Raw genomic sequence first — 72,089 nt, forward strand, 5'->3', positions numbered from 1 at the left:
TACCCATAATCCTTTGCAAACCTCAAAATTTGGCTAAAAAAACACATGTTCCTCACATTTCTGTGGCAGAAAGTTCTGGAATCTGAGAGGAGCCACAAATTTCCTTCCACCCAGCGTTCCCCCACGTCTCCCGCTAAAAATGATTCCTCACTCGTGTGGGTAGGCCTAGCGCCCGTGACAGGAAATGCCCCAAAGCGCAACGTGGACACATCCAAATTTTTTAAAGAAAACAGAGGTGTTTTTTGCAAAGTGCCTACCTGTAGATTTTGGCCTGTAGCTCAGCCGGCACCAAGGGAAACCTACCAAACCTGTGCATTTCTGAAAACTAGAGACCTAGGGGAATCCAAGATGGGGTGACTTGTGTGGCTCGGACCAGGTTCTGTTACCCAGAATCCTTTGAAAACCTCAAAATTTGGCTAAAAAAACACATGTTCCTCACATTTCTGTGGCAGAAAGTTCTGGAATCTGAGAGGAGCCACAAATGTCCTTCCACCCAGCGTTCCCCCAAGTCTCCCGATACAAATGATACCTCACTTGTGTGGGTAGGCCTAGCGCCCGCAACAGGGAATGCCCCAAAGCGCAACGTGGACACATCCAATTTTTTGAAAGAAAACAGAGGTGTTTTTTGCAAAGTGCCTACCTGTAGATTTTGGCCTCTAGATCAGCCGCCACCTAGGGAAACCTACCAAACCTGTGCATTTCTGAAAACAATAGACCTAGGGGAATCCAAGATGGGGTGACTTGTGTGGCTCGGACCAGGTTCTGTTACCCAGAATCCTTTGCAAACCTCAAAATTTAGCTAAAAAAACACATGTTCCTCACATTTCTGTGGCAGAAAGTTTTGGAATCTGAGAGGGGCCACAAATTTCCTTCCACCCAGTGTTCCCCCAAGTCTCCCGATAAAAATGATACCTCACTTGTGTGGGTAGGCGTAGCGCCCGCGACAGGAAACACCCCAAAGCGCAACGTGGACACATCCAATTTTTTGAAAGAAAACAGAGGTGTTTTTTGTAAAGTGCCTACCTGTAGATTTTGGCCTGTAGCTCAGCCGGCACCTAGGGAAACCTACCAAACCTGTGCCTTTCTGAAAACTAGAGACCTAGGGGAATCCAAGATGGGGTGAGTTGTGTGGCTCGGACCAGGTTATGTTACCCAGAATCCTTTGCAAACCTCAAAATTTGGCTAATAAAACAAATGTTCCTACACATTTCTGTGGAAAAATGTCCTGGAATCTTTGAGGAGCCACAAATTTCCTTCCACCCAGCGTTCCCCCACGTCTCCCAATAAAAATGATACCTCACTTGTGTGGGTAGGCCTAGCGCCCGTGACAGGAAACGCCCCAAAGCGCAACGTGGATACATCCAAATTTTTTGAAGAAAACAGAGGTGTTTTTTGCAAGGTGCCTACCTGTAGATTTTGGCCTCTAGCTCAGACGGCACCTAGGGACACCTACCAAACCTGTGCATTTCTGAAAACTAGAGACCTAGGGGAATCCAAGATGGGGTGACTTGTGTGGCTTGCACCAGGTTCTGTTACCCAGAATCCTTTGCAAACCTCAAAATTTGGCTAAAAAAACACATGCTCCTCATATTTCTGTGGCAAAAAGTTCTGGAATCTGAGAGGAGCCACAAATTTCCTTCCACCCAGCGTTCCCCCAAGTCTCCCGATAAAAATGATACCTCACTTGTGTGGGTAGGCCTAGCGCCCGCGACAGGAAACGCCCCAAAGCGCAACTTGGACACATCCAATTTTTGGAAAGAAAACAGAGGTGTTTTTTGCAAAGGGCCTACCTGTAGATTTTGGCCTGTAGCTCAGCCGGCACCTAGGGAAACCTACCAAACCTGTGCATTTCTGAAAACTAGAGACCTAGGGGAATCCAAGATGGGGTGACTTGTGTGGCTCGGACCAGGTTCTGTTACACATAATCCTTTGCAATCCTCAAAATTTGGCTAAAAAAACACATGTTCCTCACATTTCTGTGGCAGAAAGTTCTGGAATCTGAGAGGAGCCACAAATTTCCTTCCACCCAGCTTTCCCCAAAGTCTCCCGATAAAAGTGATTCCTCACTTGTGTGGGTAGGCCTAGCGCCCGCGACAGGAAACACCCCAAAGCGCAACGTGGACACATCCAATTTTTTGAAAGAAAACAGAGGTGTTTTTTGCAAAGTGACTACCTGTAGATTTTTGCCTCTAGATCAGCCGCCACCTAGGGAAACCTACCAAACCTGTGCATTTCTGAAAACTAGAGACCTAGGGGAATCCAAGATGGCGTGACTTGTGTGGCTCGGACCAGGTTCTGTCACCCAGAATCCTTTGCAAACCTCAAAATTTGGCTAAAAAAACACATGTTCCTCACATTTCTGTGGCAGAAAGTTTTGGACTTTGAGAGGGGCCACAAATTTCTTTCGTCCCAGTGTTCCCCCAAGTCTCCTGATAAAAATGATACCTCACTTGTGTGGGTAGGCGTAGCGCCCGCGACAGGAAACACCCCAAAGCGCAACGTGGACACATCCAATTTTTTGAGAGAAAACAGAGGTGTTTTTTGCAAAGTGCCTACCTGTAGATTTTGGCCTGTAGCTCAGCCGGCACCTAGGGAAACCTATCAAACCTGTGCCTTTCTGAAAACTAGAGACCTAGGGGAATCCAAGATGGGGTGACTTGTGTGGCTCGGACCAGGTTCTGTTACACATAATCCTTTGCAATCCTCAAAATTTGGCTAAAAAAACACATGTTCCTCACATTTCTGTGGCAGAAAGTTCTGGAATCTGAGAGGAGCCACAAATTTCCTTCCACCCAGCTTTCCCCAAAGTCTCCCGATAAAAGTGATTCCTCACTTGTGTGGGTAGGCCTAGCGCCCGCGACAGGAAACACCCCAAAGCGCAACGTGGACACATCCAATTTTTTGAAAGAAAACAGAGGTGTTTTTTGCAAAGTGACTACCTGTAGATTTTTGCCTCTAGATCAGCCGCCACCTAGGGAAACCTACCAAACCTGTGCATTTCTGAAAACTAGAGACCTAGGGGAATCCAAGATGGCGTGACTTGTGTGGCTCGGACCAGGTTCTGTCACCCAGAATCCTTTGCAAACCTCAAAATTTGGCTAAAAAAACACATGTTCCTCACATTTCTGTGGCAGAAAGTTTTGGACTTTGAGAGGGGCCACAAATTTCTTTCGTCCCAGTGTTCCCCCAAGTCTCCTGATAAAAATGATACCTCACTTGTGTGGGTAGGCGTAGCGCCCGCGACAGGAAACACCCCAAAGCGCAACGTGGACACATCCAATTTTTTGAGAGAAAACAGAGGTGTTTTTTGCAAAGTGCCTACCTGTAGATTTTGGCCTGTAGCTCAGCCGGCACCTAGGGAAACCTATCAAACCTGTGCCTTTCTGAAAACTAGAGACCTAGGGGAATCCAAGATGGGGTGACTTGTGTGGCTCGGACCAGGTTCTGTTACCCATAATCCTTTGCAAACCTCAAAATTTGGCTAAAAAAACACATGTTCCTCACATTTCTGTGGCAGAAAGTTCTGGAATCTGAGAGGAGCCACAAATTTCCTTCCACCCAGCGTTCCCCCACGTCTCCCGATAAAACTGATTCCTCACTCGTGTGGGTAGGCCTAGCGCCCGTGACAGGAAACGCCCCAAAGCGCAACGTGGACACATCCAAATTTTTTAAAGAAAACAGAGGTGTTTTTTGCAAAGTGCCTACCTGTAGATTTTGGCCTGTAGCTCAGCCGGCACCTATGGAAACCTACCAAACCTGTGCATTTCTGAAAACTAGAGACCTAGGGGAATCCAAGATGGGGTGGCTTGTGTGGCTCGGACCAGGTTCTGTTACCCAGAATCCTTTGCAAACCTCAAAATTTGGCTAAAAAAACACATGTTCCTCACATTTCTGTGGAAGAAAGTTCTGGAATCTGAGAGGGGCCACAAATTTCCGTCCACCCAGTGTTCCCCCAAGTCTCCCGATAAAAATGATACCTCACTTGTGTGGGTAGGCGTAGCGCCCGCGACAGGAAACACCCCAAAGCGCAACGTGGACACATCAAATTTTTTGAAAGAAAACAGAGGTGTTTTTTGCAAAGTGCCTACCTGTAGATTTTGGCCTGTAGCTCAGCCGGCACCTAGGGAAACTTACCAAACCTGTGCCTTTCTGAAAACTAGAGACCTAGGGGAATCCAAGATGGGGTGACTTGTGTGGCTCGGACCAGGTTATGTTACCCAGAATCCTTTGCAAACCTCAAAATTTGGCTAATAAAACAAATGTTCCTCACATTTCTGTGGAAAAATGTCCTGGAATCTTTGAGGAGCCACAAATTTCCTTCCACCCAGCGTTCCCCCACGTCTCCCAATAAAAATGATACCTCACTTGTGTGGGTAGGCCTAGCGCCCGTGACAGGAAACGCCCCAAAGCGCAACGTGGATACATCCAAATTTTTGAAAGAAAACAGAGGTGTTTTTTGCAAGGTGCCTACCTGTAGATTTTGGCCTGTAGCTCAGCCGGCACCTAGGGACACCTACCAAACCTGTGCATTTCTGAAAACTAGAGACCTAGGGGAATCCAAGATGGGGTGACTTGTGTGGCTTGCACCAGGTTCTGTTACCCAGAATCCTTTGCAAACCTCAAAATTTGGCTAAAAAAACACATGCTCCTCATATTTCTGTGGCAAAAAGTTCTGGAATCTGAGAGGAGCCACAAATTTCCTTCCACCCAGCGTTCCCCCACGTCTCCCAATAAAAATGATACCTCACTTGTGTGGGTAGGCCTAGCGCCCGCGACAGGAAACGCCCCAAAGCGCAACTTGGACACATCCAATTTTTGGAAAGAAAACAGAGGTGTTTTTTGCAAAGGGCCTACCTGTAGATTTTGGCCTGTAGCTCAGCCGGCACCTAGGGAAACCTACCAAACCTGTGCATTTCTGAAAACTAGAGACCTAGGGGAATCCAAGATGGGGTGACTTGTGTGGCTCGGACCAGGTTCTGTTACACATAATCCTTTGCAATCCTCAAAATTTGGCTAAAAAAACACATGTTCCTCACATTTCTGTGGCAGAAAGTTCTGGAATCTGAGAGGAGCCACAAATTTCCTTCCACCCAGCGTTCCCCCAAGTCTCCCGATAAAAGTGATTCCTCACTTGTGTGGGTAGGCCTAGCGCCCGCGACAGGAAACACCCCAAAGCGCAACGTGGACACATCCAATTTTTTGAAAGAAAACAGAGGTGTTTTTTGCAAAGAGCCTACCTGTAGATTTTTGCCTTTAGATCAGCCGCCACCTAGGGAAACCTACCAAACCTGTGCATTTCTGAAAACTAGAGACCTAGGGGAATCCAAGATGGGGTGACTTGTGTGGCTCGGACCAGGTTCTGTCACCCAGAATCCTTTGCAAACCTCAAAATTTGGCTAAAAAAACACATGTTCCTCACATTTCTGTGGCAGAAAGTTTTGGACTTTGAGAGGGGCCACAAATTTCTTACGTCCCAGTGTTCCCCCAAGTCTCCTGATAAAAATGATACCTCACTTGTGTGGGTAGGCGTAGCGCCCGCGACAGGAAACACCCCAAAGCGCAACGTGGACACATCCAATTTTTTGAGAGAAAACAGAGGTGTTTTTTGCAAAGTGCCTACCTGTAGATTTTGGCCTGTAGCTCAGCCGGCACCTAGGGAAACCTACCAAACCTGTGCCTTTCTGAAAACTAGAGACCTAGGGGAATCCAAGATGGGGTGACTTGTGTGGCTCGGACCAGGTTCTGTTACCCATAATCCTTTGCAAACCTCAAAATTTGGCTAAAAAAACACATGTTCCTCACATTTCTGTGGCAGAAAGTTCTGGAATCTGAGAGGAGCCACAAATTTCCTTCCACCCAGCGTTCCCCCACGTCTCCCGATAAAACTGATTCCTCACTCGTGTGGGTAGGCCTAGCGCCCGTGACAGGAAACACCCCAAAGCGCAACGTGGACACATCCAATTTTTTGAAAGAAACAGAGGTGTTTTTTGCAAAGTGCCTACCTGTAGATTTTGGCCTGTAGCTCAGACGGCACCTAGGGAAACCTACCAAACCTGTGCATTTCTGAAAACTATAGACCTAGGGGAATCCAAGATGGGGTGACTTGTGTGGCTCGGACCAGGTTCTGTTACCCATAATCCTTTGCAAACCTCAAAATTTGGCTAAAAAAACACATGTTCCTCACATTTCTGTGGCAGAAAGTTCTGGAATCTGAGAGGAGACACAAATGTCCTTCCACCCAGCGTTCCCCCAAGTCTCCCGATAAAAATGATACCTCACTTGTGTGGGTAGGCATAGCGCCCGCGACAGGAAACGCCCCAAAGCGCAACGTGGACACATCCAATTTTTTGAAAGAAAACAGAGGTGTTTTTTGCAAAGTGCCTACCTGTAGATTTTGGCCTGTAGCTCAGCCGGCACCTAGGGAAACCTACCAAACCTGTGCATTTCTGAAAACTAGAGACCTAGGGGAATCCAAGATGGGGTGGCTTGTGTGGCTCGGACCAGGTTCTGTTACCCAGAATCCTTTGCAAACCTCAAAATTTGGCTAAAAAAACACATGTTCCTCACATTTCTGTGGCAGAAAGTTTTGGAATCTGAGAGGGGCCACAAATTTCCGTCCACCCAGTGTTCCCCCAAGTCTCCCGATAAAAATTATACCTCACTTGTGTGGGTAGGCGTAGCGCCCGCGACAGGAAACACCCCAAAGCGCAACGTGGACACATCCAATTTTTTGAAAGAAAACAGAGGTGTTTTTTGCAAAGTGCCTACCTGTAGATTTTGGCCTGTAGCTCAGCCGGCACCTAGGGAAACTTACCAAACCTGTGCCTTTCTGAAAACTAGAGACCTAGGGGAATCCAAGATGGGGTGACTTGTGTGGCTCGGACCAGGTTCTGTTACCCATAATCCTTTGCAAACCTCAAAATTTGGCTAAAAAAACACATGTTCCTCACATTTCTGTGGCAGAAAGTTCTGGAATCTGAGAGGAGACACAAATTTCCTTCCACCCAGCGTTCCCCCAAGTCTCCCAATAAAAATGGTACCTCACTTGTGTGGGTAGGCATAGCGCCCGCGACAGGAAACGCCCCAAAGCGCAACGTGGACACATCCAATTTTTTTAAAGAAAACAGAGGTGTTTTTTGCAAAGTGCCTACCTGTAGATTTTGGCCTGTAGCTCAGCCGGCACCTAGGGAAACCTACCAAACCTGTGCATTTCTGAAAACTAGAGACCTAGGGGAATCCAAGATGGGGTGACTTGTGTGGCTCGGACCAGGTTCTGTTACCCAGAATCCTTTGCAAACCTCAAAATTTGGCTAAAAAAACACATGTTCCTCACATTTCTGTGGCAGAAAGTTCTGGAATCTGAGAGGAGCCACAAATATCCTTCCACCCAGTGTTCCCCCAAGTCTCCCGATAAAAATGATACCTCACTTGTGTGGGAAGGCGTAGCGCCCGCGACAGGAAACACCCCAAAGCGCAACGTGGACACATCCAATTTTTTGAAAGAAACAGAGGTGTTTTTTGCAAAGTGCCTACCTGTAGATTTTGGCCTGTAGCTCAGACGGCACCTAGGGAAACCTACCAAACCTGTGCATTTCTGAAAACTATAGACCTAGGGGAATCCAAGATGGGGTGACTTGTGTGGCTCGGACCAGGTTCTGTTACCCATAATCCTTTGCAAACCTCAAAATTTGGCTAAAAAAACACATGTTCCTCACATTTCTGTGGCAGAAAGTTCTGGAATCTGAGAGGAGACACAAATGTCCTTCCACCCAGCGTTCCCCCAAGTCTCCCGATAAAAATGATACCTCACTTGTGTGGGAAGGCGTAGCGCCCGCGACAGGAAACACCCCAAAGCGCAACGTGGACACATCCAATTTTTTGAAAGAAACAGAGGTGTTTTTTGCAAAGTGCCTACCTGTAGATTTTGGCCTGTAGCTCAGACGGCACCTAGGGAAACCTACCAAACCTGTGCATTTCTGAAAACTAGAGACCTAGGGGAATCCAAGATGGGGTGACTTGTGTGGCTCGGACCAGGTTCTGTCACCCAGAATCCTTTGCAAACCTCAAAATTTGGCTAAAAAAACACATGTTCCTCACATTTCTGTGGCAGAAAGTTCTGGAATCTGAGAGGAGCCACAAATATCCTTCCACCCAGTGTTCCCCCAAGTCTCCCGATAAAAATGATACCTCACTTGTGTGGGAAGGCGTAGCGCCCGCGACAGGAAACACCCCAAAGCGCAACGTGGACACATCCAATTTTTTGAAAGAAACAGAGGTGTTTTTTGCAAAGTGCCTACCTGTAGATTTTGGCCTGTAGCTCAGACGGCACCTAGGGAAACCTACCAAACCTGTGCATTTCTGAAAACTATAGACCTAGGGGAATCCAAGATGGGGTGACTTGTGTGGCTCGGACCAGGTTCTGTTACCCATAATCCTTTGCAAACCTCAAAATTTGGCTAAAAAAACACATGTTCCTCACATTTCTGTGGCAGAAAGTTCTGGAATCTGAGAGTAGACACAAATGTCCTTCCACCCAGCGTTCCCCCAAGTCTCCCGATAAAAATGATACCTCACTTGTGTGGGAAGGCGTAGCGCCCGCGACAGGAAACACCCCAAAGCGCAACGTGGACACATCCAATTTTTTGAAAGAAACAGAGGTGTTTTTTGCAAAGTGCCTACCTGTAGATTTTGGCCTGTAGCTCAGACGGCACCTAGGGAAACCTACCAAACCTGTGCATTTCTGAAAACTAGAGACCTAGGGGAATCCAAGATGGGGTGACTTGTGTGGCTCGGACCAGGTTCTGTCACCCAGAATCCTTTGCAAACCTCAATATTTGGCTAAAAAAACACATGTTCCTCACATTTCTGTGGCAGAAAGTTTTGGACTTTGAGAGGGGCCACAAATTTCTTACGTCCCAGTGTTCCCCCAAGTCTCCTGATAAAAATGATACCTCACTTGTGTGGGTAGGCGTAGCGCCCGCGACAGGAAACACCCCAAAGCGCAACGTGGACACATCCAATTTTTTGAGAGAAAACAGAGGTGTTTTTTGCAAAGTGCCTACCTGTAGATTTTGGCCTGTAGCTCAGCCGGCACCTAGGGAAACCTACCAAACCTGTGCCTTTCTGAAAACTAGAGACCTAGGGGAATCCAAGATGGGGTGACTTGTGTGGCTCGGACCAGGTTCTGTTACCCAGAATCCTTTGCAAACCTCAAAATTTGGCTAAAAAAACACATGTTCCTCACATTTCTGTGGCAGAAAGTTCTGGAATCTGAGAGGAGCCACAAATTTCCTTCCACCCAGCGTTCCCCCACGTCTCCCGATAAAACTGATTCCTCACTCGTGTGGGTAGGCCTAGCGCCCGTGACAGGAAACACCCCAAAGCGCAACGTGGACACATCCAATTTTTTGAAAGAAACAGAGGTGTTTTTTGCAAAGTGCCTACCTGTAGATTTTGGCCTGTAGCTCAGACGGCACCTAGGGAAACCTACCAAACCTGTGCATTTCTGAAAACTATAGACCTAGGGGAATCCAAGATGGGGTGACTTGTGTGGCTCGGACCAGGTTCTGTTACCCATAATCCTTTGCAAACCTCAAAATTTGGCTAAAAAAACACATGTTCCTCACATTTCTGTGGCAGAAAGTTCTGGAATCTGAGAGGAGACACAAATGTCCTTCCACCCAGCGTTCCCCCAAGTCTCCCGATAAAAATGATACCTCACTTGTGTGGGTAGGCATAGCGCCCGCGACAGGAAACGCCCCAAAGCGCAACGTGGACACATCCAATTTTTTGAAAGAAAACAGAGGTGTTTTTTGCAAAGTGCCTACCTGTAGATTTTGGCCTGTAGCTCAGCCGGCACCTAGGGAAACCTACCAAACCTGTGCATTTCTGAAAACTAGAGACCTAGGGGAATCCAAGATGGGGTGGCTTGTGTGGCTCGGACCAGGTTCTGTTACCCAGAATCCTTTGCAAACCTCAAAATTTGGCTAAAAAAACACATGTTCCTCACATTTCTGTGGCAGAAAGTTTTGGAATCTGAGAGGGGCCACAAATTTCCGTCCACCCAGTGTTCCCCCAAGTCTCCCGATAAAAATTATACCTCACTTGTGTGGGTAGGCGTAGCGCCCGCGACAGGAAACACCCCAAAGCGCAACGTGGACACATCCAATTTTTTGAAAGAAAACAGAGGTGTTTTTTGCAAAGTGCCTACCTGTAGATTTTGGCCTGTAGCTCAGCCGGCACCTAGGGAAACTTACCAAACCTGTGCCTTTCTGAAAACTAGAGACTTAGGGGAATCCAAGATGGGGTGACTTGTGTGGCTCGGACCAGGTTCTGTTACCCATAATCCTTTGCAAACCTCAAAATTTGGCTAAAAAAACACATGTTCCTCACATTTCTGTGGCAGAAAGTTCTGGAATCTGAGAGGAGACACAAATTTCCTTCCACCCAGCGTTCCCCCAAGTCTCCCAATAAAAATGGTACCTCACTTGTGTGGGTAGGCATAGCGCCCGCGACAGGAAACGCCCCAAAGCGCAACGTGGACACATCCAATTTTTTTAAAGAAAACAGAGGTGTTTTTTGCAAAGTGCCTACCTGTAGATTTTGGCCTGTAGCTCAGCCGGCACCTAGGGAAACCTACCAAACCTGTGCATTTCTGAAAACTAGAGACCTAGGGGAATCCAAGATGGGGTGACTTGTGTGGCTCGGACCAGGTTCTGTTACCCAGAATCCTTTGCAAACCTCAAAATTTGGCTAAAAAAACACATGTTCCTCACATTTCTGTGGCAGAAAGTTCTGGAATCTGAGAGGAGCCACAAATATCCTTCCACCCAGTGTTCCCCCAAGTCTCCCGATAAAAATGATACCTCACTTGTGTGGGAAGGCGTAGCGCCCGCGACAGGAAACACCCCAAAGCGCAACGTGGACACATCCAATTTTTTGAAAGAAACAGAGGTGTTTTTTGCAAAGTGCCTACCTGTAGATTTTGGCCTGTAGCTCAGACGGCACCTAGGGAAACCTACCAAACCTGTGCATTTCTGAAAACTATAGACCTAGGGGAATCCAAGATGGGGTGACTTGTGTGGCTCGGACCAGGTTCTGTTACCCATAATCCTTTGCAAACCTCAAAATTTGGCTAAAAAAACACATGTTCCTCACATTTCTGTGGCAGAAAGTTCTGGAATCTGAGAGGAGACACAAATGTCCTTCCACCCAGCGTTCCCCCAAGTCTCCCGATAAAAATGATACCTCACTTGTGTGGGTAGGCATAGCGCCCGCGACAGGAAACGCCCCAAAGCGCAACGTGGACACATCCAATTTTTTGAAAGAAAACAGAGGTGTTTTTTGCAAAGTGCCTACCTGTAGATTTTGGCCTGTAGCTCAGCCGGCACCTAGGGAAACCTACCAAACCTGTGCATTTCTGAAAACTAGAGACCTAGGGGAATCCAGGATGGGGTGACTTGTGTGGCTCGGACCAGGTTCTGTTACCCAGAATCCTTTGCAAACCTCAATTTTTGGCTAAAAAAACACATGTTCCTCACATTTCTGTGGCAGAAAGTTCTGGAATCTGAGAGGATCCAAAAATTTCCTTCCACCCAGCGTTCCCCCAAGTCTCCCGATACAAATGATACCTCACTTGTGTGGGTAGGCCTAGTGCCCGCAACAGGGAACGCCCCAAAGCGCAACGTGGACACATCCAATTTTTTTAAAGAAAACAGAGGTGTTTTTTGCAAAGTGCCTACCTGTAGATTTTGGCCTCTAGATCAGCCGCCACCTAGGGAAACCTACCAAACCTGTGCATTTCTGAAAACTATAGACCTAGGGGAATCCAAGATGGGGTAACTTGTGTGGCTCGGACCAGGTTCTGTTACCCATAATCCTTTGCAAACCTCAAAATTTGGCTAAAAAAACACATGTTCCTCACATTTCTGTGGCAGAAAGTTCTGGAATCTGAGAGGAGACACAAATTTCCTTCCACCCAGCGTTCCCCCAAGTCTCCCGATAAAAATGATACCTCACTTGTGTGGGTAGGCATAGCGCCCGCGACAGGAAACGCCCCAAAGCGCAACGTGGACACATCCAATTTTTTTAAAGAAAACAGAGGTGTTTTTTGCAAAGTGCCTACCTGTAGATTTTGGCCTCTAGATCAGCCGCCACCTAGGGAAACCTACCAAACCTTTGCATTTCTAAAAACTATAGACCTAGGGGAATCCAAGATGGGGTGACTTGTGTGGCTCGGACCAGGTTCTGTTACCCAGAATCCTTTGCAAACCTCAAAATTTGGCTAAAAAAACACATGTTCCTCACATTTCTGTGGCAGAAAGTTCTGGAATCTGAGAGGAGCCACAAATTTCCTTCCACCCAGCGTTCCCCCAAGTCTCCCGATAAAAATGATTCCTCACTTGTGTGGGTAGGCCTAGCGCCCGCGACAGGAAACGCCCCAAAGCGCAACGTGGACACATCCAATTTTTTTGAAAGAAAACAGAGGTGTTTTTTGCAAAGTGCCTACCTGTAGATTTTGGCCTCTAGATCAGCCGCCACCTAGGGAAACCTACCAAACCTTTGCATTTCTAAAAACTATAGACCTAGGGGAATCCAAGATGGGGTGACTTGTGTGGCTCGGACCAGGTTCTGTTACCCAGAATCCTTTGCAAACCTCAAAATTTGGCTAAAAAAACACATGTTCCTCACATTTCTGTGGCAGAAAGTTCTGGAATCTGAGAGGAGACACAAATTTCCTTCCACCCAGCGTTCCCCCAAGTCTCCCGATAAGAATGGTACCTCACTTGTGTGGGTAGGCATAGCGCCCGCGACAGGAAACGCCCCAAAGCGCAACGTGGACACATCCAATTTTTTGAAAGAAAACAGAGGTGTTTTTTCCAAAGTGCCTACCTGTAGATTTTGGCCTCTAGATCAGCCGCCACCTAGGGAAACCTACCAAACCTTTGCATTTCTAAAAACTAGAGACCTAGGGGAATCCAAGATGGGGTGACTTGTGTGGCTCGGACCAGGTTCTGTTACCCAGAATCCTTTGCAAACCTCAAAATTTGGCTAAAAAAACACATGTTCCTCACATTTCTGTGGCAGAAAGTTCTGGAATCTGAGAGGAGACACAAATTTCCTTCCACCCAGCGTTCCCCCAAGTCTCCCGATAAAAATGATACCTCACTTGTGTGGGTAGGCATAGCGCCCGCAACAGGAAACGCCCCAAAGCGCAACGTGGACACATCCAATTTTTTTAAAGAAAACAGAGGTGTTTTTTGCAAAGTGCCTACCTGTAGATTTTGGCCTGTAGCTCAGCCGGCACCTAGGGAAACCTACCAAACCTGTGCATTTCTGAAAACTAGAGACCTAGGGGAATCCAAGATGGGGTGACTTGTGTGGCTCGGACCAGCTTCTGTTACCCAGAATCCTTTGCAAACCTCAAAATTTGGCTAAAAAAACACATGTTCCTCACATTTCTGTGGCAGAAAGTTCTGGAATCTGAGAGGAGCCCCAAATTTCCTTCCACCCAGCGTTCCCCCAAGTCTCCCGATAAAAATGATTCCTCACTTGTGTGGGTAGGCCTAGCGCCCGCGACAGGAAACGCCCCAAAGCGCAACGTGGACACATCCAATTTTTTGAAAGAAAACAGAGGTGTTTTTTGCAAAGTGCCTACCTGTAGATTTTGGCCTCTAGATCAGCCGCCACCTAGGGAAACCTACCAAACCTGTGCATTTCTAAAAACTAGAGACCTAGGGGAATCCAAGATGGGGTGACTTGTGTGGCTCGGACCAGGTTCTGTTACCCAGAATCCTTTGCAAACCTCAAAATTTGGCTAAAAAAACACATGTTCCTCACATTTCTGTGGCAGAAAGTTCTGGAATCTGAGAGGAGACACAAATTTCCTTCCACCCAGCGTTCCCCCAAGTCTCCCGATAAAAATGATACCTCACTTGTGTGGGTAGGCATAGCGCCCGCGACAGGAAACGCCCCAAAGCGCAACTTGGACACATCCAATTTTTGGAAAGAAAACAGAGGTGTTTTTTGCAAAGGGCCTACCTGTAGATTTTGGCCTGTAGCTCAGCCGGCACCTAGGGAAACCTACCAAACCTGTGCATTTCTGAAAACTAGAGACCTAGGGGAATCCAAGATGGGGTGACTTGTGTGGCTCGGACCAGGTTCTGTTACACATAATCCTTTGCAATCCTCAAAATTTGGCTAAAAAAACACATGTTCCTCACATTTCTGTGGCAGAAAGTTCTGGAATCTGAGAGGAGCCACAAATTTCCTTCCACCCAGCGTTCCCCCAAGTCTCCCGATAAAAGTGATTCCTCACTTGTGTGGGTAGGCCTAGCGCCCGCGACAGGAAACACCCCAAAGCGCAACGTGGACACATCCAATTTTTTGAAAGAAAACAGAGGTGTTTTTTGCAAAGTGCCTACCTGTAGATTTTTGCCTCTAGATCAGCCGCCACCTAGGGAAACCTACCAAACCTGTGCATTTCTGAAAACTAGAGACCTAGGGGAATCCAAGATGGGGTGACTTGTGTGGCTCGGACCAGGTTCTGTCACCCAGAATCCTTTGCAAACCTCAAAATTTGGCTAAAAAAACACATGTTCCTCACATTTCTGTGGCAGAAAGTTTTGGACTTTGAGAGGGGCCACAAATTTCTTACGTCCCAGTGTTCCCCCAAGTCTCCTGATAAAAATGATACCTCACTTGTGTGGGTAGGCGTAGCGCCCGCGACAAGAAACACCCCAAAGCGCAACGTGGACACATCCTATTTTTTTAGAGAAAACAGAGGTGTTTTTTGCAAAGTGCCTACCTGTAGATTTTGGCCTGTAGCTCAGCCGGCACCTAGGGAAACCTACCAAACCTGTGCCTTTCTGAAAACTAGAGACCTAGGGGAATCCAAGATGGGGTGACTTGTGTGGCTCGGACCAGGTTCTGTTACCCATAATCCTTTGCAAACCTCAAAATTTGGCTAAAAAAACACATGTTCCTCACATTTCTGTGGCAGAAAGTTCTGGAATCTGAGAGGAGCCACAAATTTCCTTCCACCCAGCGTTCCCCCACGTCTCCCGATAAAACTGATTCCTCACTCGTGTGGGTAGGCCTAGCGCCCGTGACAGGAAACGCCCCAAAGCGCAACGTGGACACATCCAAATTTTTTAAAGAAAACAGAGGTGTTTTTTGCAAAGTGCCTACCTGTAGATTTTGGCTTGTAGCTCAGCCGGCACCTAGGGAAACCTACCAAACCTGTGCATTTCTGAAAACTAGAGACCTAGGGGAATCCAAGATGGGGTGGCTTGTGTGGCTCGGACCAGGTTCTGTTACCCAGAATCCTTTGCAAACCTCAAAATTTGGCTAAAAAAACACATGTTCCTCACATTTCTGTGGCAGAAAGTTTTGGAATCTGAGAGGGGCCACAAATTTCCATCCACCCAGTGTTCCCCCAAGTCTCCCGATAAAAATTATACCTCACTTGTGTGGGTAGGCGTAGCGCCCGCGACAGGAAACACCCCAAAGCGCAACGTGGACACATCCAATTTTTTGAAAGAAAACAGAGGTGTTTTTTGCAAAGTGCCTACCTGTAGATTTTGGCCTGTAGCTCAGCCGGCACCTAGGGAAACTTACCAAACCTGTGCCTTTCTGAAAACTAGAGACCTAGGGGAATCCAAGATGGGGTGACTTGTGTGGCTCGGACCAGGTTCTGTTACCCATAATCCTTTGCAAACCTCAAAATTTGGCTAAAAAAACACATGTTCCTCACATTTCTGTGGCAGAAAGTTCTGGAATCTGAGAGGAGACACAAATTTCCTTCCACCCAGCGTTCCCCCAAGTCTCCCAATAAAAATGGTACCTCACTTGTGTGGGTAGGCATAGCGCCCGCGACAGGAAACGCCCCAAAGCGCAACGTGGACACATCCAATTTTTTTAAAGAAAACAGAGGTGTTTTTTGCAAAGTGCCTACCTGTAGATTTTGGCCTGTAGCTCAGCCGGCACCTAGGGAAACCTACCAAACCTGTGCATTTCTGAAAACTAGAGACCTAGGGGAATCCAAGATGGGGTGACTTGTGTGGCTCGGACCAGGTTCTGTTACCCAGAATCCTTTGCAAACCTCAAAATTTGGCTAAAAAAACACATGTTCCTCACATTTCTGTGGCAGAAAGTTCTGGAATCTGAGAGGAGCCACAAATATCCTTCCACCCAGTGTTCCCCCAAGTCTCCCGATAAAAATGATACCTCACTTGTGTGGGAAGGCGTAGCGCCCGCGACAGGAAACACCCCAAAGCGCAACGTGGACACATCCAATTTTTTGAAAGAAACAGAGGTGTTTTTTGCAAAGTGCCTACCTGTAGATTTTGGCCTGTAGCTCAGACGGCACCTAGGGAAACCTACCAAACCTGTGCATTTCTGAAAACTATAGACCTAGGGGAATCCAAGATGGGGTGACTTGTGTGGCTCGGACCAGGTTCTGTTACCCATAATCCTTTGCAAACCTCAAAATTTGGCTAAAAAAACACATGTTCCTCACATTTCTGTGGCAGAAAGTTCTGGAATCTGAGAGGAGACACAAATGTCCTTCCACCCAGCGTTCCCCCAAGTCTCCCGATAAAAATGATACCTCACTTGTGTGGGTAGGCATAGCGCCCGCGACAGGAAACGCCCCAAAGCGCAACGTGGACACATCCAATTTTTTGAAAGAAAACAGAGGTGTTTTTTGCAAAGTGCCTACCTGTAGATTTTGGCCTGTAGCTCAGCCGGCACCTAGGGAAACCTACCAAACCTGTGCATTTCTGAAAACTAGAGACCTAGGGGAATCCAGGATGGGGTGACTTGTGTGGCTCGGACCAGGTTCTGTTACCCAGAATCCTTTGCAAACCTCAATTTTTGGCTAAAAAAACACATGTTCCTCACATTTCTGTGGCAGAAAGTTCTGGAATCTGAGAGGATCCAAAAATTTCCTTCCACCCAGCGTTCCCCCAAGTCTCCCGATACAAATGATACCTCACTTGTGTGGGTAGGCCTAGTGCCCGCAACAGGGAACGCCCCAAAGCGCAACGTGGACACATCCAATTTTTTTAAAGAAAACAGAGGTGTTTTTTGCAAAGTGCCTACCTGTAGATTTTGGCCTCTAGATCAGCCGCCACCTAGGGAAACCTACCAAACCTGTGCATTTCTGAAAACTATAGACCTAGGGGAATCCAAGATGGGGTGACTTGTGTGGCTCGGACCAGGTTCTGTTACCCATAATCCTTTGCAAACCTCAAAATGTGGCTAAAAAAACACATGCTCCTCACATTTCTGTGGCAGAAAGTTCTGGAATCTGAGAGGAGACACAAATTTCCTTCCACCCAGCGTTCCCCCAAGTCTCCCGATAAAAATGATACCTCACTTGTGTGGGTAGGCATAGCGCCCGCGACAGGAAACGCCCCAAAGCGCAACGTGGACACATCCAATTTTTTGAAAGAAAACAGAGGTGTTTTTTGCAAAGTGCCTACCTGTAGATTTTGGCCTCTAGATCAGCCGCCACCTAGGGAAACCTACCAAACCTTTGCATTTCTAAAAACTATAGACCTAGGGGAATCCAAGATGGGGTGACTTGTGTGGCTCGGACCAGGTTCTGTTACCCAGAATCCTTTGCAAACCTCAAAATTTGGCTAAAAAAACACATGTTCCTCACATTTCTGTTGCAGAAAGTTCTGGAATCTGAGAGGAGCCACAAATTTCCTTCCACCCAGCGTTCCCCCAAGTCTCCCGATAAAAATGATTCCTCACTTGTGTGGGTAGGCCTAGCGCCCGCGACAGGAAACGCCCCAAAGCGCAACGTGGACACATCCAATTTTTTGAAAGAAAACAGAGGTGTTTTTTGCAAAGTGCCTACCTGTAGATTTTGGCCTCTAGATCAGCCGCCACCTAGGGAAACCTACCAAACCTTTGCATTTCTAAAAACTATAGACCTAGGGGAATCCAAGATGGGGTGACTTGTGTGGCTCGGACCAGGTTCTGTTACCCAGAATCCTTTGCAAACCTCAAAATTTGGCTAAAAAAACACATGTTCCTCACATTTCTGTGGCAGAAAGTTCTGGAATCTGAGAGGAGACACAAATTTCCTTCCACCCAGCGTTCCCCCAAGTCTCCCGATAAGAATGGTACCTCACTTGTGTGGGTAGGCATAGCGCCCGCGACAGGAAACGCCCCAAAGCGCAACGTGGACACATCCAATTTTTTGAAAGAAAACAGAGGTGTTTTTTGCAAAGTGCCTACCTGTAGATTTTGGCCTCTAGATCAGCCGCCACCTAGGGAAACCTACCAAACCTTTGCATTTCTAAAAACTAGAGACCTAGGGGAATCCAAGATGGGGTGACTTGTGTGGCTCGGACCAGGTTCTGTTACCCAGAATCCTTTGCAAACCTCAAAATTTGGCTAAAAAAACACATGTTCCTCACATTTCTGTGGCAGAAAGTTCTGGAATCTGAGAGGAGACACAAATTTCCTTCCACCCAGCGTTCCCCCAAGTCTCCCGATAAAAATGATACCTCACTTGTGTGGGTAGGCATAGCGCCCGCAACAGGAAACGCCCCAAAGCGCAACGTGGACACATCCAATTTTTTTAAAGAAAACAGAGGTGTTTTTTGCAAAGTGCCTACCTGTAGATTTTGGCCTGTAGCTCAGCCGGCACCTAGGGAAACCTACCAAACCTGTGCATTTCTGAAAACTAGAGACCTAGGGGAATCCAAGATGGGGTGACTTGTGTGGCTCGGACCAGCTTCTGTTACCCAGAATCCTTTGCAAACCTCAAAATTTGGCTAAAAAAACACATGTTCCTCACATTTCTGTGGCAGAAAGTTCTGGAATCTGAGAGGAGCCCCAAATTTCCTTCCACCCAGCGTTCCCCCAAGTCTCCCGATAAAAATGATTCCTCACTTGTGTGGGTAGGCCTAGCGCCCGCGACAGGAAACGCCCCAAAGCGCAACGTGGACACATCCAATTTTTTGAAAGAAAACAGAGGTGTTTTTTGCAAAGTGCCTACCTGTAGATTTTGGCCTCTAGATCAGCCGCCACCTAGGGAAACCTACCAAACCTGTGCATTTCTAAAAACTAGAGACCTAGGGGAATCCAAGATGGGGTGACTTGTGTGGCTCGGACCAGGTTCTGTTACCCAGAATCCTTTGCAAACCTCAAAATTTGGCTAAAAAAACACATGTTCCTCACATTTCTGTGGCAGAAAGTTCTGGAATCTGAGAGGAGACACAAATTTCCTTCCACCCAGCGTTCCCCCAAGTCTCCCGATAAAAATGATACCTCACTTGTGTGGGTAGGCATAGCGCCCGCGACAGGAAACGCCCCAAAGCGCAATGTGGACACATCCAATTTTTTTAAAGAAAACAGAGGTGTTTTTTGCAAAGTGCCTACCTGTAGATTTTGGCCTGTAGCTCAGCCGGCACCTAGGGAAACCTACCAAACCTGTGCATTTCTGAAAACTAGAGACCTAGGAGAATCCAAGATGGGGTGACTTATGTGGCTCGGACCAGGTTCTGTTACCCAGAATCCTTTGCAAACCTCAAAATTTGGTTAAAAAAACACATGTTCCTCACATTTCTGTGGCAGAAAGTTCTGGAATCAGAGAGGAGCCACAAATATCCTTCCACCCAGCATTCCCCCACGTCTCCCGATAGAAATGATACCTCACTTGTGTGGGTAGGCCTAGCACCCGCGACAGGAAACGCCCCAAAGCGCAACGTGGACACATCCAAATTTTTGAAAGAAAACAGAGGCGTTTTTTGCAAAGTGCTTACCTGTAGATTTTGGCCTGTAGCTCAGCCGGCACCCAGGGAAACCTACCAAACCTGTTCATTTCTGAATAGAGACCTAGGGGAATCTAAAGATGGGGTGACTTGTGTGGCTCGGACCAGGTTCTGTTACCCAGAATCCTTTGCAAACCTCAAAATTTGGCTAAAAAAACACATGTTCCTCACATTTCTGTGGCAGAAAGTTCTGGAATCTGAGAGGAGCCACAAATTTCCTTCCACCCAGCGTTCCCCCAAGTCTCGCGATAAAAATGATACCTCACTTGTGTGGGTAGGCCTAGCGCCCGCGACAGGAAACGCCCCAAAGCGCAACGTGGACACATCCAATTTTCTGAGAGAAAACAGAGGTGTTTTTTGCAAAGTGTCTACCTGTAGATTTTGGCCTGTAGCTCAGCCGGCACCTAGGGAAACCTACCAAACCTGTGCATTTCTGAAAACTAGAGACCTAGGGGAATCCAAGACGGGGTGACTTGTGTGGCGCGGACCAGGTTCTGTTAACCAGAATCCTTTGCAAACCTCAAAATTTGGCTAACAAAACGCATTTTCTTCACATTTCTGTGGCAGAAAGTTCTCGAATCTGAGAGGAGCCACAAATTTCCTTCCACCCAGCGTTCCCCCACGTCTCCCGATAAAACTGATTCCTCACTCGTGTGGGTAGGCCTAGCGCCCGTGACAGGAAACGCCCCAAAGCGCAACGTGGACACATCCAAATTTTTTAAAGAAAACAGAGGTGTTTTTTGCAAAGTGCCTACCTGTAGATTTTGGCCTGTAGCTCAGCCGGCACCTAGGGAAACCTACCAAACCTGTGCATTTCTGAAAACTAGAGACCTAGGGGAATCCAAGATGGGGTGACTTATGTGGCTCGGACCAGGTTCTGTTACCCAGAATCCTTTGCAAACCTCAAAATTCGGTTAAAAAAACACATGTTCCTCACATTTCTGTGGCAGAAAGTTCTGGAATCAGAGAGGAGCCACAAATATCCTTCCACCCAGCATTCCCCCACGTCTCCCGATAGAAATGATACCTCACTTGTGTGGGTAGGCCTAGCGCCCGCGACAGGAAACGCCCCAAAGCGCAACGTGGACACATCCAAATTTTTGAAAGAAAACAGAGGTGTTTTTTGCAAAGTGCCTACCTGTAGATTTTGGCCTCTAGATCAGCCGCCACCTAGGGAAACCTACCAAACCTTTGCATTTCTAAAAACTAGAGACCTAGGGGAATCCAAGATGGGGTGACTTGTGTGGCTCGGACCAGGTTCTGTTACCCAGAATCCTTTGCAAACCTCAAAATTTGGCTAAAAAAACACATGTTCCTCACATTTCTGTGGCAGAAAGTTCTGGAATCTGAGAGGAGACACAAATTTCCTTCCACCCAGCGTTCCCCCAAGTCTCCCGATAAAAATGATACCTCACTTGTGTGGGTAGGCATAGCGCCCGCGACAGGAAACGCCCCAAAGCGGAACGTGGACACATCCAATTTTTTTAAAGAAAACAGAGGTGTTTTTTGCAAAGTGCCTACCTGTAGATTTTGGCCTGTAGCTCAGCCGGCACCTAGGGAAACCTACCAAACCTGTGCATTTCTGAAAACTAGAGACCTAGGGGAATCCAAGATGGGGTGACTTGTGTGGCTCGGACCAGGTTCTGTTACCCAGAATCCTTTGCAAACCTCAAAATTTTGCTAAAAAAACACATGTTCCTCACATTTCTGTGGCAGAAAGTTCTGGAATCAGAGAGGAGCCACAAATATCCTTCCACCCAGCATTCCCCCACGTCTCCCGATAGAAATGATACCTCACTTGTGTGGGTAGGCCTAGCACCCGCGACAGGAAACGCCCCAAAGCGCAACGTGGACACATCCAATTTTTTGAAAGAAAACAGAGGTGTTTTTTGCAAAGTGCCTACCTGTAGATTTTGGCCTCTAGATCAGCCGCCACTTAGGGAAACCTACCAAACCTTTGCATTTCTAAAAACTAGAGACCTAGGGGAATCCAAGATGGGGTGACTTGTGTGGCTCGGACCAGGTTCTGTTAACCAGAATCCTTTGCAAACCTCAAAATTTGGCTAACAAAACGCATTTTCCTCACATTTCTGTGGCAGAAAGTTCTCGAATCTGAGAGGAGCCACAAATTTCCTTCCACCCAGCGTTCCCCCACGTCTCCCGATAAAACTGATTCCTCACTCGTGTGGGTAGGCCTAGCGCCCGTGACAGGAAACGCCCCAAAGCGCAACGTGGACACATCCAAATTTTTTAAAGAAAACAGAGGTGTTTTTTGCAAAGTGCCTACCTGTAGATTTTGGCCTGTAGCTCAGCCGGCACCTAGGGAAACCTACCAAACCTGTGCATTTCTGAAAACTAGAGACCTAGGGGAATCCAAGATGGGGTGACTTATGTGGCTCGGACCAGGTTCTGTTACCCAGAATCCTTTGCAAACCTCAAAATTCGGTTAAAAAAACACATGTTCCTCACATTTCTGTGGCAGAAAGTTCTGGAATCAGAGAGGAGCCACAAATATCCTTCCACCCAGCATTCCCCCACGTCTCCCGATAGAAATGATACCTCACTTGTGTGGGTAGGCCTAGCGCCCGCGACAGGAAACGCCCCAAAGCGCAACGTGGACACATCCAAATTTTTGAAAGAAAACAGAGGTGTTTTTTGCAAAGTGCCTACCTGTAGATTTTGGCCTCTAGATCAGCCGCCACCTAGGGAAACCTACCAAACCTTTGCATTTCTAAAAACTATAGACCTAGGGGAATCCAAGATGGGGTGACTTGTGTGGCTCGGACCAGGTTCTGTTACCCAGAATCCTTTGCAAACCTCAAAATTTGGCTAAAAAAAACACATGTTCCTCACATTTCTGTGGCAGAAAGTTCTGGAATCTGAGAGGAGACACAAATTTCCTTCCACCCAGCGTTCCCCCAAGTCTCCCGATAAGAATGGTACCTCACTTGTGTGGGTAGGCATAGCGCCCGCGACAGGAAACGCCCCAAAGCGCAACGTGGACACATCCAATTTTTTAAAAGAAAACAGAGGTGTTTTTTGCAAAGTGCCTACCTGTAGATTTTGGCCTGTAGCTCAGCCGGCACCTAGGGAAACCTACCAAACCTGTGCATTTCTGAAAACTAGACACCTAGGGGAATCCAAGATGGGGTGACTTGTGTGGCTCGGACCAGGTTCTGTTACCCAGAATCCTTTGCAAACCTCAAAATTTGGCTAAAAAAACACATGTTCCTCACATTTCTGTGGCAGAAAGTTCTGGAATCTGAGAGGAGACACAAATTTCCTTCCACCCAGCGTTCCCCCAAGTCTCCCGATAAAAATGATACCTCACTTGTGTGGGTAGGCATAGCGCCCGCGACAGGAAACGCCCCAAAGCGCAACGTGGACACATCCAATTTTTTTAAAGAAAACAGAGGTGTTTTTTGCAAAGTGCCTACCTGTTGATTTTGGCCTGTAGCTCAGCCGGCACCTAGGGAAACCTACCAAACCTGTGCATTTCTGAAAACTAGAGACCTAGGGGAATCCAAGATGGGGTGACTTGTGTGGCTCGGACCAGGTTCTGTTACCCAGAATCCTTTGCAAACCTCAAAATTTGGCTAAAAAAACACATGTTCCTCACATTTCTGTGGCAGAAAGTTCTGGAATCTGAGAGGAGCCACAAATTTCCTTCCACCCAGCGTTCCCCCAAGTCTCCCGATAAAAATGATTCCTCACTTGTGTGGGTAGGCCTAGCGCCTGCGACAGGAAACGCCCCAAAGCGCAACGTGGACACATCCAATTTTTTGAAAGAAAACAGAGGTGTTTTCTGCAAAGTGCCTACCTGTAGATTTTGGCCTCTAGATCAGCCGCCACCTAGGGAAACCTACCAAACCTTTGCATTTCTAAAAACTAGAGACCTAGGGGAATCCAAGATGGGGTGACTTGTGTGGCTCGGACCAGGTTCTGCTACCCAGAAGACTTTGCAAACCTCAAAATTTGGCTAAAAAAACACATGTTCCTCACATTTCTGTGGCAGAAAGTTCTGGAATCTGAGAGGAGACACAAATTTCCTTCCACCCAGCGTTCCCCCAAGTCTCCCGATAAAAATGATACCTCACTTGTGTGGGTAGGCATAGCGCCCGCGACAGGAAACGCCCCAAAGCGCAACGTGGACACATCCAATTTTTTAAAAGAAAACAGAGGTGTTTTTTGCAAAGTGCCTACCTGTAGATTTTGGCCTGTAGCTCAGCCGGCACCTAGGGAAACCTACCAAACCTGTGCATTTCTGAAAACTAGAGACCTAGGGGAATCCAAGATGGGGTGACTTGTGTGGCTCGGACCAGGTTCTGTTACCCAGAATCCTTTGCAAACCTCAAAATTTGGCTAAAAAAACACATGTTCCTCACATTTCTGTGGCAGAAAGTTCTGGAATCTGAGAGGAGCCCCAAATTTCCTTCCACCCAGCGTTCCCCCAAGTCTCCCGATAAAAATGATTCCTCACTTGTGTGGGTAGGCCTAGCGCCCGCGACAGGAAACGCCCCAAAGCGCAACGTGGACACATCCAATTTTTTGAAAGAAAACAGAGGTGTTTTTTGCAAAGTGCCTACCTGTAGATTTTGGCCTCTAGATCAGCCGCCACCTAGGGAAACCTACCAAACCTGTGCATTTCTAAAAACTAGAGACCTAGGGGAATCCAAGATGGGGTGACTTGTGTGGCTCGGACCAGGTTCTGTTACCCAGAATCCTTTGCAAACCTCAAAATTTGGCTAAAAAAACACATGTTCCTCACATTTCTGTGGCAGAAAGTTCTGGAATCTGAGAGGAGACACAAATTTCCTTCCACCCAGCGTTCCCCCAAGTCTCCCGATAAAAATGATACCTCACTTGTGTGGGTAGGCATAGCGCCCGCGACAGGAAACGCCCCAAAGCGCAATGTGGACACATCCAATTTTTTTAAAGAAAACAGAGGTGTTTTTTGCAAAGTGCCTACCTGTAGATTTTGGCCTGTAGCTCAGCCGGCACCTAGGGAAACCTACCAAACCTGTGCATTTCTGAAAACTAGAGACCTAGGAGAATCCAAGATGGGGTGACTTATGTGGCTCGGACCAGGTTCTGTTACCCAGAATCCTTTGCAAACCTCAAAATTTGGTTAAAAAAACACATGTTCCTCACATTTCTGTGGCAGAAAGTTCTGGAATCAGAGAGGAGCCACAAATATCCTTCCACCCAGCATTCCCCCACGTCTCCCGATAGAAATGATACCTCACTTGTGTGGGTAGGCCTAGCACCCGCGACAGGAAACGCCCCAAAGCGCAACGTGGACACATCCAAATTTTTGAAAGAAAACAGAGGCGTTTTTTGCAAAGTGCTTACCTGTAGATTTTGGCCTGTAGCTCAGCCGGCACCCAGGGAAACCTACCAAACCTGTTCATTTCTGAATAGAGACCTAGGGGAATCTAAAGATGGGGTGACTTGTGTGGCTCGGACCAGGTTCTGTTACCCAGAATCCTTTGCAAACCTCAAAATTTGGCTAAAAAAACACATGTTCCTCACATTTCTGTGGCAGAAAGTTCTGGAATCTGAGAGGAGCCACAAATTTCCTTCCACCCAGCGTTCCCCCAAGTCTCGCGATAAAAATGATACCTCACTTGTGTGGGTAGGCCTAGCGCCCGCGACAGGAAACGCCCCAAAGCGCAACGTGGACACATCCAATTTTCTGAGAGAAAACAGAGGTGTTTTTTGCAAAGTGTCTACCTGTAGATTTTGGCCTGTAGCTCAGCCGGCACCTAGGGAAACCTACCAAACCTGTGCATTTCTGAAAACTAGAGACCTAGGGGAATCCAAGACGGGGTGACTTGTGTGGCGCGGACCAGGTTCTGTTAACCAGAATCCTTTGCAAACCTCAAAATTTGGCTAACAAAACGCATTTTCTTCACATTTCTGTGGCAGAAAGTTCTCGAATCTGAGAGGAGCCACAAATTTCCTTCCACCCAGCGTTCCCCCACGTCTCCCGATAAAACTGATTCCTCACTCGTGTGGGTAGGCCTAGCGCCCGTGACAGGAAACGCCCCAAAGCGCAACGTGGACACATCCAAATTTTTTAAAGAAAACAGAGGTGTTTTTTGCAAAGTGCCTACCTGTAGATTTTGGCCTGTAGCTCAGCCGGCACCTAGGGAAACCTACCAAACCTGTGCATTTCTGAAAACTAGAGACCTAGGGGAATCCAAGATGGGGTGACTTATGTGGCTCGGACCAGGTTCTGTTACCCAGAATCCTTTGCAAACCTCAAAATTCGGTTAAAAAAACACATGTTCCTCACATTTCTGTGGCAGAAAGTTCTGGAATCAGAGAGGAGCCACAAATATCCTTCCACCCAGCATTCCCCCACGTCTCCCGATAGAAATGATACCTCACTTGTGTGGGTAGGCCTAGCGCCCGCGACAGGAAACGCCCCAAAGCGCAACGTGGACACATCCAAATTTTTGAAAGAAAACAGAGGTGTTTTTTGCAAAGTGCCTACCTGTAGATTTTGGCCTCTAGATCAGCCGCCACCTAGGGAAACCTACCAAACCTTTGCATTTCTAAAAACTAGAGACCTAGGGGAATCCAAGATGGGGTGACTTGTGTGGCTCGGACCAGGTTCTGTTACCCAGAATCCTTTGCAAACCTCAAAATTTGGCTAAAAAAACACATGTTCCTCACATTTCTGTGGCAGAAAGTTCTGGAATCTGAGAGGAGACACAAATTTCCTTCCACCCAGCGTTCCCCCAAGTCTCCCGATAAAAATGATACCTCACTTGTGTGGGTAGGCATAGCGCCCGCGACAGGAAACGCCCCAAAGCGGAACGTGGACACATCCAATTTTTTTAAAGAAAACAGAGGTGTTTTTTGCAAAGTGCCTACCTGTAGATTTTGGCCTGTAGCTCAGCCGGCACCTAGGGAAACCTACCAAACCTGTGCATTTCTGAAAACTAGAGACCTAGGGGAATCCAAGATGGGGTGACTTGTGTGGCTCGGACCAGGTTCTGTTACCCAGAATCCTTTGCAAACCTCAAAATTTGGCTAAAAAAACACATGTTCCTCACATTTCTGTGGCAGAAAGTTCTGGAATCAGAGAGGAGCCACAAATATCCTTCCACCCAGCATTCCCCCACGTCTCCCGATAGAAATGATACCTCACTTGTGTGGGTAGGCCTAGCACCCGCGACAGGAAACGCCCCAAAGCGCAACGTGGACACATCCAATTTTTTGAAAGAAAACAGAGGTGTTTTTTTGCAAAGTGCCTACCTGTAGATTTTGGCCTCTAGATCAGCCGCCACTTAGGGAAACCTACCAAACCTTTGCATTTCTAAAAACTAGAGACCTAGGGGAATCCAAGATGGGGTGACTTGTGTGGCTCGGACCAGGTTCTGTTAACCAGAATCCTTTGCAAACCTCAAAATTTGGCTAACAAAACGCATTTTCCTCACATTTCTGTGGCAGAAAGTTCTCGAATCTGAGAGGAGCCACAAATTTCCTTCCACCCAGCGTTCCCCCACGTCTCCCGATAAAACTGATTCCTCACTCGTGTGGGTAGGCCTAGCGCCCGTGACAGGAAACGCCCCAAAGCGCAACGTGGACACATCCAAATTTTTTAAAGAAAACAGAGGTGTTTTTTGCAAAGTGCCTACCTGTAGATTTTGGCCTGTAGCTCAGCCGGCACCTAGGGAAACCTACCAAACCTGTGCATTTCTGAAAACTAGAGACCTAGGGGAATCCAAGATGGGGTGACTTATGTGGCTCGGACCAGGTTCTGTTACCCAGAATCCTTTGCAAACCTCAAAATTCGGTTAAAAAAACACATGTTCCTCACATTTCTGTGGCAGAAAGTTCTGGAATCAGAGAGGAGCCACAAATATCCTTCCACCCAGCATTCCCCCACGTCTCCCGATAGAAATGATACCTCACTTGTGTGGGTAGGCCTAGCGCCCGCGACAGGAAACGCCCCAAAGCGCAACGTGGACACATCCAAATTTTTGAAAGAAAACAGAGGTGTTTTTTGCAAAGTGCCTACCTGTAGATTTTGGCCTCTAGATCAGCCGCCACCTAGGGAAACCTACCAAACCTTTGCATTTCTAAAAACTATAGACCTAGGGGAATCCAAGATGGGGTGACTTGTGTGGCTCGGACCAGGTTCTGTTACCCAGAATCCTTTGCAAACCTCAAAATTTGGCTAAAAAAACACATGTTCCTCACATTTCTGTGGCAGAAAGTTCTGGAATCTGAGAGGAGACACAAATTTCCTTCCACCCAGCGTTCCCCCAAGTCTCCCGATAAGAATGGTACCTCACTTGTGTGGGTAGGCATAGCGCCCGCGACAGGAAACGCCCCAAAGCGCAACGTGGACACATCCAATTTTTTAAAAGAAAACAGAGGTGTTTTTTGCAAAGTGCCTACCTGTAGATTTTGGCCTGTAGCTCAGCCGGCACCTAGGGAAACCTACCAAACCTGTGCATTTCTGAAAACTAGACACCTAGGGGAATCCAAGATGGGGTGACTTGTGTGGCTCGGACCAGGTTCTGTTACCCAGAATCCTTTGCAAACCTCAAAATTTGGCTAAAAAAACACATGTTCCTCACATTTCTGTGGCAGAAAGTTCTGGAATCTGAGAGGAGACACAAATTTCCTTCCACCCAGCGTTCCCCCAAGTCTCCCGATAAAAATGATACCTCACTTGTGTGGGTAGGCATAGCGCCCGCGACAGGAAACGCCCCAAAGCGCAACGTGGACACATCCAATTTTTTTAAAGAAAACAGAGGTGTTTTTTGCAAAGTGCCTACCTGTTGATTTTGGCCTGTAGCTCAGCCGGCACCTAGGGAAACCTACCAAACCTGTGCATTTCTGAAAACTAGAGACCTAGGGGAATCCAAGATGGGGTGACTTGTGTGGCTCGGACCAGGTTCTGTTACCCAGAATCCTTTGCAAACCTCAAAATTTGGCTAAAAAAACACATGTTCCTCACATTTCTGTGGCAGAAAGTTCTGGAATCTGAGAGGAGCCACAAATTTCCTTCCACCCAGCGTTCCCCCAAGTCTCCCGATAAAAATGATTCCTCACTTGTGTGGGTAGGCCTAGCGCCTGCGACAGGAAACGCCCCAAAGCGCAACGTGGACACATCCAATTTTTTGAAAGAAAACAGAGGTGTTTTCTGCAAAGTGCCTACCTGTAGATTTTGGCCTCTAGATCAGCCGCCACCTAGGGAAACCTACCAAACCTTTGCATTTCTAAAAACTAGAGACCTAGGGGAATCCAAGATGGGGTGACTTGTGTGGCTCGGACCAGGTTCTGCTACCCAGAAGACTTTGCAAACCTCAAAATTTGGCTAAAAAAACACATGTTCCTCACATTTCTGTGGCAGAAAGTTCTGGAATCTGAGAGGAGACACAAATTTCCTTCCACCCAGCGTTCCCCCAAGTCTCCCGATAAAAATGATACCTCACTTGTGTGGGTAGGCATAGCGCCCGCGACAGGAAACGCCCCAAAGCGCAACGTGGACACATCCAATTTTTTAAAAGAAAACAGAGGTGTTTTTTGCAAAGTGCCTACCTGTAGATTTTGGCCTGTAGCTCAGCCGGCACCTAGGGAAACCTACCAAACCTGTGCATTTCTGAAAACTAGAGACCTAGGGGAATCCAAGATGGGGTGACTTGTGTGGCTCGGACCAGGTTCTGTTACCCAGAATCCTTTGCAAACCTCAAAATTTGGCTAAAAAAACACATGTTCCTCACATTTCTGTGGCAGAAAGTTCTGGAATGTGAGAGGAGCCACAAATTTCCTTCCACCCAGCGTTCCCCCAAGTCTCCCGATAAAAATGATTCCTCACTTGTGTGGGTAGGCCTAGCGCCCGCGACAGGAAACGCCCCAAAGCGCAACGTGGACACATCCAATTTTTTGAAAGAAAACAGAGGTGTTTTTTGCAAAGTGCCTACCTGTAGATTTTGGCCTCTAGATCAGCCGCCACCTAGGGAAACATACCAAACCTGTGCATTTCTAAAAACTAGAGACCTAGGGGAATCCAAGATGGGGTGACTTGTGTGGCTCGGACCAGGTTCTGTTACCCAGAATCCTTTGCAAACCTCAAAATTTGGCCAAAAAAACACATGTTCCTCACATTTCTGTGGCAGAAAGTTCTGGAATCTGAGAGGAGACACAAATTTCCTTCCACTCAGCGTTCCCCCAAGTCTCCCGATAAAAATGATACCTCACTTGTGTGGGTAGGCATAGCGCCCGCGACAGGAAACGCCCCAAAGCGCAACGTGGACACATCCAAATTTTTGAAAGAAAACAGAGGCGTTTTTTGCAAAGTGCTTACCTGTAGATTTTGGCCTGTAGCTCAGCCGGCACCCAGGGAAACCTACCAGACCTGTTCATTTCTGAATAGAGACCTAGGGGAATCCAAGATGGGGTGACTTGTGTGGCTCGGACCAGGTTCTGTTACCCAGAATCCTTTGCAAACCTCAAAATTTGGCTAAAAAAACACATGTTCCTCACATTTCTGTGGCAGAAAGTTCTGGAATCTGAGAGGAGCCACAAATTTCCTTCCACCCAGCGTTCCCCCAAGTCTCGCGATAAAAATGATACCTCACTTGTGTGGGTAGGCCTAGCGCCCGCGACAGGAAACGCCCCAAAGCGCAACGTGGACACATCCAATTTTCTGAGAGAAAACAGAGGTGTTTTTTGCAAAGTGTCTACCTGTAGATTTTGGCCAGTAGCTCAGCCGGCACCTAGGGAAACCTACCAAACCTGTGCATTTCTGAAAACTAGAGACCTAGGGGAATCCAAGATGGGGTGACTTGTGTGGCGCGGACCAGGTTCTGTTAACCAGAATCCTTTGCAAACCTCAAAATTTGGCTAACAAAACGCATCTTCCTCACATTTCTGTGGCAGAAAGTTCTCGAATCTGAGAGGAGCCACAAGTTTCCTTCCACCCAGCGTTCCCCCACGTCTCCCGATAAAACTGATTCCTCACTCGTGTGGGTAGGCCTAGCGCCCGTGACAGGAAACGCCCCAAAGCGCAACGTGGACACATCCAAATTTTTTAAAGAAAACAGAGGTGTTTTTTGCAAAGTGCCTACCTGTAGATTTTGGCCTGTAGCTCAGCCGGCACCTAGGGAAACCTACCAAACCTGTGCATTTCTGAAAACTAGAGACCTAGGGGAATCCAAGATGGGGTGACTTATGTGGCTCGGACCAGGTTCTGTTACCCAGAATCCTTTGCAAACCTCAAAATTCGGTTAAAAAAACACATGTTCCTCACATTTCTGTGGCAGAAAGTTCTGGAATCAGAGAGGAGCCACAAATATCCTTCCACCCAGCATTCCCCCACGTCTCCCGATAGAAATGATACCTCACTTGTGTGGGTAGGCCTAGCGCCCGCGACAGGAAACGCCCCAAAGCGCAACGTGGACACATCCAAATTTTTGAAAGAAAACAGAGGTTTTTTTTGCAAAGTGCCTACCTGTAGATTTTGGCCTGTAGCTCAGCCGGCACCCAGGGAAACCTACCAAACCTGTTCATTTCTGAATAGAGACCTAGGGGAATCCAAGATGGGGTGACTTGTGTGGCTCGGACCAGGTTCTGTTACCCAGAATCCTTTGCAAACCTCAAAATTTGGCTAAAAAAACACATGTTCCTCACATTTCTGTGGCAGAAAGTTCTGGAATCTGAGGGGAGCCACAAATTTCCTTCCACCCAGCGTTCCCCCAAGTCTTGCGATAAAAATGATACCTCACTTGTGTGGGTAGGCCTAGCGCCCGCGACAGGAAACGCCCCAAAGCGCAACGTGGACACATCCAATTTTTGGAGAGAAAACAGAGGTGTTTTTTGCAAAGTGCCTACCTGTAGATTTTGGCCTGTAGCTCAGCCGGCACCTAGGGAAACCTACCAAACCTGTGCATTTCTGAAAACTAGAGACCTAGGGGAATCCAAGATGGGGTGACTTGTGTGGCGCGGACCAGGTTCTGTTAACCAGAATCCTTTGCAAACCTCAAAATTTGGCTAACAAATCGCATTTTCCTCACATTTCTGTGGCAGAAAGTTCTCGAATCTGAGAGGAGCCACAAATTTCCTTCCACCCAGCGTTCCCCCAAGTCTCCCGATAAAAATGATACCTCACTTGTGTGGGTAGGCGTAGCGCCCGCGACAGGAAACGCCCCAAAGCGCAATGTGGACACATACAATTTTTTTAAAGAAAACAGAGGTGTTTTTTGCAAAGTGCCTACCTGTAGATTTTGTCCTGTAGCTCAGCCGGCACCTAGGGAAACCTACCAAACCTGTGCATTTCTGAAAACTAGAGACCTAGGGGAATCCAAGATGTGGTGACTTATGTGGCTCGGACCAGGTTCTGTTACCCAGAATCTTTTGCAAACCTCAAAATTTGGTTAAAAAAACACATGTTCCTCACATTTCTGTGGCAGAAAGTTCTGGAATCAGAGAGGAGCCACAAATATCCTTCCACCCAGCATTCCCCCACGTCTCCCGATAGAAATGATACCTCACTTGTGTGGGTAGGCCTAGCGCCCGCGACAGGAAACGCCCCAAAGCGCAACGTGGACACATCCAAATTTTTGAAAGAAAACAGAGGTGTTTTTTGCAAAGTGCCTACCTGTAGATTTTGGCCTGTAGCTCAGCCGGCACCCAGGGAAACCTACCAAACCTGTTCATTTCTGAATAGAGACCTAGGGGAATCCAAGATGGGGTGACTTGTGTGGCTCGGACCAGGTTCTGTTACACAGAATCCTTTGCAAACCTCAAAATTTGGCTAAAAAAACACATGTTCCTCACATTTCTGTGGCAGAAAGTTCTGGAATCTGAGAGGAGCCACAAATTTCCTTCCACCCAGCGTTCCCCCAAGTCTCGCGATAAAAATGATGCCTCACTTGTGTGGGTAGGCCTAGCGCCCGCGACAGGAAACGCCCCAAAGCACAACGTGGACTCATCCAATTTTTTGAGAGAAAACAGAGGTGTTTTTTGCAAAGTGCCTACCTGTAGATTTTGGCCTGTAGCTCAGCCGGCACCTAGGGAAACCTACCAAACCTGTGCATTTCTGAAAACTAGAGACCTAGGGGAATCCAAGATGGGGTGACTTGTGTGGCTCGGACCAGGTTCTGTTACCCAGAATCCTTTGCAAACCTCAAAATTTGGCTAACAAAATGCATTTTCCTCACATTTCTGTGGCAGAAAGTTCTAGAATCTGAGAGGAGCCACAAATTTCCTTCCACCCAGCGTTCCTCCAAGTCTCCCGATAAAAATGATACCTCACTTGTGTGGGTAGGCCTAGTGGCCGCGACAGGAGACGCCCCAAAACACAACGTGGGCACATCACATTTTTTCATTGAAAACAGTGCCTACCTGTGGATTTTGGCCTCTAGCTCAGCCGGCACCTAGGGAAACCTACCAAACCTGTGCATTTTTGAAAACTAGAGACCTAGGGGAATCCAAGGTGGGGTGACTTGCGGGGCTCTGACCATGTTCTGTTACCCAGAATCCTTTGCAAACCTCAAAATTTGGCTAAAAAAACGCATTTTCCACACATTTCGGTGACAGAAAGTTCTGGAATCTGAGAGGAGCCACAAATTTCCTTCCACCCAGCGTTCCCCCAGTCTTCCGATAAAAATGATACCTTACTTGTGTGGGTGGGCCAGGTGCCTGCAACAGAATAAGGCCCAAAACTTGTAGAGATAGAGGGGATAGCACAGCGAGTTTATAAGGACATATTCTTTTATACATCTTTAGACTGACTCTGCTTTGGGGACCCACATAAGTGAGGTGTCATTTTACTTGGGAGACTGAGGGGAACACTGGGGAGTAGGAATTTTGTGCTGGAGTGGTGATCCTATGAAGAAAAGTCAGGAAAATATGCTTTTTTAAGCACATTTTGAGGTTTACAGAGGAGTCTGGGTAAGAAAATGTTGGGGGATCCACGCAAGCCACACCTCCCTGGACTCCTTGGGGTGTCTAGTTTAAAAAAAATTCTGGGTTTGGTAGGTTTACATAGGTGCCCTCTCCCCACCAAACACAGGTAGTTTTGTAATATATCGTTTTGATGTGTCCACATACGTCCGTGATGTGCCAAACACTAAAAGTTTGAAAAGAAACGCACTTAGGTTATGTGAAAAAGACCCCTCACCCACCAACCAAGTTGGTGGCATGCTTCATCATCGGGGTCCCACCTGAGGCACCTAGCGTGTCACAGGTGTGCTGCGACGCCTGATTACAGCGGAGCAGGTTTTGTCATTTTTACCAAACATACTGGTTGGATTTGGCACGAGGGTGAGTGATGGTTCAGTGGATCAAATTTTACTAACAAGAGCTTTCACAAAAATGAAATGCACTGTTAATAACTGAAAGGCAAAAAACTGAACCAATGACTCACAGCTCGTGAGCTGTAAAGCCGCGACAAGGCACCAACCTCTTTACAGTCCATTCACACAACTTTCATACATGACAGACACAAGACCATTCACACCGCCAGCCACGGGCCCAGCACATTACAACACTCACATCGACAGACAGCGCCACTCAAGGGCCCATCACTTACATACGCCCACATGCCTGATACAACAATCACACCAGCTGATGGGAGTGTGTGGACTGGTGTTTGGCTGGCAGTATGTTGCAGTAGCCAACAGCAAGTCAATATGTACACTCTCAGCCAAGCCCCACTCCACACACAATGGCATCATTTTTTTTTTTTTTAAACAGAGGAACCCCTAACTAAGTAGAAAGAATTACAAAACTACAAACTCAAAAGCTCTAACTAAGAACATGACAGAAATGCTAACCATGAAACTGAACACATGAAAATACAAAACAGACATGAGTTTACACTCATGGTTGTTCCCAGAAATTCTTCTGGGTGTGGTAATTCTTAAACCAACCACCGACACACAGCCCAGGCTTTGAAGGACAATCTGGGCAGTACATTCGAGTCTTCCTCCGGATACCTCTTCGAAAACACACTCTACATTTCTTAGCTGGAAAGTCTTTTTTGGGTGTGGGAGGAATGTGCTGAGCAAAGTGGCGATCTTTCAATCTAGCCACATCCTCCACCACTGCTTCTCTAGGAACTCTGGCCTGTTCCACCACAATAAGGCTCTCTATCACTGACTCCTGAAATTTCACAAATGTCATCTTTGACTCTGGAGACCTATCCCTAAACACAAGAAAAGCATTGAAGGTTGCTAAGTGGAAGTTGTGAAGTGCTAACTTCTTATACCAAACGTAAGACTTACAAATAGCAGTATAAGGTTCCAACCTCTGGTCAACTCTATCTACACCTCCCATGTGCTTATTATAACCTAAAATGCACACAGGTTTGCGCACTTCAGCAACCTGGCCCCAAACAGTCACGGGGGAAGTACTCTCATCATGGATGGTACTTAGCATGTAGACATCCCTCTTGTCTGAAAATTTCAAAGCTAGCAGCTCCTCGTTCCGCAAGGCACAGCACTGTCCCCTCTCAAGGTTTTTACAGACAAGCTCCCTTGGATAGCCTTTCCGGTTAGAACGGATTGTGCCACAAGCAACTGTGTCCACTCTAAACAATTCCTTGAAAAACTGCACACCAGTGTAGAAGTTATCTACATACAAATGGTGACCTTTGTTGAACAGTCGTCTAGCAAGATCCCACACAATTTTCTCAGTAACTCCAAAAGTGGGAGGACAACCAGGGGGGTCAATATTGGAATCCCTACCAGTGTACACACGAAAACTATACACATATCCTGTCCTACTTTCAGACAGCATATACAATTTAATTCCATATCGTGCCCTTTTGCTAGGAATGTACTGCCTAAAAACCAAACGACCCTTGAAGAGGACCAAAGACTCGTCCACACTTATCTCTTTGCCTGGAACTTAGACCTCCGAAAAACGGTCTACAAAATGATCAAGGACAGGCCTAATCTTAAAAAGACGGTCAGAATCTGGGTGATCTCGTGGTAAGGCTAATGCATTGTCAACAAAATGCAGCATCCTAAGAAGAAGCAAATACCGATTACGACTCATGGACCCAGGAAATATAGCTGTTGCCATCAAGGGACTAGTAGACCAATAAAAAGCCAGTGACGGCTTCCTTATCAACCCCATCAAAAAAGTTAAGCCCAAAAACTTTTTTATCTCCTCCAAATTTGTGGGAATCCACTGGGCAGCTCTAGAGTGTGGCCTAAGTCTAGCAGCGTTGTCCCTCAAATGCTGCTCCGCATACAAATTAGTCTGCTCAACAATCTCTTCCAAAAACATATCATCCATGAATAACTCAAAGAAATTGATAGGCAAATAGTTCTCTGTATTGGCGTTACACCCCGGGAGACCAGTAAAGGCAAGCAACTCTGGCTGCTCCATGTTTGGGGCAACCCAGACATCAGGTCTTATAACGGGAAACCTTTCAGCCCCAGGTTGCTGCACTATTGGCACATCAATGTCCTCCTCTAAAACAGGCCCTTCATCTGCACTGAGTGTGGCTTCATCATCAGAAGATTCCGCTCCAACAGAAACATCACTGCCAGAATCTCTGACTTCCTCCTCTGCCTCAGATGCAGAGTCCGTCTCATAGTCATGATCAGACTGTGACTCAAAAAGCATACCAACCACCTGCTGAGCGGTCATCCTGCGGCTAGCCATGATCTCTCCTGCTAAAATTAACTGGACAAATTCACCACCAACAACCAGCACTGTGTAAGACAAGTAACAAAGTGTAGCTTTGTTAGTAAGAGTTATAAACTCAAAAACTATGCCGCTCACTTGCCTGAAAAAGCTTGATTCACCAGCAACTACACAGCAATCACCAATGATATCCCACTAAAAAGAAAGAAAGAAAGGCAAATTAGAAATAAGACAAAACAAATATCATTGTGCACAAACCTAAGGACAATTTCACACACAATCCTGCATTTAGTACACCCCCTACAAACATGTCATTCATGCATGGCAACAATACTCATTTGGAGTAAATTGTTTTTACTTACCTAAAACATGCAACTGTGCAAACTGCAGGTCAACCACCGCCAAAACCGCAAGGAGCCACAGCAAATAAAGCAAAAGCTTTGAACCAGAACAAAAAGGAGGAAAACATTTTTTATCACAAATGCAAAGACTTCTTCAGTTGACAAACACCCCACCATCAAACATTTAGAAATTGGTGCCTAAGTGGATTCTGCCATAGGGGCAGATGGGCCCACTGAAAAAATAGGCCTCTCTGCCCCAAGGAAGCCAGAAAATACCTTTAGTAGTGTGTCCCCATGAAGAGCGACCCTTGCCAAAGGGGACAGCCCTCAAACAAAAAAAACAAAAAAACACACACAACACTATCCCTGGTGCCTAAGTGGCTTCTGCCCCCCTTGGGGGCAGATCAGCCTAAAAGTAATAGGCTGATCTGTCTCCAAGGGGTGCAGAAATGGCCTGGGTACATGTGCCCCCAAAGTGGGGGGCGACCCTTGCCCAAGCCCCCCCCATCCACTAACACACACACACACACACACTATCCCTGGTGTCTAAGTTGCTTCTGCCCCCCTTGGGGGCAGGTGGGCCTAAAAAAATAGACCCATCTGCCCCCAGGGGGTGCAGAAATGGCCAACAGGTCAATGCCCCCCTTGGGAGGTGCCCCGTGACCAAGGGGACCCCACCCCCACAAAAATAAACAAATTTAAAAAATCCCTGGCGTTCTAGTTCTGCCCCCCTTGGGGGCAGATCAGCCTATAAATAATAGGCTGATCTGTCTCCAAGGGGTGCAGAAATGGCCTGGGTACATGTGCCCCCAAAGTGGGGGGTGACCATTGCCCAAGGCCCCCCATCCACTAACACACACACACACACACACACACACACTATCCCTGGTGTCTAAGTGGCTTCTGCCCCCCTTGGGGGCAGGTGGGCCTAATAAAATAGGCCCATCTGCCCCCAGGGGGTGCAGAAATGGCCAACAGGTCAATGCCCCCCTTGGGGGGGCGCCCCGTGACCAAGGGGACGCCCCCCCACAAAAATAAACAAATAAAAACAATCCCTGGCGTTCTAATGGTTTCTGCCCCCCTTGGGGGCAGATCAGCCTAAAAATAATAGGCTGATCCATCTCCAAGGGGTGCAGAAATGGCCTGGGTACATGTGCCCTCAAAGTGGGGGCGACCCTTGCCTATGCCCCCCCCCCATCCACTAACACACACGCACACACACACACACTATCCCTGGTGTCTAAGTGGCTTCTGCCCCCCTTGGGGGCAGGTGGGCAAAAAAAATAGGCCCATATGCCCCCAAGGGGGGCAGAAATGGCCAACATGTCAATGCCCCCCTTGGGGGGGGCGCCCCGTGACCAAGGGGACGCCCCCCAAAAAAACAAATTTTTAAAAAAACCTGGCGTTCTAGTGGTTTCTGCCCCCTTTGGGGGCAGATCAGCCTAAAAATAATAGGCTGATCTGTCTCCAAGGGGTGCAGAAATGGCCTCGGTACATGTGCCCCCAAAGTGGGGGGCGACCCTTGCCCATGCCCCCCCCATCCACTAACACACACACACACACACTATCCCTGGTGTCTAAGTGGCTTCTGCCCCCCTTGGGGGCAGGTGGGCCTAAACAAATAGGCCCATCTGCCCCCAGGGGGGGCAGAAATGGCCAACAGGTCAATGCCCCCCTTGGGGGGGCGCCCCGTGACCAAGGGGACACCCCCCCAAAAAAAATAAACAAATTTTAAAAAGCCCTGGCGTTCTAGTGGTTTCTGCCCCCCTTGGGGCAGATCAGCCTAAAAATAATAGGCTGATCTGCCCCCACGGGGGTCAGAAATGGCCCTAAAAGACATGCCCCCCAAAGGGGAGCAACCCTTGCCCAAGGGGCCACCACCCCATCCACTACACACACAATCCCTGGTGCCTAAGTGGCTTCTGCCCCCCTTGGGGGCAGATGGACCTAAAACAAATAGGCCGATCTGCCCCCAAGGGGGGCAGAAAAGGCCAACAGTTCTATGCCCCCTTGGGGGGGCCGCCCCTTGCCCAAGGGGGCACCCCCCACATAAATAAACAAATATATAAAAATCCCTGGTGATCTAGTGTTTTCTGCCCCCCTTGGGGGCAGATCTGCCTAAAAAGTAGGGCAATCTGCCCCCAAGGGGGGCAGAAATGGCCATCAATAATTGCCCCCACAAAGGGAGCGACCCTTGCCCAAGGGGCTGCTCCCCGCAAAAACAAAATCTTTACACAATTGAAAGAAAAAAAAAATCCCTGGTGTCTAGTGGGCATTCCTGCTGCCTGATCGCAATGCGATCGGGCCGCAGGAAGGCTCAAAGAGACACCGGGGGAAAGGAAAAGCCTTTCCTTTCCCCCGGTGCCTCTTTGGCCCAAACCCCCCACCCACCGGGAAGAGGAACTCACCTCTTCTCCGCTCGCCGCACAGGAAGCAAATGGCTTCCTGTGCGGCGAGATCCCCATAATGAAGTCAGCGCGCTGACGTCATTATGGAGGTGTGGGGGGGTCGGGGTGGAAGGGGAAGGTCTTCCCCTTCCATCCTTGACTTTGGGGGGTGGGGGGAAGCACACAGAGGGAGCGAGAGCGCTCCCTCTGGGCTGTGTGCCGAGGATGTAGTGGTTACGTCCTCGGCACAGCAGCACTGTGCCGAAGGACGTAACCACTACGTCCTCGGCACAGAAGGGGTTAATAAAAGAACAAGTAAACATATGTCTCCATTGTCTAAGAAGTGATGCACGTCAAGCAAGTTCCTTCAGGGAATTTGGTTTGATACTGAAACCAGCATAAAAGCCAGATTGAAAGCTTGCAGGTGATGACAATCTTCATTATAAGAGCAACAGCTCTTTTGAAGGCTTTTCCTAGGAGAGTTGATCGGACACAGGGTGGAATTTGGAGAAGATAGGAGTTTTTGAGTATGTGAGGATGATTTGACTAATCTTTATTGAGTATGGGAATGTCTAGTGGAGGAGACATTGATCAGGTTACAGCAGATGGGTTCAAAAATTAAGAAATTATCCTTGATCAGATTAGCTGATGTTTGAGATTTTTGATGATGGCTGATAAGTCAACATTTTGTGATAGTATGACTAAGGCACAATTGTTAGTGTATTTTGGTGGTACTAAACAGTGAGATTAGTCAACATTGATTTTGCTTATAATGGAGCAGATTTTCTTGTGAGGCAATTTAAGAATCCCTTGTATTTCGCAGTGAATGGATATGGAATTACATTGAAGCACTTATAGGTTTGTGGGTGCTGACACAAACAAGAGGGCAACTGTTTTCTCAAAGTTGGGATTCTCATACCTTCTTGCAAGAATATAGGCCTTTAAAACTTCAGTAGTGTATATTGGAACTCACATTTGTCCTTATTGAGTGTGATATTTGCTTTTACCAAGGCACAACATATTTAAATTCTTCTTAGCTCCTGCTGGGACTTACTAAATGCAAGGATAGATTTGTTGATTTTCAAGCAGTTGTCAAGGCTATAAATTACTTTTTGTATTTCTTTCAGAAAAACTTCAGTTGATGGTTAGCCTGATGGCAGGCCACTCCGTCTGTGTTTTGAGCTTTTTACATTTTTGAAAAAACAAATTGAAAGCCTGATCTGTGCCTACTGTTGTGTTTTATCTCAAAGAGTTTACCTCCCACCTTTTCGCTCAGACCCCACCTAGATCATCTGCGGCGTACCTTAAGGCTCCTCGCTCAGCCCGACACTCTTCAATGTCTACATGAGCCCCCTCGCCGACATCGTACGCAAGCACAACATCATCATCACCTCCTACGCCGACGACACCCAACTTATACTCTCCCTCACCAAGGACCCCGCCAGCGCTAAGACCAACCTACAAGACGGCATGAAGGACGTCGCAGATTGGATGAGGCTCAGCCGCCTAAAGCTGAACTCAGACAAAACGGAAGTCCTCATCCTCGGCAACACCCCGACCGCATGGGACGATTCCTGGTGGCCCACGGCCCTTGGTACCGCACCGACCCCCTCAGACCACTCCCGCAACCTCAGCTTCATCTTGGACCCTCTTCTTACCATGACCAAACAAGTCAACGCTGTGTCCTCCGCCTGCTTCCTCACCCTCCGCATGCTCCGCAAGATCTTCCGCTGGATCCCCGCCGACACCAGAAAAACCGTGACCCACGCCCTCGTCACGAGCCGCCTGGACTACGGCAATACCCTCTATGCTGGGACCACCGCTAAACTCCAAAAACGCCTGCAACGTATTCAAAACGCCTCGGCCCGCCTCATCTTCGACATACCCCGCAACAGCCACATCTCCGCACACCTGAGACAGCTGCATTGGCTCCCAGTCAGCAAAAGGATCACCTTCCGACTTCTCACCCACGCACACAAAGCCCTCCACAACAAGGGACCGGAATACATCAACCGTCGCCTCAGCTTCTACGCCCCCACCCGTCTCCTCCGTTCCTCTGGCCTCGCGCTCACTGCCGTCCCTCGCATCCGCCACTCCACGGCGGGTGGGAGGTCCTTCTCCTACCTGGCAGCCAAGACCTGGAACACCCTCCCCACCAGCCTCAGGACCACCCAGGACCACTCCGCATTCCGGAGACTCCTCAAGACCTGGCTTTTCGAGCAGCAGTAACCCCACCCCCCCCCCTAGCGCCTTGAGACCCGCACGGGTGAGTAGCGCGCTTTATAAATGTTAATGATTTGATTTGATTTTATTTGATTTTATTTAAATAATCCTACCTTTCCCTTTCCTGCTTCCTCCTTCCCTGCTCCGCTGCAGCTCTTGATCAGCAGAGTGAGCGGAGAGAAGACAAGCTTTTACAACCTTCTTCCTGTTTTGTTAGGAAGCTAGTGTTGTGGGGGGAATGTCAATAAATTTAGCATGGCTGAATGGACGTGCAGTGGAAACATGCAGCGGGCGCACCAAAGGCAAGCCCGTCTGCTCTCATCTGCATCTGGACTAGGCCTTGAGCCAGAAGCCCCGGCAGTTTTACAAGGGAAAAGGGCCCTGACCTTTCATAATCTAGAGAGCAGCTTCTGAGTCTGCGAAACTATGGCATCTTATCAGTTTGCCTTTCTCCCATTGATGTTAGCAAACTTTACTATAACAATATGAGTGATTGCGCTTTGTGTGACTTTCAGGTCACCTCCTCTGCACCTACTTCTAGCACACCTTGTGTTTCTCCATTGCTTCATCTTTATAAGGAAGTGACTCACTGAGACCCAGCGGGGCGTTGAACTTCACCAGCCATACTCTCCAGTGGAAAGGGAATCCACCTCCGCCCTGCCTTCATGCCAGGAGTCGCTTATTATCCAGCAGCACTCCTGCAGCGTGGGGGCACCAAGACTCATCGGCAGCATTGAACTTCCCAACCATACTAGCCTCCGTCAAAGGGAAACCGCATCACTGCCTTTCAGCCAGGAGACACTTATTAGCCAACAGCACGATATGTGCTGGGCCTATATCAGGCCTGTCTGCACCGGTCAGAGACCGGAGAAGGCTGGGCACTCCTCTTGGTTTGGTTCATCGAAGGAGCTTCTGAATGATCCATATTAGTCGCCACTGGAGAACCATGAGTAAGAGAAAGGCCAGCGTAATTTCTTAATTTCTGCTGCCACTAACGAACACCAGGGGGGGTGGGAGGGAGGGGGGGGGGGGGAAATAATCACTAGTTATTTGAACACTGCTATGAATGCTTTCAGGGAAAAGATTGGGGGCAGTTAGGAGGTTGTTACCACTTGCCATCACTGACGATCCTGTACGGAACATAATGGACGATCGTGCACCGAGGCAGAGAGGGGGCGCAAATGAGGTTGGCATCAAACCCCGAAACCCATGTCCGTACAAAGTGTAGTTAGACATTGTAGTGACATCTCACCGGGGCAGCAGAATTGTTCTGGGGAATCCCCTGCCAACACTGTCACAGATTCCCCTCCCCGCAAACGGACAAAGGGCAAACCGCATTTGAAACATCATCCAAAGCCTGTAAAGACAATGCTATGAGCAAACCCGTGTGGGGATAAAAATGGACACTTGGAATCCGGAAAACAAACACAGGCGCAATTCATCTCATTAGAGGAATGCAGCAATAAAATTGATGCTCAGATTATCACCCAAATAGAAGGGATTCTTGCAAGTATTCTTTGCCACGTTGTGACAGCACTCCAGAATATTGATACATCTCTGAAAGAACGTTTTAAGCATAGCGAAGCAAAACCATCTAGCGTCACATTACTCACGGAGGGCCAACAACATCAGCAATGCCTTAAGGCAAATGCGGGCAAAGTGCTTTCTAGCACGAGGCCCAGTGCAGCCACTGTGCTGAGTCGGGGTTTACCAAGCCCAATCTAGTTCAGCCAATGAAAGCCGTTGCGGATGAAACCATGCATCCACAGAGAAAGATCTTTCTCTAAGTAGCCCCAGACTCTGACCATCCAAACATCAGTAGAAACCCCTGCATCCCACAGCGGCCACCTCACTATACACCGTATGTAGTTGTCATAAAACTGTGCCCTAGTCAATCTGAAATCGACCAACAGCTGAAGAATAAGGCCATCCAAAGGCTTAGCAAGTCCCTGGGGACCATCAGCAGCAATGTACTCTCTACAGCCACAATAGGCGCTAGTAGAGTATATTGGATTGGTAACAGATGAAGGAAGGAAGGAGTAGACTGAATTGTAATCAACTTTTGTGACATGCAGTTAGTGGGGCATATCCTGTATAGGCTTTCCAGCTCCCAGGGATTCTTAACTGGGATTCAGCCAATACCATTATGTAATTTTTATAGACCTGGGCTGGATCCACTTTCTGCTCTGCCAGTCCTCACCCCAGAGGGCACCAAGTCATTCAACATTCCTACACATAATAGTTTTACCACCCTTGAGGAGCTTGATTGACTGACCTGTATCCACGCAGGGCATTGTACTACTTAACTACATGCTGCAACTGTAGGACTTACAGAGACCCATCTGTCTCGGGTGAAACAGGCTGCTCATCTTCAATTTACTATTACTGAAAACCCCAAGTCTGGACCAAATTATTGTCAATCTTCATCTGAGACGGAGACCCAGATGTTGGACATTTCAGACCGGCTATCTATCACTGACAGTGTTGCTAAAGGGGTCATCTGCGCTCTGCAACCAGCTCTACCAGGGGGTTCAAGGATGTGGCAGAATCCTGCGACTTCGTCCTGAAGTAACCTGGTCTTGAGAACATTAACACTATTGACCAGGCTTGAGTTTTTTATCCTGGAATGTTGCTGGGATTACAAACAAAGTCAGTGACAAAACTGGGTAGCAATGTTAACCAGTTACTAAATTGTCTGCTTACAAGAGACCTGTCTATGCCCCAAAAAACAATCTGGCTTTCTGGGCCCCAGCCCATGTGAATGTACTTCGAAGTGCAGTCCATGCCAGTTCCTGTAAGACCTGGTCCAGGCCAATAATTGTCCCCATATTTTAAAAAGGAGATAGGAGTGACCCCCAATGTTATCACCCTATCTCCTTAATATATTCTACAGCCACGTTTTAAGGCAGACTACTGATGGATTACCTCGAGAATTGGGAAAATGAAAAAGGCACCTTAACTGCAGGTCAATATGTATTCCGGCAGGGCATAGGAACACCTGATCAGTGCCTAAACCTGTACTTACTAATTAATAAATATATGTTTGTCTATAGAGGGTGCCTCTTCCTGGCATTCATGGACCTTAGCTCAGCCTTCGACAACGTGATAAGAGGCCAGCTGAGGAACTTGCTTAAGAAAAAGGGTGCTGAGTCAAAGGTTGTTTATTTATTATCACAGCTTCAGGAGGATGCGGAAGGCAGCGTCAGGTTTGGGTCCACTGGTGAATTAATGTTTGTCACTTGTTGACATAAGAAGACAGGGGTGTGTACTGGCCCCCTTTCTTTTTCGTTATTATATAAATGACCTTGATAAGTATTTAACTGAGGCTGAAGTGGATTTGCCCAGGTTGGGGACAAGATTGACACCAGTAGTAATGTTCGCTGATGATTATGTACTCATGGCAAGAACAGGACGGAGACTTCTGAGGCTGCTGGACAGATTTGCAGCCTTTATGTCTGATCTAGGTCTGTCAACAAATAAAACAAAGTCATTCACCATGGTGTGCTGTTGCCCCCCATTTCATATAGGCGGTTCTGCACTTCAATGTGTCCTTACCTTTACTTACCTGGAAGTCCCCTTCAGTAATACCAGCTCCTGGAAGCACCTGTTGAGCATAGGATCAATGCAGTTTGCACAGACCATAGCCTCACTGTTTAAATTCACCTCTAAATTAGGGTCTATGCAGCTCGATGCAGTAATCCAAATTTATAAATCAAAATCTATGTTGATTGCCTCCTACGGTGCTGGAGTATGGGAATACATTGGCCATTCACAAATCCAGGTATTTGAAAACACATTTCTGCAAAGACTCTTAAGGCCCCCTAATAGCATCCTGACTATAATAAGCCTTGTGGAGCTAGGACTCCATTTCTTAGAAGACATTTTAAGGTCAGCACCGATTTTACTTTGGATTTTTATTTTGTCCCAGAGCATAGACATGTTCAGCCAAATGATAATTGTATATTGCTTAAAACTATCCAAAGTTCAAAACATCAAATGGCTGATACATATCAGAGAAGGTCTTCGGGCCATAGGGAGGCTGGATTTATATGAAAATTCACACAGCATTAATTGCCTCACCAAAACTGTATTAGACAAGCATTTACAATGCAATAGGGTCTCACATTTCTCCGAGTTAGAGCTATTAGCAGTTGTAAACTCCCATCCGGATTTTTCTTGCCACATTAAATGGAAAAAAAGTGCGCGGTCGCGCTGCTATAGTTCACTCGTAGTGAAACCTATTGGCAAAAGTGCAATTATCTACGTAACCGGCAAAAGTGCAATTAACTATGTAACAGGGTCGATGTTATGCAAAGCGCTCGACTTCTGCCAAGCGAGATCGCGCTGCGAAAAAAAGATAAAAGGTAGTCCACAAACCTGATGGGAAACAGCGAGCCTCGCATGTTTTCAGTACTTGGTCACTGCTCTCGAGGAGGGCTAACCACCTGAAAAGGTATGACATATGCTTGCCTTCCACTAATGAAAGCAAGCAGATTTGAACAGTCAAGCCCACGAACCAATGGAAGACACTGATGTGACATGGATGGGGCTCCGAGCCCTTTTCTAACTCTTAAAGCGTCTCGCAAGTGAAACCCATGCGCAAGGAACTTTTAAATCTAGCTGCAGCAAAAAGGGCAAGAACTGAAATAAGGAAGAAATTACTTGAATCCTATATACCATTGCATACCACTAAACTAATGCAGCAATTTTTAGCCAATGTGCTGCGTCATCGTATGCTTTACCTAACGAGGTTCAGGTTAGATTTAGCACATTATTTGGTGTTTTATCCCTCTGTTGCCTACATTAGCAGAGACTTAGGGCAAGATTCATGAAAAGTGTGTGCGCTGTATCTAAGAAATGGCATACCATGGCTGTAGTTAGGGAACTAGCGTCAAAAGTTTTAACGCTAGTTCGGAGCTTTGCAAGATTAGCGTAAAAAATGTTGAGCTAATCCTGCAAAGCCTATTGAGGCACATTGTAAACAATGGAGTGCCTCCTTTTAACACCTGCCCGGAGTAGGTGTTAAAAGTGCCGAAAAAAATGACACAAAGAGTTCTCTTAGATTTCTTTGTGCCATTTTTTCAGCCCCCCTAATGGGGGAATGCCCCCTTTGTATACATTATGCCTGGCGCAGGCATAATGTAGTGCAAAGGATTACAAAGTGGTGCAATGCATGCACTGGGCCTCTTTGTAAATATGGTGTGGGGAAAAGGCCACCTTAACATAAAAAAAATGGCGCTAAGGCAGCGCTAATGTGGCGCAAGGGGTTCTTAAATCTGCCTCATAATATTTTGTCCTTGTGACTCATCTACTTCCCAGTCCCAGCTGCATTTATGTTTTTTTGCAAATTTTACAGGGACCCAAGAACACACATTTTGAAGCCTCTATTAAGGAGTCTTAACATTAGAGAATGCAAGGCGGCGACGGAGTATCTCCGTTTACTTCAAAATGATACAGTATGCCTTACAGTCTATACATTTATGGCGGCCATAGTGAAACAACGCAGACTTGCCGGGAAGTGAATTGGGTTATGATCACAGCCAAGTGTGCATCAAGCAATAGTGTGAGGGTAGTTCAGCTTATATAACTTTCCAGCTTTATTTTCTTAGCTTTCTAGCTTTATATTTCTTAGGTTATGTTCACAGCTAAGTGCGTATCACGCGACAATATGAAGTTAGTTCAGCTCATGTAACTTTCCAGTTTTATTCTTTCCGTATAAAGGTATTATCAGCATTAGTTGTGTTCTGTGTCAAAAGTTTATGCATTCGTCACTTTATGCACAATCTGACTTGTAGAGGATTTAGGTGAGAAATATATATGAAATGCATGTTATTGTTTTAAATGTAAATATGTGACATTAGGATTTAGCCCTGTTCAATGATTTTAATGATGCCGGTTGGGTCTAACTTTTTAAAATTGTGATGCATTTTCTGATGGTTTATTCTTTTATGGGTTTTGTTTTTAAACCAAATAAAGATTTCCTGAACTGAGCTGACTGCTCCTAAAATGACCAGGTATCTGGCATTTCTAATCAATGCTAGGTCTCTTATCAAAAACAAAGTAGAGATTGCAGAATTCATTATGACCCATGAGTCTGATTGGGTCTTCCTGACAGAGACCTGGGCTAAGGAGACATCTGGTCCTGACTTGGTTGATGCCACCCCACCCAGAAAACACTATTACTAAACATGATAGAATTGGCAGAGTGAGGGTGAGGGGGGTTGCCAGTTATGCACAAAATCAAGTAAAAGTGCCTTACAGAACCTTTTCACACCTCATCTCCCTGTGAAGCACTGTACCTTTCTTTAAAAATAATGCCTACCAAATCATTTGCAGGGATCTCAGTGTACAGGCCTCCTAGACCTAGGCCTGCTTTTATTTCTGTGTTCATGCACCTAATAGAACTCTATTTGGGTAAACACAACATTACACTTCTGGGGGACTTCAATTTCCACTTGGAAAATGATGTGTGCAAGGACTCTCAGGCCTTTAAAGACATGAGTCTTAAAATATATTTAATGGCAGTCCCCATGTTAAACTATGAGAGATATACCTCGAAATAATAAAAAACAAATTTGGCAGTATTTTACTATCAGGACATATAAAGCACCCCAGTACATGTCCTACCTTTTACCTACACTACACCCTGCCCATGAGTTTATCTAAGGCTTACCGTTGGGGTGCCTTGCATGGAAATAAAGGGAAGGTTTGGGCCTGGCAAGTGGGCACACTTGGTAGCTTGAATTGGCAGTTTAAAACTGTACACACAGACACTGCAGTACCATGTTTACAGGGCTACTCATGTGGGTGGCACAACCAGTGCTGGAGACCCACTAATTGCATTTGATTTACAGGCACATCTAGTGCACTCCACTAGGGGCTTACTAGTAATTCAAATATGCCAATCATGGAAAAGCCAATTAGACATACAGTTTACACAGAGAACACTTGCACTTTAGCACTGATCAGCAGTGGTAAAGTGCCCAGAGTATCGAAAACCAGCAAAAACAAAGTTCAACACACAGTCAAAGCATAGGAAGTAGATGCAATAAGAGAGGGGAGACTACGTCAAGGATGCCAGGTATAACATGTCTATTAGAGACTATAACCACCAGATAGAGTCCCATAGCTCTCTTGTCTAGTTTTACTCCTCTAACACATGAACTGATGGAGCTTTATCTCCTCAGCATGAAATTGGGCTCGTCACTTGAACCTTGTTTGCCCAATGTTTTGCAGTTAGGAGCTAATGTTATTGTTCCTCATCTTACAGCAACCTTGACTAAAGCTATCACTTCTGGCTGATACCATCAACCCTGGAAAAGGCTGTTTGTTAGGCCTCTTCTTAAAAAGCCTAATCTGGACTCTTCTGATCTAAAAAAAACTATCAGCCTATTTATCTGCTGCCTGTACCTACCAGGTCTTTGAAGAAACACTTGAACGCCCAGCTGATAGCTTATTTGGAACAACATCAACTGCTGAATGCCTCTTAGTTTAGGGTCAGGAATAACTATGGGACATAGACTGTATTGGTATCAGCAGTCAGCAATATCCATTCCATGGTGGATGTAGTGCAAACTGCAGCCCTGATGCTCTTGGAACTGTCTGCAGCCTTTGATATCATCTCTCCTACCCTGCTTATCAGCTGCAGAAACTAGGGGTCACAGAGTTAAGTCTAAAGCTAATAGCATAATTTTTGAGTGATAGGTCTCAGACAGTTATTGTGGATCAGTTCTGGTCGGAGTCTATCACTCCTTAGCCCTACTTTATTCAACTTACATGTTTCCCACTGGCAAAACCTATGATGTACTTTGGGCTTCAGGCTCTGTCCCATGCTGATGACACACAATTAATTGTTTCTTTCATGGAAGACACAAAGGCAATTGCTACCAACTTTAAAAACTGCATCCAGAAAGTGGTCATATGAATGGGAAAAAAAACTATGTTAGACTTAAGATAGAGATCTTGATCTTTGGTAGTCAACCATCCATATGGACCCATTTGTGGTGGCCAGATATGTTGGGTACACTACCCACTCCAATGGACTCTGCAAAGAACAGTGAAGTACTGGTTGACAAAAATCTATCTTTTGGCTTTCAGGTTAAATGGATGGCTTTGACTTCTTTTTGGGTGATCAGGATTCTCAAAAAGTGTTTCCTTACATTTCCTTCCCGTCCCTTGCTCACTGTGCCACTGGATTCAAGCTAGCCTGGCTGATGAGGGGTGATACCCCGAAACCAGTCCCAGGATACGCATTTCTGGTCCAGGGAGGACTTGGCCTGGCAGTTCGGGCTGGACTGTTACCATGGGGAGCAGGGTCAAAGCTGATTTGGTATATGGCTGGGTCCAACTGGAGTGGCATGGTGAGCAAAAGAACTATGGATTTAACCCAGATCTGTGAGTGAGGGTGAGTGTTTGAAAAGTTTCAGCACTCTGTCCATTATCCTTTTGTGTTGCTAAAGTTGCCCTAAGTGGCAAGGGTTTTCCAGACGTGGGTCCCCTGCTAACAGTGCCACTGGATTCAAAGCTAGTCTGGCTGATGAGGGGATGATACCCTGAAACGGGTCCCATGGTGCTTGTTTCCAGTCCAGGGAGGATCTGGCCTGGCAGTTTGGGGTGGACTATTCCCATGGGGAGAAGTGTCAAGACTCATTTGCTGAGTCCAAACCTGCTAAAGTCGCCCTGAGCGGCCAGGGTATGCCCAGAGATGGGTCCCTTGCTCACTGTGCCACTGGATTCAAGCTAGCATGGCGGTTGAGGGGGTGATACTCCGAAACCAGTCCTAGGATGCTTGTTTCCAGTCCATGGAGGGCCTGGCTGTTCAGACTGGACTCTTCCCATGGGGGGCGGAGTCTGATTTGCGTATGGCTGGGTCCAAACTGGGGTGGCATAGTGAGCAAAAGATAAATGGATTAGACACAGACCTGTGGCTGGGGGTGAGTGTTTGAAAAAGTTTCAGCACTCCATCCATCTTCACTTTGTGTTGGCAAAATGCTTCACTATCTTCAAATTTATATAAAACTGTGTTTGATGCCGTCCTTCAGCTGCATGACAGAAACATTTATTGATTTTCCAGATGTCTGATGCATGGAGATCAACATGTAGTGTTCATAATCTATGTTGTTCTGGACTACTGCATTTCCTGATGCTGTCCTTAAGGCCTTCATTAGTATCAATGTATTTTGCATAAAACTGAAAAAGTGTGTCTTGTGTCTCAGGACCAGCACAATGCTACAGAAAGACACTCTCACATTCACCACTCACACCCAGGGCATCAATGTAGATATCAAGGGGCATATTTGTGAAAAATGACGCAAAACTGCGCCAATGCAGTTTAGCATCATTTTTCTTAACGCTGGCTCACACCATTTCTTAGAGCCATCTTAGCGACATATTTATTAAATGAAGCAAGACACCAGCCGGTCAGGGATGGTATTAGGGAAAATGGAGTTAGTGGGTTTGAAATGACGTTAGGCTGAGTAGCCGAAAAAAAATATGCCGCTGACCAGCATAGTTTCATTTTCTGACACCCAAGCAGCAGAAAAATGACTCCTGTCTAAGTGTAGACAGGAGTCATTACCACCACCCCAATGCCCACCATACAGGACTAGTGTCCCCTGGGCAAGCCCAACGTACCTTGTGCCAGGCAGGGGCCCCACGTAAGGGGACCCCAATGATACTTTAAAATAAAAATTATGCTTACCTCAACTTACCTGAGATGGGGTCCCCCTTCTGTAGTGTCCCTGTGATGTGGGTGGTGGTGTTCCTGGGGCTTAGGGTAGGCATCTTTGTGCTCATTCCATGGTGTTGCACTATTGAAATGGGCCTACCTGCACCCTAACGCCTGGTCTGACCCAGGGGTTAAATAATGGTGCTAAGCGGGCTTAGCACCATTATTAAGGTCCACCTCCTCCTTGCACACCGTTTCTGCACCTGGAGATAAAAATGGTGCTAGAGGGTTAGCGTCGTTTTTAGGACGGGAATGCCTACCTTGTATCTCATTGAGGCAAGGTGGTTTTGCGCATGCTAGAAATGGCGCTAGCCCCAATATTTTGACGCTAGGCGGGTCTAGCATCTAAATATAAATATGAAGTTAGGTTAGCGTCATTTTAGCACCAAAATAAATGGTGCTAAGGTGATTCTAACCATACATAAATATGGGCCCAAATCACCTGGTCTTTCCTGTCAATCTAGGCCTGAATGTTCTGGAGTCATCGACATCAATGTGTGATGACAGATCCAGTGCCGTGTGTCAAAGTAGAAGGACTTCTCACCAATGCCATTTGATAATGCAGGTTGTACCTTAAGTCAGGCCTCATCCTCAGAACCTTCAGAAGATTACATAAATGCCATTTTCAAGTATAACTCCTTTCCACAAGCAGGTGTATTTGTGGCTTCAGATACTCTTCACCACTGACTACCTAGGCAAAAATTGAGGCTCACACAGGACTACACATGCAACAAATGGTGGTGGAAGTGGTGGATGCTTCCTCTTGGTTTTGCAGCTCAATGTAATAACCATGCCCTCTTCTCTGTGGTGACCAATATGCAGTGGACATTGGCTGTTTGCATAAGTGCGTCATGGATGTACAGCCTAGCGCAACACTACCCCTTCCAGCAGTAAAACTAATGGGATGTACGAAAAGCATATAGTTGGCATTCTGGAGATGGGTTTACATTGTGGAACTGTTTTTCAACACACATGACAAATATCTGCATCTTTCATTTGGGGAGCCTGCGTAAACCATTTAGGGACATTCACATATGAGAGAGTCTTGGAACCACATAGAGTTTCAGAACCTCTGATTCCAGGCCTGCCACGCAGGTTATGCAGATAGCTGATAATAATACCACTGTACGCCATATCTGTTGGTGTTGCTAAGAACTATAAATAACAAGTTGCTACTTTTGTCAATTTTTATATTGCTTAGTTTATTAATTTGGAAGGCTGAAAGACTAAGACGGCCTTGTCAGGATTTTATGTTGTGATTTGCAGATCACACTCAAAAAAATTGCTGGTTGTGGGACATATACTCTACTACCTCTGCTTAGTGTTTTCAAATAATAGATTTGGAAAGCGGGAATTGCATTCATCTGTGGCTGCTTAATCTCATGAACCATCATGTCTTTTAATATTCTGCTAATGCAGAGGTAATTACTCTTAATGAAGCCGTATGCAGGTAGCAGGATTGGACTTTGGCAGTGTGTAATTTTGACAGACCATTTAAATGGAAATGAACTATGATGTGCATGTTTTCAATTTTGGAAACGTCTCCTTCACTGCTATGGCACTGTCTACTCTACATGTATGGGTATGAGACTGCACAGAGGAAAGGAAACAATGAAGGAAGCCTATTTTAAGAAAAAAAGCCAAGACCTGTAAGATCCGAAGATGGCTTGACTTTGGCACAGAAGCTCCACAGTTACCTCTCAATGCTGCCCGGAGGGTAAATTGTGTATGGGCTTTCCCACTGTTTTATGACTGACAGCAGGCCATGGTGCAACTCTAAGAGTTTGATCCCCACTGGTAGGCATTGGACGCTGTAGGGTGATGTTACCTCTCAGAGCTAGCATTCTTTCTTGGCACGAGTGCCAGTAGTGACTTAATTGAGCACATAGACTCCACCTTTTCTGCACTCTGGCAGGGAAGGAGACACTGGTGTGGGTAGGCACTGCTCGACCACCTCTTGCAGAAGGTCTTCCAGCTGTTGCAGATGTGACAAGCAGCCCTCGTTCCCACAAGAGGAACTCTCCAGGGGTGCGGATAAGCTGTTCAAGACAAACAATTGAATGCAGCTCTCTTTGTGAATTCAAACATTTAGTGCCCCAATTCAGTTGATCGTAAAGATGTAAAATGCTGCACATTCTTGACTGACATTACAAACACTAAATGACTGCAGTGTATGCAACTGAGAATAACGTGTCCAAGTAAGCAAAGGCTCAATGGTGCTGCCTTTTTGGTTGATCACACCACAATCAATGGTCAGAACTAAAAATTCATCTAGTGCTTTGGCGTGTTTCAGATGTGTGTACTAGGCTATTGTGAGCATTCATGATATGATGGTATAATTCTGGGCTGATATTATAGTGACATATTGTGGCCATATATTACACAATAATGCCCGACCGTGGCCTAATGCTGGACTTGGTACAATAATGGTAATTCTTTCCATATGAAGGGCATTAATGACACAATAGTGGCCATGCCTTGTATAACAGTGGCCTGTGCAGTATGCTGGTATTTCTTGACATATTGTGGGTATCCATGGCATGATGATGCTCCCCTTCACTGCTTAGGTATGATGCTAGTGCTGGCTTAACCGTGGTAATTTCTGGTATATCATGGGCATAATAGAATCTGTGGCATCTCAGTCTGGGGTCACACATGGCATCTGGTGCTTTTCTACTTAGGCCAGGTTTAACGATGCTGTGGGCATGGTGTTGGTAGTCCTTGGGCCTCCATGGTATGATGCTGCTCACATAACATATAATGCTGGTCTTTGCACTTTGGGGCTAATTCTTAGCATATCGTGGGCATCTGCAACACAGTGGTGCCCACCACTGTCACCACTGCTGTTAATTCCCAGCATGTGTGTGCATCCATGATATGATGGAGTGGACACTTGGCATAATGCTTTTCTTGGCTTAAGGGTGGTAGTTATTGGCATATTTGGGACATTATAGCCTCATGGTAACATATCGGTGGTGCAAATCCCCACAATATGATAAGCATCTTTGGCAAATAATGGTAATGCATGAACCTGTGCGGTAGAATCTACCTGTGTCCAACAAGAGGAAATGTGAGTATCTGAAGCGAGTGCCAACAGATACTTGAGTACCAAATTTGTATTTATTAAAATAAAAAGTTTAATTTCCGAACCTTTCACTGATGGATCTGGAGTCCATTGAGGTATTTTCATTCAGATAGCTCTCCCAAATAGCAAGGTGGCTGAACTCTCACCAGTGTGAAGTGAGGAGCTGATCGATAGGCTTGGAGGGCCTGACAAATGGCTTGGTTCAAGTCAATTCCCTCCATGGATGTTCATTAAATCACTGTCTTTAGGGTGCCCATGAATTGTTTGACTATGCCATTGGCTTGGGGCAAGAGAGGCGTACTCTTTTGGTGTTTGATGTGGAGACAGACAAGGAATTCTTTTAACTCTTTGCTGTTGAAGGTTTAGCTATTATCAAATTTGAGGATTTCGGGGTGCCCCATGTGGCAAAACTGTCATCAAGCCGTTCTATGACTTTGTCATCGGTTGTCGAGGATAGGTCTTTCACTTAAGTGAAAAGTGAATATTTGCCTATGACTACCATGAGATGATGTCCATTTCCTAAAGGCCTAAAAAATTGACTGAAACTATCTCTCATGCATGGGTGGGAAAATCAGACATGGTTATTGGATTTTGCGTCACTTTAGGTGATATTTGCAAATGTGGCATGCCTTCAGCTCTTTCTCCACTCTCTCATCTAGCTGAGGGAACCACACTCGATCGCTTACTGTTCTTTTATTGGCCACAACACCATGGTGCCCTTCATGGGCCAGCTCGATGACCCTATTTCTGAAGCTTCCAGGTATGACAATTCTCGAACCTCTAAGTATCACGCCTTCTTGGGTGAATGTTAACTCATCCCGTACATTCTTGAACATTTGGAATTCAACACTGTTGGCCAGAGGCTGGGTCTTTCTCCTCCATAATTGCATGGTAATCAGTTCTTTGATTACCTCCATTTCTTTATCTGCATTGGTTGTGGCAATGATCTGTTCCACAGATAGAGTTGTGTGCTAGAGAGCACAATAAAGTTGAGATATGCCTCAGCTGCCTTGGATGCTGAACTCTGATGATGTAGCATCACTTGTGAAAAACAGTCTGCAACTCTGCCAATTTCCAAGCATTGTGGGATAATATAACGATTTTCAGCACAAGTTCCCGGATTACCACACTGAAAAGCAGTGTCACGCAATTAAAAGTCCTCAATACTTGCGGTATTGCTCCAGGCACTCTCATTGTGGCCGTATTGCAGCCAATACGAGTTGTCAGCCCATAATGAGTCTTTGTGTTCAGGCAGTGAAAGAGCTTCACCGCTGGGTCAAGGAGAGGTGAGGCTGCCATGGATACAGCTAGACAAGGGCTTGATGTGATCATTTGGTTACGGTGTTATCAGCTCCTCGGCATCAGATGCTTTGAGGCGCTGCTGCTTGATGTCATAGGCATTTTCCCATCATTGGACTCAGAGAATCTGGCTATTTTGCAATCAGCCCCTCAGGTTTGGAAGCAGAGCTTTAACTGGTGGTTGAGAGGCAATGTGTTTTGCCTTTCTGGGTCCCTGATCAGGCCATAGTGGTATTTTGTCCCTCTTCAGAGCTTTTAATTGCACATTTCATTCCCTTTAGATGAACCACAACCAACTCTGTGCTGAATTTAGTTTGTGCAGAAAATGAAGACTAGAGTGTTTGCTTGACTGATGAACATTTTGAACCCAAAGTCAGTGGCGGCCACTTGGCTACGGGGGTGGCGGGTATTAAAAAAACAAATAAACAAATAAATAAAAAAAAACTCACCTTTATGATGGAAGAGTCGGTTCCATTTCTTCTTCCTCCTCGGATTCCCAGAGGCACAAGGCTTCCAGACTCCCTTCCAGTCACAACACTGCTGTCAACAGCATGACAGCAGCGTTGTGATTGGTCTGAGCGCCCTGTTTCACCGCTCAGACAGGGAGTAGGGCCTGTGTACTTTCTCCTTCTGGCTGTTTAATACAGCCAGGTGGAGAAATGCAAAGTGTACATGCCCTAACACAGCCGGCAAAAGCTTGATGCGCACTTATGTGCACATAGCCCTACTCTAGCCCATCCCCACCCTAACCCTGCTCCAGAGGAGAAATAAAATGATAAGAACGCTATTTTAATATAATTTTATTTTTCCCTTTTGTCTACTGAATAAAGCAGTGGGAGGACGCTCCTCCACCTTAGAGGAGGAGCCGATGCTGTGGGCCAAGGCCTGAAGTAGTGAGCTGCTCCTGGGTGCAAATGTCTTATCATTTCTCCTTCTTTATTTAATCTACAGGGGCATATTTTGGCCATTACCTGCTTGAATGTTGCCATTTAAGTAAAAACATCAGTATTAGGCATCACGCATATCATAAGCTTCCTTACTTTCTTTTCAGGTTGTGTAATTTAGCATTATTTTGTCTATGACAAGCACATTTAGAAAGAGCAGTATATTTGTGTTCACAGAGCAGTGATTCCAGCTATATGCAGAGTGCCCCTGTCTTGCCATAGTTAACAGAGACTTTCTCCTTTACACCTACATCCTACAAGTGCTTTCTAAAAATCAATGTATGCTGTATGGAGTGACATTTGTAGGAGGTGCCTGGTTTGTACGCACCATGGCTTGAAAACATAACTAGTATCTTGATTGCAACGCTTTGTAAGTCAGCCTAGCTAGAAATCCCATTGATCTCGTAGGTGCATTCCTTTTCGTTTGATACTGGATACGTTTTAAGTGTATTTTAGTGACACTCAACAAAAAATAGTGCTGTGGACTGGCCGACTTATTACTTGTGGACAAGGGTTGTATGGTGGAAGGTGCCATGCACATGGTGTTCAATGTATTAGTGGTTGAGCCGGGATTGAAATGCATTCTTCTAAGAAATATTCGGAAATGTATTCTTTGTGTTAGGAGTCAGAATGATATTTCTAACCACCTGGTGGGGCAACATGATTATTTTTTTCTTTTTTGCCTTCTGTTGCTGGAAAATAATAGCTTATTTTTGTCTGGCTGGTTGTTCGGTGTAGTTGTAACTTTAAGCTTTACATTTTTAATCTTTCTAAGCTCACAGTGAGGAAGCACATGTATTAAATGTAATTCCAAAACAATGTTATTCTTTTCTTATTGTTAAGGTAATACACTCAGTAACACTAGGATGTTTATGTTTGATGGTGCTCACAACACTGATTCTCTGAATGTGTAGCTAGGTTACTCTGTAACTTACTTTGTTTTAGACACATGTGCACTAGTGAAGAAAGAGATGGCCTCCTTCCACCACAGTGAATAGGCCTAACTGTAGAAGACCTCCCAACTCCCACTTCCTGTATACTTAAGGATCGTTGCTGAGTTTTTTTAATAATAATCTTTATTGAGTTTCGTAGGATCAAGACATTGCATCTAATTTACTTTGCAGTAGGATGTACTCGGCAATACCACAACAACCACACGCGATATACTCAAAATATTCCCAACTTCCCCCACCCCCCAGCTACATATAGTTCAACATAAAGGTATTTCCTGTACATACAATTGGTCTATTTAGAAGCAGTTTGTATAAACATGCAGCACCTCCAGTGCATCCTGTGAGTCCATTGTTCCCAAATTTTGTCGCATCCTCACCGTGTAGGAGATATCAGAAAATGCAACCCCTTAGGTCATCAGCCCATATATAGATTGGTAAATGCATATAATCTCATTTTATAGGCTAGTCCTCTCCATCACCTGGTGTCCCACCGGCAGCACGCAGATCTGCAACCATCTGAATCCAGGCAGACAAATCATCTTCAAGGCGTTTATTGCTTCGCACATGTTTCATTCTTACTGCTTCTGCCACAGCCCATTCAGATACATCTCACAACCATTCAGGGTAACTTGGGGATCGAGAACCCATCCATCTAATAGCAGTGCGTCACTTCACCAAAAGCAAGCCCAGCAATAAGAGTCTGCGACTGAGTTTCCTAGCAGATGGGGGCAGGGAGCAATCCCAACAACATCTCTTGTGAGGCAAATGGAACCTCCCAGCCAGTTGCATCATTCAAGCTTTGTTCCACTTCCCTTCAGTAGGGGGTCAATGAGGGACAACTCCACACCACATGTGCGAAGTCCACAGCAGGGGCTCCACACCTAGTACATTGATCAGAGCACGTGGGGTAAATAGCATGTAAGGTTCTGGGCGCAAGATATGCCTGATTCACATAGTTATACTGTATACGTTTAAAACGGGCAGTGGAGTTTTCATTCTGGTGCGGGTATGGATCACATGGGGCAGTCTGCGAAGATTAAACATAGGGCTTCTCTGTGGAATAAAGCTGCACTGATCTTCGTGCATGAGTGTCCAGAGTCACAATAGCAAGCGTACAGCTAGCAGTCTGCTCATTATTTTAACATCCACATTAAAGAGCGAGAGCGGTCTGTATGAGGAAGCTTCAACTATTGATGTGGCCATGGAGTAGATGCTTACTTGTAGACATGTCAAGGTGACCCCGGGGGATGCATGTCCATATAAAGAATATAGATGGTCATTCTGACCTCGGCGGTAAAAGGCGCTTACCGCCGGTCAGAAGGCCGCCATAACACCGCTGCGGCCGCGGTAAACCGCCACGGTCATTCTGACCCGCAACCTGCAAACCGCCAAAATTCCGACAACCACAAAAGTCCGCCACACCAAAGGTCAGAGAAAAAATGGCGATGACCAAACCTCCACCGTCACGCCAACAGAAAAACGCCCATACCATTCCGACCCACAAATCCACGCGGCGGTCTTTCAAACGCGGTATTCCATTGGCGGTACACACCGCCGCGGTCAAAATACACACACACATAGAAAACTCAGCCACATTGGTCAGTTTGAAACACGCACACCTGATACACATACTAACACCACTCCCACACACCCAACACAATATAAAACACACACCCACATCACCCACAAACCCCTACGACCCGAAATTATTGACGAAGGCTAGAGAGAGAGCACAGAATAGACAATCCCACGACACAGAGGCACACAACACCATCACCCACACAGATTCCACGCACCAAACACCACACACCACCACACGCACCACAATCATCACCACAAACACCACCCCACACCTCATCCACACCACCCCATGGCACCCCAAAGACACCCCAGGTTCAGTGACGCCGAACTGAGGGTCATGGTGGAGGAAATAGTCCGTGTAGAGCCCCAGCTTTTTGGGGCACAGGTGCAGCACACCACAATTGCCAGGAAGATGGAGCTATGGCAAAGGATAGTGGACAGGGTCAACGCGGTGGGACAGCATCCACGCAATCGGGAGGACATCAGGAAGCGCTGGAACGACCTACGGGGGAAGGTGCGTTCCATGGTATCAAGGCACAACATTGCGGTGCAGAAGACTGGCGGCGGACCCCCACCTACTCCCCCCGAATTTACAGCATGGGAGGAGGAAGTCTTGCACATCCTGCATCCTGAGGGCCTCGCAGGAGTAGGCGGAGGAATGGACTCTGGTAAGTCAAAACTTCACTACTGCTTCCCACCCCCACCCCACCTGCATGCCAAATCATACCCCCACCCTCACCCCCACCCCCATCACACCAACTCCTAGCAAAAGGCTCACCATCACAACCCACCCATCCCAACACCACACCCTGCATGCGACCACAAAGCATGGACACCCATCACCAAAGCATGCCCACTGCACACACACATCACCCCCACAAGCCACCCTCACAAAAGCCCCCACAAGGGAATGCATGCACTTGGGTACACGAACACCCACCCATCACACGAAATGCCACACACAGAAGTAATAACCATACCTTTATACCCCTGCAGGACCCGAACGCCACCACACCGCCACGGAAGGTCCAGAGATGACCATCCCACCCCCAGAAGAGGCCCCCAGCGATGACAGCAGCTCTGTCTCCCTGGACCCAGATGACCAGCCCGGCCCATCGGGGACCTCTGTACAGTCGGTTCACCACAGACCGCCACAGGCTACACCAGACCCAACCCCCTCTGGGAACACCAGCACAGCTCCCACCCAGCGGGCCCATGCCTCTGTCTCCAGGACACGTAAATCAGCGGTGTGTCCACCACTACAGGGCACCCAGGTTGACCCACCACCCCAACAACAACAGGGACCTGGGGGCAGTGGTAGTGGGCACACCGTCCAGGGGACAGAGGCCCAGGAACACATGGGAACTGGGAGGGCTGCTGTGCGACAGGGGGGGGGGGACAGGCCCAGGGAACCGACTCTCCAAGAGGCCCTCTCCTCCATCATGGGAGCTTACCACAACTCCCAGGAGACGATGGTGACGGTACTGGCCCGGTTCCAGGAGATCCAGGCACTGCAGGAGGAACGGTACATGGGGTTCCGAGAGGAACTGAGGAGCATCGGTTCCGCAATGGGGACCATCGTCGTGGCCCTTACCCAGATAGTCACCACATTGCGGGACCATGTGGCACCCCAAAGGGCCCCTGTCACTAGCCCAGGCCAGGAACAGCCTACCACCTCCGCCGGCGCTAGTGGACAGGAGGCCCCCACACAACAACAGGCCACCAGAACCCCACCTCCTGCAGAAGAAGAACCCGCCCTAAGCGGAACCTGAGATCTCACAAGAAGACAGAGTAGGATTGCAAGACCCCCGCCAGCCTAAGATACCCCCTGATGTCATCCCACTGTCCCACATTGTCACCCTTTCCAACCTTTAACTGCCCCTGTTCCATCCTTCCACAGGCATATGGACAATGCACCTGTGCGAATGAGAACTGGACTCTGCCATGGACATTACTCCACCCCCACCCATCACCCTTTTACAATCATGTACCTATATGTAGCACTTAAAATAAATCACTTATTGCACTTAAAATAACAGGAGTCTGCTTGTATTCTTAACAAATGTATTACACATAACGGTGCAATAATGTCCAGTTACTTTGTGATGACAACATACCAATTTCAATAAGCTTTAGTCCATGGGCAAACAAAGCTGAAGTCAGGCAGTGGGTCATACAGCTCTGAAAAGGGAAGGGAAAGTCACAAATCAGTTAACAGGAACTGGGGGGAAACACAGACAGTGGAGACGCATGAGGCCTTAAGTAAATGTAAACTGGCGTGGGTGATTCTTACCTGTGTGCTACTGAAAATATTGTTGTATGACTGCATCCCTGTTGTCCGTGTCGTCCCCGTCGTCTTCCTCCTCTTCACTCTCCACAGGCTCCACAGCTGCTACAACACCACCATCTGGACCATCCTCCTGCAGAAAAGGCACCTGGCGTCGCAAAGCAAGATTGTGAAGCATACAGCAGGCTACGATGATATGGCACACCTTCTTTGGTGAGTACATTAGGGATCCACCTGTCATATGGAGGCACCTGAACCTGGCCTTCAGGACCCCGAAGGTCCTTTCTATGATCCTCCTAGTTCGCCCATGGGCCTCATTGTACCGTTCCTCTGCCCTGGTCCGGGGATTCCTCACTGGGATCAGTAGCCACGACAGGTTGGGGTAACCAGAGTCACCAATTAGCCACACACGGTGTCTCTGTAGCTGTTCCATCACATAAGGGATGCTGCTATTCCGCATGACATACGCGTCATGCACTGACCCAGGGAACTTGGCATTTACATGGGAGATGTACTGGTCAGCCAAACAGACCACCTGTACATTCATCGAATGATAACTTTTTCTGTTTCTGTACACCTGCTCACTTTCTTTGGGGGGAACCAAAGCCACATGGGTCCCATCAATGGCACTAATGATGTTGGGGATATGTCCAAGGGCATAGAAATCATCCTTCACTGTAGCCAATTCGCCCACCTCAGGGAAAATAATGTAGCTCCGCATGTATTTCATCAGGGCAGACAACACTCTGGACAAAACCTTAGAAAACATAGGCTGAGACATCCCAGATGATATGGCCACTGTTGTCTGAAAAGACCCACTTGCCAAAAAATGCAGTACTGACAGAACCTGCACCAGAGGGGGAATCCCTGTGGGTTGGCGGATGGGGGACATCAGGTCTGGCTCCAGCTGGGCACATAGTTCATGCATAGTTGCTCTGTCAAGCCTGTATGTAAGTATGATATGTCGTTCTTCCATTGTCGACAAGTCCACCAGCGGTCGGTACACGGGAGGATTCATCCTTCTCCTCGCAAGTCCCAGCGGACGGTGCCTAGGAGGGACAACATGGAGCACAGAGTCAAGCAACCCACAGGTTCGTTCACACAGCTTGCACAGTACACGAATCGCTATGCATTGAAAGGCTTGTATGAGTGGCAATGCAAGGCCTAGGCCTGTGTGATGCAGTAGAAATTATGCCATGTGGGCCCTTGAAATGGCGGCTGCCTGACCTGTGAAGTGTGACAGTGGGATGTGAGGTGACTGCGCTGGCGTGGCACACCGTGGCGGTAGGCGGTCGAAGACCGCGGCGCAAAGCAGCATTGGTTAACATTGAACCCTATGGGTCTCAGGAGCCAATGACGATGTGCGCCGGCGGTCGTGGTACGCACCGCCGCGGTACGCACCGCCGCGGGCATGACCGCCATTTTCTAACTGCTTAATCACTCGAGACCTGATCATCCACAGGAGAGGACCTATACTGCAAGTGCTGCTGTGACCTCGGTCTGGGAGATACAATGGCTGCTGCGACTGGGGAAAGGGCCCCTGCCTTCACTTCCGAAGAATTGGAGAAACTTGTTGATGGGGTCCTCCCCCAGTATGCGCTACTCTACGGTCCTCCAGATCAACAGGTTAGTACACAGGGTGCACGTTGAATGGGCTATGCCTGTGTTGAGTGGGGTGTATGTAAGATGGTGGGGAGGGGAGCGAATGAGGAGTGCAACGCACGAAAGATGAGAGCATGTGCCACATGGCAAGGTTGGGGAGGGGGAGGCCACTCACATTGACCAGGCAGAAAACTGATGCGATTTCCTTTACCACCCTGTACATGTCATATAGGTCAGCGCCCATCAGAAGATCGACATTTGGCGTGCCATCGCCAAGGACGTCCGGGCCCTGGGGGTCCCAACAGACGGGGCACCCACTGCCGAAAGAGGTGGGAGGACATCCGCCGCAGGACCAGAAAGACCGCTGAGTCTCTGCTGGGGATGGCCTCCCAACGTAGGAGGGGTGCCAGCCGCCAATTGACCCCCCTGATGTCCCGGATCCTGGCGGTGGCCTACCCCGATTTGGATTGGTGCGTGAGGACATCACAGCAGACACAAGGGGATGAGTATCAGCACATTCTGCTATCTTTGCGCGCAGGGAAGGTGTCTGGGTGGGGGAGGAGGGCTGTGGCTATCTCTAGGCCAGGGCGCATTCTGTAGGCTAGGCCCCTCCGTTAGACACGGCCCTGTGCCCCGCCCCCCACCTCTGTAGGGTGCCAAGTACAGCTATCCATGGTCCGGCCTCACCCATGTGTGCATTTGTCGTCCATAGACCTGTAGGCCTAGTCACAATAACTGAGTAGTGTACCCCGATTGCGCGGCCTAGTGCAGGGGGCTTCTGTGTCTGTCCTCTCCGACAACGGTGTTGCCAATGCATGCACTCAACCTGTCTTCATTTCTCCCCCCCCCCCCATTTTCTTTGTTTTCCTGTTCATGTGGGCATTAACATCATCAGGCGGAGGAGAAGTGGCATCGGCGCATGAGGGAGCTGCATCTCACATGGCCCCGGAGGGCCATACAACAGACTCCGAGTACACCAGTGAGACGGAGGGCGAGTGGAGCTCCACAACGGGGACCCGTGGAGACGTCAGCGACACCGACACGTCCTCGGAAGGGAGCTCCCTAGCGGTGGCGGCAACATCCGTGCCCACCGCCACAACAGGTACAGCCGCCACCCAGCGCACCAGCCCCGCCCTCCCAGCAGCCCCTCAGCCTTCGCTCCGTGCCCGCTCGCCCAGGAAGACGGGCATCTCCTTCGCCCTAGGCACCTCAGGCCCTGCCCCAGTTACCCCTGCTGCCCTCAGTGAGGAGGTCATTGACCTCCTCAGTACACTCATTGTTGGGCAGTCTACCCTTTTGAATGCCATCCAGGGTGTAGAAAGGGAGGTGCATCGGAGAAATGCATACCTGGAGGGCATTCATTCGGGTCAGGCTGCCCATCAGCGATCGTTCAACTCTCTGGCCTCAGCACTGACGGCAGCCATTGTCCCTGTCTCCAGCCTCCCTCTTCTGACTCCCTCCACCCAGTCCCAGTCTCCTGTTCCTCTGCCTATCCCATCCACACCATCAGACCAGCCTGCACACACCTCTACACCCAAGGGCAGCTCATCCAGACATAAGCACCACAGATCCCACAAGCATTCACCCAAGCAACATCCAGATGCAGACATGCCAACAGTCACTACCACCTCTGTGTCCCCCACCTCCTCTTCTCCCTCCTCCCTCCCTGTGACGTCTCCACTCACACCTGCATGCACACCACCATCAGCCAGTACTTCCATCACCAGCACACCCTCCATTACAGTCCGCACACGTGCAGTCACCACCCCCACTGCCATTTACACGTCCCCTGTGTCCGCTCCCAGTGTGTCTGTCACCCCCTCTTCCAAAGCACACAAACGCAGGCAGCCACCCACCCAACAGCCATCCACCTCACGACAGCCTCCGTCACAAGCACCTGCACCCAAAGACAGCACACTTGACTCTCCTACAACCACATCCTCTTCCTCCACTCCCATACCCACTACACCTACCCGTCCCTGTCCTTCCAAAATCCTTTTCCTTTCCAACCTTGAGCTCGTTCCAATCACTGACCCACCCCCTCCATCTGGTAAGACTAAAAAAAGCACCTCAGCCACCACCAGCCCTGCATCTACTGTGACCATAGTGCAGGGCTATTGGAGTCCACCAGCTCCTAGGGCAGGAACATCGGCCAGCGGCAAGGGGACAGCCAGCCCACCCCCGGGAAGAGGACAAAAAAAAAGAAGGGCCGGCGCGACAAGCCTGAGACGGCTGCCACCAAGGACAGTAGCCTTGCCCGTCACCTGCCACATCATCAAAGGGAGGCAAGGGCCACAGAGCTTCAGCGAAGGAGGGCAAGGGCAGCAGGGCGGAGAAGTCAGGCAGCATGCGAGCTTCCCAGGAGGGCCCCACCAGCCCCATTCCGGTTGTGATGGGCGACACCCACGGGCCCAGGACTCCATCACAGGAGGGCCCCGCGACTGCAAGGTCGGATGGCGACTGAGCGGGAAGTCTTGGCCAGGTCTGGCTCCCTAGAAACACAGGACAAGCACCGCTGAACAGGGCCCCGCCGGGAGAAGCACCGCTGAACAGGGCCCCGCCGGGAGAAGCACCGCTGAACAGGGCCCCGCCGGGAGAAGCACCGCTGAACAGGGCCCCGCCGTGACAAGAACCGCTGAACAGGGGCCCGCCGTGACAAGAACCGCTGAACAGGGGCCCGCCAGGAGAAGCACCGCTGAACAGGGGCCGGCCGTGACAAGAACCGCTGAACAGGGCCCCGCCGGGAGAAGCACCGCTGAACAGGGGCCCGCCGGGAGAAGCACCGCTGAACAGGGGCCCGCCGTGACAAGAACCACTGAACAGGGCCCCGCCGGGAGAAGCACTGCTGAACAGGGCCCCGCCGGGAGAAGCACCGCTGAACAGGGCCCCGCCGGGAGAAGCACCACTGAACAGGGCCCTGCCGTGACAAGAACCGCTGAACAGGGGCCCGCCGTGACAAGAACCGCTGAACAGGGGCCCGCCGTGACAAGAACCGCTGAACAGGGGCCCGCCGGGAGACGCACCGCTGAACAGGGGCCCGCCGTGACAAGAACCGCTGAACAGGGGCCCGCTGGGAGAAGCACCGCTGAACAGGGGCCCGCCGTGACAAGAACCGCTGAACAGGGGCCCACCGTGACAAGAACCGCTGAACAGGGGCCCGCCGTGACAAGAACCGCTGAACAGGGGCCCGCCGGGAGAAGCTAGCTGAACAGGGGCCCGCCGGGAGAAGCACCGCTGAACAGGGGCCCGCCGTGACAAGAACCGCTCCGCTGGGCCCTTCATCTCAAGCACCGCTCCGCTGGGCCATTCATCTCAAGCACCGCTCCGCTGGGCCCTTCATCTCATGCACCGCTCCGCTGGGCCCCGCCGTCTCTGCAGTGCTCCGCTAGGCCCTTCATCTCAAGCACTGCTCCGCTGGGCCCCGCCGTCCCTGCACCGCTCCGCTGGGCCCTTCATCTCAAGCACCGCTCCGCTGGGCCATTCATCTCCAGCACCGCTCCGCTGGGCCCTTCATCTCAAGCACCGCTCCGCTGGGCCCCGCCGTCTCTGCACCGCTCTGCTGGGCCCTTCATCTCATGCACCGCTCCGCTGGGCCCCGCCGTCTCTGCACCGCTCCGCTGGGCCCTTCATCTCAAGCACCGCTCCGCTGGGCCCCGCCGTCTCTGCACCGCTCCGCTGGGCCCTTCATCTCAAGCACCGCTCCACTGGGCCATTCATCTCAAGCACCGCTCCGCTGGGCCCTTCATCTCAAGCACCGCTCCGCTGGGCCCTTCATCTCATGCACCGCTCCGCTGGGCCCCGCCGTCTCTGCACCGCTCCGCTGGGCCCTTCATCTCAAGCACCGCTCCGCTGGGCCATTCATCACAAGCACCGCTCCGCTGGGCCCCGCCGTCTCTGCACCAATCCGCTGGGCCCTTCATCTCAAGCACCGCTCCGCTGGGCCCTTCATCTCAAGCACCGCTTCGCTGGGCCCTTCCTGTCAAGCACCGCTCCGCTGGGCAACGCCGTCTCAAGCACCGCTGGCCCATTGACAGTGCCGGTTCTGTGTCGAGCAGGGCTTCACGAAGCACTCTGGGCACCATGCCTCCTCCATTAACAGTGGAGTCGGTAATCCATCTGATGGACTGTGGCTTGGCACTTCCCAGGATGGAACAGTGGGCAAGCCACCCACTGTAGAGACTTGAGAGACTGTGGCTTTGCACTCCCCAGGATGGCACAGTGGGCAACCCACCCACTGTAGAGACTTGTGAGACTGTGGCTTTGCACTCCCCAGGATGGCACAGTGGGCAAGCCACCCACTGTAGAGACTTGTGAGACTGTGGCTTTGCACTCCCCAGGATGGCACAGTGGGCAAACCACCCACTGTAGAGACTTGTCAGACTGTGGCTTTGTACTCCCCAGGATGGGACAGTGGGCATGGAGGCCCCTCGGGGATCTGGCGTCGTGGACTCATGTGGCTGAGGTGCCCCCCCTTCCCTTCCCCCTGAGGTGCCTGTAGTTTTATCATCTGATGCCCCAGCAGTGTTCTCTCCAATGGTATCTGGTCTCCTGTGTGGGCTTTGCCCATGTGTTAGTGCACATTGGCCCACGGACTATGGAACTTTGACAGAATGTGCAGGACTTATTGCCTATGTATATATTTTTGACTATGTTCATTCCTTATTTTGTATCATTCATGTAGCATATTTCCCATACCTTCAGTGGAGCTATTTATACATATATTTTATAGATCATTTTAATTGTGTCTTTGCATTATTCCGGTGGGTTTGGGGGGTGTCACTCTGACTTGTTGCTCTGCATTGGGGTGTAGGCATTTGGGTTGGGGGGGTGGGTGTATGGCGCATGTGTGTGCCCGTAAGCTTTCCTCCTCCCCCCTCCCCTGTGTCGTAGGTGCAGTACTCACCGTTGTCGTCTGCGCCGGCGTTCGTACTCCTGGTAGATGAGCAGGTAGACAATAGCTGGTAGGATGTTTAATTCGGGTTCCATGCTGTCCTCCTTCCTCGTGGAGTGTGTAGAGGTGAGCGTTTTCCCGTTCGTAGTCTGTTTCCGCCGTGTTTTTATCGGCGGGGCTCCCGCCCCGGAAAAGGTGGCGGATTGGTGAGTTGTGATAGGGTGGGCGGTACATTGTCTGCCGCCTGCCTGTTGGCGGTGACCGCCGCGCTGTTTGTCTGTCCCGCCGTGGCGGTCGGAGTGTTAAAGTGGCGGCCTGTGTTGGCAGTTCCCGCCAGGATCAGAATACCTTTTTTTTTACCGCCAGCCTGTTGGCGGGTTGGCCGCCGCTTTATCACCGACCGCCAGGGTCGGAATGACCCCCATAGTCCTAACAGTGCTGTAAGTAACCATAGGGAGTGCATCCTCAGAGGTGGTTTACATGCCCCTGTTACATATGAGTTCAGCTATTGGAAACACTCCAATGTATGCAGCAAGTAGTCTGTAATGGTGCATCAACCTATTGGTATGTTTGAGTACTTGATGTCATATTTGGCTAAAAATGATATATAGTGGTAACTGACTAACTCTAAACTGACAGCGACCCCCGGTGAGAGCATTGTCGGTCCTCCAAGGGTATAAGTCAGATGTCCGTGTGTGGTTCATAAGGCAGAGTGTCGCCAGTCTACAATAGTGTGAAGCCCCTTTCTAATTGTATCACATTTCTCGATCCAGAACAGTTCACGTTTGGATAGGATGTACTATTTATCTCCGCCCCTTGGTCCCAAAAAGATTTGTTCAACTACTTGCCATTTGATATCTTCACACGCATGTTGTGCTGCCTCATAGTGTTTAACAAGTGGAGCACCAAGTTTTTTGCAGTTGATCCTACTCTTATGCTGAAGGATCCTACACCTTTTGTGTGGTCTGTCCTATATAAAGTAGTCCGCAGGGACACCAAATAACATAGATGACGTCTTGTGTATTGTAATTGGTGAATTTTGGCAAAGTGAGTATGTAGTTTTTGTGACAAAAATCAGTGGTATTAAAGGTCATTTTGCATGCTGCGCAAGTGCTCCATTTGTAGTGCCTGACTACAGCCGGTAAGCCCCATAGAGTGTTTGTATTTCTCTTGGGTGACTGAGGAAGGAGCGCGCATGTGAGGCTATCTTTCAGATTTCTACCTTTCTTGAAAGAGAAAACTGGAGCTTCTTGTGTGTGTAAGTGTTCCCTGATCAGTGGCCAATATTGTAGGATTATTTTCCAGATATGGTTGCTGGCAGGGTTATAAGTGGTGACACAAGCAAGCCTATTGTTTTCTGTTTTGGTTTGTTTGGGTTCCAGTAGGGCTTGAACTAAGCGCGCTTCCTAGCTCTTTTCACTAGTCTGTTGGGGTAGCCCCTTTCTATCAGTTTATTAATCAAAAATTCGGATTCCCTGAAATAATCTATTCTATTCGTACAGTTTCTCCTGATTCTGAGAAACTGCCCGAATGGAAGGTTGTCTCTAAGACCCCTCAGGTGATGACTTGAGTAATGCAGAAGCGTGTTTCTGTCAGTGGGTTTGCAATATAATGTCACATATAGTTTGGCATTTTCGACTCCTATTTTCAGGTCCAGAAATGGTATACTTTCTTTGCTGGATTCAATGGTGAATTGAATGTCACTGGATTGGCCGTTTAGCCATAGGTGGAAATCCTTTTGTTGAGTGGCAGAACCCCGCCAGATCAATAAAACGTCATCGATGTATCTAGACCATTTTCTTAGATGGCCTAGAAAAGGGTTTGCTTGACTGAAAATGTGTTGTGTTTCATATTCAGCCAGGTAAAGATTTGCTAGATTCGGTGCAAATGTAGCACCCATAGCCACTCCCTTAGTCTGGTAGTAGAATTTGTTATCAAACATGAAGTCGTTTTTGCCCATGGCTATTTCCATCATGGCCACAAGGAACCACGTGGGTACTTGTGTGGGTTGGGTACGTGAGTCTAGTATTTTCGCTAGAGTAGTGAGTACTTGACCTTAGGGGACGTTAGTGTACAAGGATTGTATGTCCATGGTGACGAGGATCTCTGTCTCTATGGAAAAATCAAGTCCCTCATATAACATGATAACATGCATGCTGTCTCTAGTATATGCCTCCGTGAGGGGCACAAATGGTTTAATAAAGTAGTCTAAGTACTGGCATAGGGGTTCTAATATAGACCTACAGCCGGAGACAATAGGGTGATAGTTTTTGGCACTGAGTTGTCTGAGTATCATTAAGGGCCCTTGTGTATAATCGTCCATTATCTACATAGTCTGTTTTACATTCACCGATATATAATTGGAATTGATTGTCATCGTTATGCCCACCATTTATACCATTTGTGACTCTTCAGTTGGGTGTGCGTGCATCATTAACACTACCAGATAGACATAGGGGGTCATTACAACATTGGCGGTAAAAGGCGCTTACCGCTGTGCAGAAGACCGCCAATAAACCGCGGCGGTAGACCGCCACAGCTATTATGACACACATCTCGGAATCCACCGAAATTCAGATACCCACACAATCCCGCCACACCAAAGGTCAGCGATAAACTGGCAGAAACAAATCCTCCACCTCCACGCCAACAGAAACACGCCCATGCCATTTGACCCACGAATCCACGCGGCGGTCTTTCAACCGCGGTATTCCATTGGCGGTACACACCGCCACGCTCAAAATACACACACAGCTCCAAAACACCGCCACATTGAACAATTACAAATACACACACCTGATACACATACACCCACCACTCCCACACATCCAATACAATATACAACTCACACCCACATCACACACAAACCCCTACAACAAAAAATTCAGAGGGAAGGCGAGAGAGAGAGCACAGAATAGACAACCCCATTACACAGAGGCACACAACACCATCACCCACACAACATCCACGCACAAAACACCACCTACAACTACACTCACCACAACCATCAACACATACACCACCCCACACATCACACACAACACCCCATGTCACGCCAAAGACACCCCCGCTTCTCTGAGGAGGAGCTCAGGGTCATGGTGGAGGAAATTCTATGGGTAGAGCCACAGCTATTTGGCTCACAGGTACAGCACACATCCATAGCCAGGAAGATGGAGCTATGGCAAAGAATAGTGGACAGGGTCAATGCTGTGGGACAGCACCCAAGAAATAGGGAGGACATCAGGAAGAGGTGTAACGACCTACGGGGGAAGGTGCGTTCCACGGTCTCCAGGCACCACATCGCGGTACAGCGGACTAGTGGCGGACCCCCACCTCCTCCCCCTCAACTAACAACATGGGAGGAGCAAGTCTTGTCCCTCTTGCATCCTGAGGGCCTCGGAGGAGTCGGTGGAGGAACGGACACTGGTAAGTAAAATCTTCACTATCATATCCCCCACCCTACCTGCATGCTATCACACACCCCCACCCTCACACCCTTCCCTATCACCCAAACTCCTCACTAATGTACCCATAACACCAACTACACATCCCAACCCCAAGACCTGCATGACACAACTAAGCATGGACACCCATCACTAAAGCATGCCCACTGCACATACCCAGAACACCCCCCAACCATCACCACACAACCCCACACACAGGAATGCCTGCACTGGGGGTTCATGCACACCCAACCATTGCACACCATTACACACACACATGCAATAATCATGTACATATACCCCCGCAGGAACCTGAAGGAACGTCACCACACCAGAGGGTCCAGGCAACACCACTACACCCCCAGAAGAGGCCCACGGTGACGACAGCAGCTCTGCCCTACTGGATCTTGATGACCAGCCCGGACCATCGTGGGTTTCAGGACAGTCGGTTCCCCTTGCCCAGCCACAGCCGAACACCGAGCTTCCACCCTCTGGTAACACCAGCACAGCACCCACCCAGCGGGCCCAAACCTCCCTACCCAGGACAGGTCAATCAGCGGTGTGTCCACCACTACAGGGCACCCAGGCTAACCCAACACCCCATCAACAACAGGGACCTGGGGGCAGTGGTAGTGGGCACACGGTCCAGGGGACGGAGGCACAGGAACATAGGGGAACTGGGAGGGCTGCTGTGCGACAGAGGGAGGACAGGCCAAGGGAACCAACTCCCCACGAGGCCCTATCCTCCATCATGGGAGCATACCACCACTCCCAGGAGACGATGGCCACGGTCCTGGACAAGTTGCAGGAGACCCTGCGTCTGCAGGAGGAGCAGTATGTGGGGTTCAGGGAGGAGCTCAGGACCATCGGCTCCGCCCTGGGCACCATCGTAGGGGTGCTGACGGACATT

The sequence above is a fragment of the Pleurodeles waltl genome, chromosome 2_2 (genome assembly GCF_031143425.1).
Source record: "Pleurodeles waltl isolate 20211129_DDA chromosome 2_2, aPleWal1.hap1.20221129, whole genome shotgun sequence".
NCBI classification, from domain to species: Eukaryota; Metazoa; Chordata; class Amphibia; order Caudata; family Salamandridae; genus Pleurodeles; species Pleurodeles waltl.